The sequence below is a fragment of the Pan paniscus genome, chromosome 17 (genome assembly GCF_029289425.2).
Source record: "Pan paniscus chromosome 17, NHGRI_mPanPan1-v2.0_pri, whole genome shotgun sequence".
In the NCBI taxonomy this organism is placed as follows: domain Eukaryota; kingdom Metazoa; phylum Chordata; class Mammalia; order Primates; family Hominidae; genus Pan; species Pan paniscus.
In genome coordinates, this window is record NC_073266.2 from 91,936,720 (window position 1) to 92,002,773 (window position 66,054).

Sequence of the window (66,054 nt, forward strand, 5' to 3'; positions counted from 1 at the left end):
GAGAGGATGTGGAACGAGCCTGAGTGCCCCACATGCCTGCCCCGAGCCTGAGTGCACCTGCCCCGGGCCCAGGTGCAGCAACCGATCCCCAGCTACCTGTCCCCAGCTACCAGCAGGGGCCTCTGACCTTGGCTTCCAAGTGCAGCGCAGACAGCCTCGGCCAGGATTCTCCTCACCCCCACTGCTTACCACCAATCCTTAAAGACTCTGGACACATGAAATATTGTGTAAATTCTAGGACAGTATTTTTCAGATGTGGGATCTGAGAAGCAACTCCTCAGTAGGGAACCCACTTAGAGTTCTTCACCGAGGTGAGCAGATAGGCCACACACAGCACCCATGAACAGGAAACTGGGCTAAGGATAAAAAGATTTGTTAACAAGAAATACTTTCCAATAATATTCTGAATACTATAGTACATGAGGATGAGCCCTACATCAAGCATTCAAAACAGAAGAAATTGACTGAAAGCCATTCACTGAATGAGCCAAAAATAATTGTCCAATAGGCTTGGGATAAAGCCTGTGAAAGCATGGAGCAAAGCCCGCAGAAAACACGGGAAGCCTGGATGCACATTTGCTTTCAACTTTGTAGCTAACAGACCAGTTGAAGTTCATCCTCCCTGTCCTGCACCCTACTTAGAAAGAGACCAAAAAGGAGGTAAAATCCTGTCCCCCAAGGTCAGAGGAGTAGAGACTCCCAGTGGCTCAGAGCATAACCGTCGTTCAGCCAGATTCTTCACTTGGCAAAGAGATACAAGACTTGATTTACTTTGGCGTTTGTGATGGGGACTGTGGCCACAGGAAAGAGGACCAGGGATTGTTGGGTTGAACTCTACACATCATTTATCCAACAAGCTCTGAGCACCAGTGCACCAGGTGCTATGCCAGGTAATGAGATACAATGGTGCAAGAAGCAGTTGTGGGCCGTCCAGGACTCCACCATATGGAATAGAGGGGAAGGAAGTGAAGCACCCACAAAGGTGTAAGTAATTACTTATAACAGAAAGTGTGGCAGAATAACTTGAGACTCCATGGGACATACTTAGTGAGCAACTGGTGGTCTTGTCTCGCTCAGCAGACTGCTTGGCTGGAATGTGCAAGTTGACAAAGCTTTGAGGATTTTGGGGAGAAAATGGTTGCTTCTGCTTAAGAAGAGATTTGGAGGGTTAGAGAGGGAAATAATAGGAATTAAACAGCTGCCCTAGGGAAAAGTATCTTGGAGAAAGAACAGAAACATTTTTAAAGGGATTTTAGAAATTCATGTGGTTTGCAATATAATATCCTTCTCCATCTTTTCAGACATATTCATAAAATTGACATTACTTTTCCACGCTTCTGGAGTTGGTAGAGGGAGTTTTGAGTTGCAAGGATATGCTAAGTCTATCAGTTAAGATTCTGCTTAGCCTATGTATAACAGAACTATCCAAAATAATAGTAGCTTAAATGACATGTGTATTCCTCTCTCATGTGAAGGCAGTCCAAGGCTGATATGGCAGGTCCATGATAAGATCCAGGCTCCTTCCAGTTTTCTGCTTCACTATCTAAGCAGTGGCTTCCATACTTAAGGAAACCTCTTTATCCATCATGGCTGCTGGAGCTTCAGTCATCACATCTGCCTTCCAGGCAGCTAGAAAGAAGGAGGAAGGGTGGCTGGGCGTGGTGGCTCATGCCTGTAATTCCAGCACTTTGGAAGGATGAGGCAGGCAGATCACCTGAGGTCAGGAGTTCGAGACCAGTCTGATCAACATGGAGAAACCCCACCTCTACTAAAAATACAAAATTAGCTGGGTGTGGTGGTGCATGCCTGTAATCCCAGCTACTCGGGAGGCTGGGTCAGGAGAATCGCTTGAACCCGGAAGGCGGAGGTTGCAATGAGCCGAGATCGCACCATTGCACTCCAGCCTGGGCAACAAGAGTGAAACTCTGTATCAAAAAATAATAATAATAATAATAAATAAATAATAAATAAATAGAAAAGAGAAGAAAGAAGGGGGAAGGGCAAAAAGGATATACCAATTCTCTCAATAAAATAAGGTTTCTGATATTAAGGAAGAAGAGAACGGCCACTGAAGGCCAACTGAACAGTCTCTGCTTCACTTAGTCCAACCTATAAATGGGAGTGGAGTAAAAACAAGAGGGGCAGCCCAAAAATCCCCATGTGAGTTACAAATGTGACAAAGCTTCAGTGACGAGATACATAAATGCAGCTGGAGCTGACTCGGACTGCATGGGCTCTGAGAGGCTTCCTAGAGGAAAGTATGCAGTATTTGAACTGAGCCTTGAGGCATGTATGAGAGTCCACCAGGTGAAAGGGGAATGGCATTCCAGTAGAGAAACAACCAAAGAACAGAAGCTGAGTGGCACTTTTCAAACTCTCACACCTTGGGCTCTTCTTATTCCATTTATGTCCTGGCTGGGTTTCCTGCAGGGGAAGCCTGCAGCCCAGCCCTCTGCAAGTGGCTCTCGGAAGTCACCAGCAGCCTGCTTATCTCCAAAGACCGAGACCAAGCCACAGGCCTCGCCGGCACTGCAGAGCCTCTGCAGGATTAAGCCTGCACGCCACCCTCTGGCTCTCCTCCCATCTCCATTGCTGCTGCCTCTCCTTCTGAAGAGGGAATAACACTGTTTACAACAGCACCCCCAGCCACATCTGGAAACCTGTCCCCAAATGGCCAGCATGGAGGATTTGAATCAGCCTGCTCCGTGAACCCGCAGACCTGGGCTGCCAAAGTCTTCTCACTTCCAAAGATGTGTCTCTATGTGTGTATGAACTTCATAGGACCAAGTTCTTTTCAAGAAACACTCTAGTTCAAGAAAATAAGTCTAAGTGTGTGTGTAAATGAGGCCATGGATATGCTGGTTAGCTTGATTTAATCATGCCACATTGTATACATATTTCAAAACATCACATTGTATACATGTATCAAAACCATGTATCAAAACATTACATTGTATACATGTATCAAAACATGAATATAACATAATGTATACAATTATGATTTGTCAATCAGAAATTTTATATATATATATATATATTTGAGATAGGGTCTCACTATATCACTCAGGCTATAATGGTGCAGTGGCATGATCATGGCTCACTGCAGCCTCAACCTCCCAGGCTCAAGTGATCTTCCCACCTCCACCTCGGGAGTAGCTGGGACTACAGGCACGCACCACCATGCCTGGCTAATGTTTTGCATTTTCTTTTGGTAGAAACAGGGTTTTAACATGTTGCTCAGGCTGGTGTAAACTCCTGGGCTCAAGCAATCTACCTACCTCAGTCTCCCAAAGTGCTGGCCATTACAGGTGTGAGCCACTGAACCCAGACAGAAATTTTAAAAATTAATTAAAAATAATAAATAAATTCATAGAGATGATGAGGAACTACATTCCTGAGACTAGAAGAAAGAACACAGGCCTATCAGTAAAAACTTCTTCCTATTTCTTGGCTCTTTGCACATATTACTTAAGGTGTCCAGCCAAGACTTTGCACCATTTTTCCTTCCATGCTCTTTCTCCTGTTGATTGATTTCAATGTTTTATGTATTCTGCATAGAATCTATTATCATAGCCATGTGTGGTGGCTCATGCCTGTAATCCCAGCACTTTAGGAGGCTGAGGTGGGTGGATCACCAAGTCAAGAGATTGAGACTATCCTGGCCAACATGGTGAAACCCTGTCTCTACTAAAAATACAAAAATTAGCTGGGTGTGGTGGCACACGCCTGTAGTCCAAGCTACTTGGGAGGCTGAGGCAGGAGAATCGCTTGAACCCGGGAGGCAGAGGTTGCAGTGAGCTGAGGTCATGCCATTGCACTCCAGCCTGGCAACAGAGCAAGACTCTGTCTCAAAAACAAAAACAAATCTATTATCATATCCATGTATTGCAAACACTTTCTTCTACTCTGTGGCTTGCCAAATCACTCTTACTGGTCATTTTTGAACATATAAGTGGTTGATTTTAATATAGCTCAATTTATCAAACGTTTCCTTTATGGTTAGTATACTTAATGTCCTATTTAATATATCTTTTAGTACTCAATACAGGTATCGACCTACAAAAACAAAAACCAGTCATCTTCAGAAGAAACCTGTGCAATAACATTTGTCTGTCCATAGCTGAGGGATGGAGAAGTATTAGCATCTCTCTTCTCTAATCAGCACATTTTTTTTATTGTAGTAAAATACATACAACATAAAATTTACCTTTTAAATCATTTTAAAGTGTACAATTCCATGGTATTAAGTCCATTCACAATCTTGGACAATCATTACCACTACCTAGTTCCAGAACTTTCTCATCACCCCAAAAGGAACCCACAAACCAGTCCCTTTCAACTTCCATCTCCTCCCGCCCATTGGCAACCATGGATCCACTTTCCCTTGCTCTGGATTTGCAGACTCTGGCTATTACATATAAATGGGATCATAGGACACATAGCTGTTTGTGCCTGAGCTTCTTCCACTCTGCATTGTGTGATCAAGGTTCATCCGCATTGTGGCTTGTGTCAGTGCCGCACTCTTTTTTATGGCTAGATGACACACCATTGTGTGGAGAGATGGTATTTTGTTTATTCAGCTGCTGATGGGCCTTTGTGTTTTTTCCCCCTCATGGCAATTGTGAATGATGATACTATGAACATTGGCTTACAAATGTTTGTTTGAACATCTATTTTCAATTCTTTTCAGTATATACCTAAAAGTAGAATTGCTGGGCAGTATGGCAATTCTGTTTTTAACTTTGAGGAACTGCCAAACCATTTTCCACAGCACCTGCACCATTTAACATTTCTACCAGCAGCATATGAAGATTCTAATTTCTCCACATCCTCACCAATACTTGTTATTTTCTGGTTGTTTATTATTGTTATGACCATCCTAGTGGGTATGATGTGATAACTCATGATTGAATGATTGATTGATTGATTAATTTTAGATAGTCTTGCTCTGTTGTCCAGGCTGGAGTGCAGTGGTATGATCTCAGCTCACTGCAACCTCCACCTCCCAGGTTCAAGCAATTCTCGTGCCTCAGCCTCCCAGGTAGCTTGGATTACAGGTGTGTGCCACCACACCCGGCTATTTTTTTTTGTATTTTTAGTAGATGTGGAATCTCACCATGTTGCCCAGGCTGGTCTCGAACTCCTGAGCTCAGGTGATCCACCCACCTCAGCCTCCCAATGTGCTAGGATGACAGGCATGAGCCACCACACCCAGCTCTCATGGTTTTGATGTGCATTTCCCTGATGACCAATGATGTTGAGCATCTTTTAGTGTGCTGTTGGGCATTCACATGCCCAACACTGGCTATGCCAATGAGGATTAGGTGTAGGTCCTAGGTGGCTTATCTAATCAGCAATTTTAAAAAGTTGTTATTTCATCATTTTCAGAGGTCAACTAGAGGAATATGAATTTAATCTATACCACTTGTATTCTTTTTCTATTTTTTTCTAAAAAATATGAAGTTTTCCTCTCATTTTGAGAACTTTTTCTCAAATCAAATCAAATACATATCTGTCATCACCATGGAGGAAAGGTAAGAAAATGACTTCCATTGAGAAACAATTTTGCAACAATCCTGGACTTTTTTTATTGACTAAACATTTTGTCTCTTTTCCAGGAAAGGAATGGCAAGGTTTGCTTCTATCTGCATGTTTGGCAGCCTATTTCTGTGTGGTACCCTTAGTCCCCAAGAATAAGTCATCAGAAGACCTGCATAGCTACAATCAGCATTCATGGCATTGGTCACTCCTCATTCTAAAAATGCCAGTGTTGTTTTCTCTCCCGCTGCCTCACACCAGGCACACTCTCCATTTCTCAAGGCAGGTAATAAATACACAATTATGGCTTAAATATAATTGAGCAAATCAAGAAAATGAATATGCTGCCTAGGTTTACAACTCGAAGACTTCTATTCATGCTGGAAGAGGAGAGAAAAAAATGAAAAACAACAACAACACAGAGATTACAGGCATGTGCCTAAATTGAATTTAACAATCCCTCCCTCACCACCACCTACTTGGGAGTGGTATAAATAGGGCATTCTCTTTTGCTGTCTAGGACTGCTTGATTTTTCTTTGAACCATAGAGATGAAGTATCAGTAATGAGACAATTCTTGCACCATATAGATCAAGAACCTTCTCATTTGGAATCAAATATCATCTGGCAACTCCCTGTTAGAACCCAGTGCCTTCCATGTGAAGCCCAATCCTCATGATGAGATCACATGCAGGTGCTCAGGCGACGCTCCCAGGTGAGCTAAACTTTAAGTCATCTCAGGCCAGGGAGCAGCCCTGGCAGGGAAGAAGCCATCTTGGAAGTGGATCCTCCTGTCTCATCTGTTCTAGACTCAGATATAGAAGGAGGGCTTCCCCACTGCAGGCTTTCCAAACTCTGACTCCAGAATCTGTGAGCATAATAAAAAACGGTTGCTTTTATGTCACTAAGTTTGGGTGATTTTTTTACAAAGCAGTAGCAACTATGACAAACTGACACATTTATAATATTATGTCTTCAAATACACAGACATTGCAGGTCTTTGCACTAACCTAAGTCTCCTTTCTATCCTTTTTTTATTTTTATTTTTAATTGTTTTCGAGACAGAGTTTCACTCGTTGCCCAGGCTGGGGTGCAATGGCACAATCTCGGCTCATTGCAATCTCTGCCTCCTGGGTTCAAGCAATTCTCCTGCCTCAGCCTCCTGAGTAGTTGGATTTCAAGTACCCGCCACCACGCCTGGCTAATTTTTTGTATTTTTATTACAGACGGAGTTTCACCGTGTTGGCCAGGCTGGTCTCCGCCCACCTCAGCCTCCCAAAATGCTGGGATTACAGGTGTGAGCTACCTGGCTCCTTTCTATCCTTTTTTAAAATTATGTAATTTTCTGCAGAAAGGATATACACATCTTATGTTAAATTTATTGCTACTTTATTTTGTTCTTGTTGTTACTGTTATAAATGGCAACTCTTTCAATTACATTTTCTAACCACTTGTTGCTTCCAGCAAAACTGCTACATTTAATACAATTAATTGGTTCTTTTTGTTTTTTAATTTGGGGTTTTGTTTTAAATGTATCCATCCTAATTGAAACTATGTACTCTTTGACCAGTATCTCCCCATACCCCCAGCCCTCATAACCACCACTTTATTCTCTGCTTCTCAGAGTTTGACTTCTTTAGATTCCACATGAAAGCGAGGTCGTGCAGTATTTGTCTTTCTGTGTCTGGTTTATTTCACTTAGTGTAATGTCTTCCAGGTTCATCCAGTGAGTTTTCTGAAAACAAATTCTTTTTGTTTTCCACTTAGACAATCATATGATCCAAAAAATAATGACAGTTTTCTTTCTTTCTTCTGGTACTTAAACTTTGATTTCTTTTTCTTATGTTGCTGCATTGGCTAGGACTTTCATCCAGGGTGGTGAGGATTTCTCCCCACTGTGGCATTTTTGTTTTCTATTTGCTTTGCTTCGTATTTGGCTCCTTTCTTCATCACTTCCTTTTTTAAAATTGAATTTATCAAGGTTTCTTTAGTTTTCCTCTTTCTCTCTTTGTTAGACAATTACAGTTTCGATTTCTATTTTAACACACATACCTAATCTTAAAACCTCTAAATGTTAACCCCATACTTATCTGCCCCTATGGGCAGGCTCAACATTCCAGAATATTCTGTCCAGATAGCTCTGGATCAAACTGCTCTGGATGAAAAGACATCAGGAATAGCAGCCTTTTCCAGTTCAGAGGTTCTGGTTTCTGGGGTTTCTTCCCAAGCTGTCATGCTAAAAAAAAGGCTTAAAACAATTTAGCATATATTAATTATTGTATGTGATTCATTATTCAACACTGATTCCACCCAGGATTATTGATAAGGTGTATGTCACACCTGTTTCTCTCTTTCCTACTCAATGGTCACAACACCTGCCTACACCTGGGTGGCAGGTATTGGCGCCTAGTGAGTCGCCGCCAGATTCCCAGCTTCAAATGGCATCTAGCAAGCAGCCCACGACCCATCTTCCAATTTTCCACTACAATCCTGGGGAGTATGAGCACTCCTATTGCCAATCTCCTTAGCTAAACTTAAATAAACACAACTCACATTTCCCTAAAATGGCATCCAAGTGGTCAGAACCATTTGCATATTTCTTGATGAAACAGAAGACATACAAGCCGTGAAAAGGATGGAATTTTAATTTTGATAATGGGTGACAGCTTGGCTTCTCTCCCAATGTGGTCTAGTTTACTTAGATTTTCCTAGCTAAGCTAAAAGTCTTTCCCTCCCTTTGGAGAATAGGTCTCCCTTGAATACTCTGGAATTCATTTCCTCTCACTCAAAATTAAAGCTAATGAAAATTTCTATTATTTTCTTTAAAAAAGAAAAAAAAAAAACCCCACTCCCTCAGAATGTCTTCACTCCACATTCCCTCCTACTTCCCACATCATTTTTTATTATCTTAGTTCCATTCTTGTTTCCCTAAATCAGTCATTTTTAAGAGCTAAAACTTATCTAGGTTTCCTACCTTATGCTATTGACTTCTTTTCTTCCTGTGTGCCTCTCTCACTCACTGCTCCCAGAAACCAATCCCATTCTTGGATATACCCGTTGGTCATTCTTTCACAGAGGGCATGGCCTGGCAAACATCTTAGACTGCAAATGTCTTTATTTCACCCTCACTCTTGAAGGATAAGCTAGCTGAGTACACAATTTGAGGATGAGAGCTATTTTGTCTCATTAAAAAAAAAAAATGTTATTTGCTGGTGTTTAATATAGGTTGAGCATCTTTAAGCCAAGAATCTGAAATGCTCCAAAACCTGAAACTTATGTGTGCAGACATGACGCTCAAAGAAACCCTCACTGGAGGATTTTGGCTTTTTTTTTTTTTTTTTTTTTTTTTTTGAGACGGAGTCTCGCTCTGTCGCCTAGACTGGGGTGCAGTGGCGTGATCTCGGCTCACTGTAAGCTCTGCCTCCCGGGTTCACGCCATTCTCCTGCCTCAGCGTCCTGAGTAGCTGGGACCACAGGTGCCCACCACCACGCCTGCTCAATGCGTAAGCATAATGCAAATATTCCAAAATCCAAAAAAAGTCAGGATCTGAAACCGTTCTGGTGCCAAGCATTGTGGGTAAGGGATACTCAGCCTGTATTGTCGATGAGAAATCTGGTATTACTCTAATTGTGATTCCGTGGTAAGAGATGTGCTATTTTTCTCTGAAGTTTATCTTTGATATTTAATAGTTATGATGAGTCTAAGTGTGAGGTTGCTTCCGTTTTTCCTGATTCGGACCTCACATGCTTTTCAACATGAAGACTTAAGTCTTTCTTAAATTTTAAAACATGGCTAGGCATGGTGTCTGAAGCCTGTAATCCCAGCACTTTGAGAGGCCGAGGCAGGTGGATCACCTAAGGCCAGGAGTTCAGATCAGCCTGGCCAACATGGCGAAACCCCGTCTCTGCTTAAAAAAAAAAAAAAAAAAAAATTAGCTGGGCTTGGTGGGGAGGGGCTGTAACCCAGCTACTTGTGAGGCTGAGGCAGGAGAGTTGCTTGAACTAGAGAGGCGGAGGTTGCAGTGAGCTGAGATTGCACTGCTGCACTCCAGCCTGGGCGACAGAACGAGACTCTGACTCAAAAAAATAAAAAAATAAAATTCTAAAAATTTTTAGCCTTTATTTTTTCAAATACTTTGTCTTTCCCATTCTCTGCATGCCTTCCCTCTGAAGGAAGTTCTGTGGGTTCGATTATGTCTAAGCCAGTTTACATTTCCTCTGGGCATGTGTTGGAAGTTTTCCTTTCGTGTCCCATGCTGTTCTGCATCCCTCCTGCGGTTCCCTCTGCCACGTCCTGTCCCATGTTCCTGGTAGCTTCTGCAGACCTGCCTTCCCACTCGCACATGCTTTCAGTCGCGGCTGGTTTACTGTGCAGTGCATCAGTTGAGTTTTCATGATCACAACTGCATTTCTTAATAGAATTCCTACTCGTTCCTTTTTAATTTTGCCTGTACTTTCTTCATCCTCTCTCCTGAGACTTCAAGCACAGTTTTGTTGACATCTCTTCCAGATTCTTCCAGGGTGTGCTTTATTCTCATTGCTACATCCAGCCACTGGCACCAGGCAGTTTGTTCCCCACATGATGTGTAATACTTGGCTTCAGTGTGAGCTAGTTCCATATGTAGACACGCACCTGCCCTGGGGCGTGGGACATCCGCAGAGCCCCCAGGTTTCCTCATCTCTGGGCCAGTTTCCTGTGTTCTTTTCTCAGCCTATAGGCAGTGTGAATTCAGAGCCCGCACCTTCAACTGGCCCAGGATTCTGCCAATGCTTTTTCCACGCCTGGCGTGGAGGGGATGCCTCTGAGCTGTGTCCCCCGTCAGATGGGTGGATTTTTCTAACTCCCAGATCACAGTTGGGGCGATCCTCCTGGCTCCCTCATGAATGACAAATCCCAGCTCTGTGTGGAGTGTGGGGCATGAGGCAGGGGACAGAGGACAGCTGTGGGCTCAACTCCCTCCTCCAGGCAGGTGGAGGCGGAGCTCTGAGCGCTTCACAGTCCACTGAGTTCCCATCTTGGTTCTCAGCTGTGGCTTGGAGTTGCCTTCATTCTGGTGCTAGAGAATTTCAAGCGAGGATCTGAATTTCCAAATGTTTTGTTACCTTATGGAGCATATTTATGTGTTTGGAGCAGGGCCACTCTGTGAGCGGTTGATCTCCCTATCAGCTCCGTTCACCATGGGGGTTATGGGGGCAGAATTGGAATTCTCAATTCATAATATAACCAAGTTGAGCTTGAAAGAAAAACCCAAGGACGTTATGTCCTGGTGCTAGCAGTGGGCGCTTCGAGTCTGAGAGCTGTTGCGTTTCCCTGGACCGTGGAAGGGGTCATCTCTGCCTCTCCTTCCATTTTTAGGATCCAGCCTTGTGCCTAGCCCCTCCTGGGTGCCCGCACAGCAGACAGCTGCCCCTTGCTCATGCTTTACAGACGTTGTCTCTAATTCTCATAACTTTTTGAAGTAGATAAGTTATGGCTTTTGTTCCTTTTTAAAATTTACCATTTTGTGCTAAAATACATTTGAAATAAAATGTACCATTGTAACCATTTTTAAGTGTACATTTCAGGATGGAATACATTCATGCCATTGTGCAACCTTCACCACCGCCCATCTCCAGAACTCTCTTCATCCTGCAGAACTGAAACTCGGCCCCGGGTGCCCATCCCCCTCCCTACCCTGGCATCCACCCTCTACTTTCTGTCTCTCTGATCTTGACTGGAAGTATGTATGTACTTAGTCCGCATTTTAAAGTGCAGAGCCTGGGACCCAGTGAGACGGAGTCACGTGCCTGTGGTCACTTGATAGAAAATGGCAAAGCTGGGCATCCCACCCGAGGTCTGTGTCCACAGCCCCTGCCTTGGCGGCCACTACACTGTGGCTTCTTTCAAGTGAGTGCTGAGGAGGAAAGGGGATTACGCTACACAACCTCAGCGGTGAGATGAGATGAACGGGTGGAAACTAAACGTAAGGAATGTAAGGGATGGGTGAAAAGACGCCAGGGAGCGTCCTGGAAGGGCAGCAAGTTCCCAGACATTCGAACAATCAAGGTCCTGAAAGGATGACCCAGCAGGGACAGGGCAGAGGGGACCCTGCCACAGCTGAGCGATGGCCTAGATGCTCGTTCTGGGTGCTGTCCCTTCTGGGACTCTAGCGAAACTGTTTTCCTCTCGATTCAGAGTCTGCCATTCATTGGACTATAATGCCCCATTTCATCTGATTGATGACCCAAATAGCTTCAAGTAGCTCTCCGCGGGTGGCCAGCCGCCCTGGAGGGTGTCCAGTTACAGGAGCTGAGCACACTGGATGCCTTTTCTCTTCCACAGTGGGCAATGCACGGTGGGTCCCCCCTCGTCAGGATTAATGAGAGCTTTGGTTGCCGGGTCCCCCGCCTGTTGCCACGTGACAGTCTCACAAGCTCACCCAGGAGGAGAGGAGAGAAGCCCATCAGGTCACTGAAGTGGGCAGTAGAACCCAGGAGAGGAAGAAAGAAAGGAGAGAGGGGGAAGTGGATGCAGAGACAGAGCCATTGAAAGTGTTTTACAACAATGGACTTGGATCGGCTTCCCCTGCCCCTGCAGCAGGGAGCTCGCTGTGCCTGCGCCGCTGCAGTACTGACGAATTCATCCCTGTCCAAGGAGAGTGAAGTGAAGGTCCGTGAGGCGAGACCTGCTGGCACTCAGGGTGCGTGGGGCCTGGCCCCATGTCCAAGTGCTCCCTCCTTACCGAGGAGTTGGGTTGCCAGGTGCAGCGGCAGTTTCTCTAAGCCGCGTTCAGAGCTGAGTTACTGGGTTCTGTGTGAGAAGGGAGCCCACGCCTGAGCCTGTGGGACAGGTCTCGGCTGCAGCAGGTGGTCTGTGCCCCTCCTCACCCCATCTGTCCTGGCTTGCTCTCACCTCGGCTTCCTGGCCTTCCCAGGGCCCTGGGCTCATCCTCACCCTAAAGCAAGCCCCTCCACCTGAGGCGCCTTCACACTGAGATGCCCGCTGATCTTCCCAGGACCCTCATCTCCGTGGCTCTAAGCTGTTCACCTTCACCCTGGACCCCCAGGAGGGCAGTGGATGAAGGACAAAGAGCAACAACTCTGCTGCCAGCACCAAAAAGCCCTCTGCTGACTCCCTCAAGTCCTCTTTTGCAGATACCTACACAGGGCCTTGAAAGAAAAAAGAACTAGAATTATGAACAAATCTCTGATGTGGTGGCTGCTTTCATTCTACTCCCATCGCCCCTGAAGACAGTTGGGAAGGACCTGCTTTTCCCCTGTAGCCCTGGGGGACACCTGCCCTAACAGCCCTGGTCCTCAGCTCCCAGCTGGGATGGCTGGAAGTGGTGTGGCTCCAGGCCATCCTCTCTCTGCACAAGCATGGGTTTTCAAACACAACCCTGGTGCCATGCGTGCAAAGGGAAGGCGATCTGCCATCCTGTGGTTTTTGTCTTAGGAAGGTCCTCCCCACTGGAGTGAGCATAAGGATTCAAGGATTAACAGGGGGAAGAGGATATGAAGCCCCGATAGGGCGGCTTCATCCTGGACAGAGAGCAACTTCAACTTTGGAGAATGCTCTTGCAGATGTCTACAGCTATTTACATCCTGAACCCTCTCCTTCTGCTCGTTTATTATTATTATTATTATTATTACACATTTTTGAGACAGAGTCTTGCCATGTTGCCCAGGCTGGAGTGCAGTGGCTCAATCTCTGCCTACTGCCACCTCCACCTCCCAGGTTCAAGAGATTCTCCTGCCTCAGCCTCCTGAGTAGCTGGGATTACTGGTGCACACCACCATGCCTGGGTGATTTTTGTATTTTTTGTGGAGGTGGGCTTTCACCATATTGTCCAGGCTGGTCTCAAACTCCTGACCTCAGGTGGCTCACCCACCTTGGCCTCCCAAAGTGCTGGGATTATAGTTGTGAGCCACTGTGCGCCCGGCCTCCTTCTGCTCATTTAGCCTAAGCTGTCTGCATTCCAATCAGCTCTCCTGTGTCACGCTGATCAAAGTGCTGGCACAGACTAGAAGGAATGAGAACAAAGTGAACACGCATGGTTCCAAAGACGGGAGCAGCACAGCATAACTGATGTCAGCACTGTTTGGCTTGGGGGGAAGTGAAAACGAGAGACAAACAAAGCATCTTCATGTTCTGTTTTATAACCAAGGGGGTGCGCCTGATCTGGGACACGTCATAGTCTTGAAAGAAATCATTTCTGGGTCACAGATTTTCCTAAAGAATGGCCCAGGTCACCTGAGTTACACCAGGAGGTACTCGAGCTCAGGGACAGTGTCTCCTTGCCTTTGTCACCCAGAGCTAGGAGGCACCTGGACTTAGTGGGTGTTCACAGAGAGGGTGGCCTCAGCACAGTGCAGCGGGGGCCTCGGTGCTCCACAGACGCTGAGAAACAGAGAGGCTGCAGCACAGGCCTCTCGGGCTCTGCGTGTTATTTGACACAAGTCCACCTTAGAAATGCCAGAAAGAGAAGACAGGAGAGAGGCGGAGGGAGGGTGCAGAGATGGAGCCTTTGAAGGTGTTTCAAAGACAGAGCCTCATGGATGCCAGAGCAGGATTGAGATTGAAATTCATGGAAGTTAAATTTACGGAAGCTCTTGGCAGGCTGTTGAGGGGTGTTTGGGGGAAGCAGCTTCTGTAAATGTTGGTTTTAAGTATTGCTTGTGCCATTCAGAGCACGGTGGGCAGTGGAGGCCCATCATTCTGGGACCTGGTCGGGTGGAGCATCAGCGCTTCCAGACTTTTCCCCTCCAAGGTGCAATTTTATTTTTTTCAAGTATAGACAACATTCTGAAATACTCACAAAGCACTCCTAGGCAAAGTCCTGTGTCTTCGTGGGTCACACTCATTTGTAATACACAGGGCCTGGCTGAAGCTCTGCAGACTGGGCTAAACCCCTGCTATTGGTGAAAATTCCTTTCCAATGATGCACATTGTTACACTTAAGCCCTCAAATATCATTCTTCTCCGTAGGGTCCTAGCGACCCCACCATATTTTTCTTCTGTGACCCTCGCAGCCTCGCCTGCTCTCTTCCCCTGATTCCAGTCATTTGTCTTGGGCGGGAGACACGCGTCACACCAGGGCCCTCTCCGCTGTTGTCTTTGGTGTCTGGCCACAGGGCTGCTTTCTAGACGCTACAGCCCCTGTGCTGAGCCAGAGGCCGGACGGTTTCCCACCAAGTCCTGTTCACACTGCAAGAATCTCCCAGAATATCTCAGCCTTGGAGCCATGCCAACCCTCCTCATGTAAGGGCTCACTTCAAGTGAATCCCCAGGGCAGACCCGAGCCAGAGCTATGGGCAGAGGGGGCAGCTAGGGGGCAGGGCCCCAGTGTCCAGCACCCCCATGTCAGAGCCGAATCCGGGCTGGGTGCATCTCCTCACTGCCTTGCTCCTCCCACAATGGCTGCAGTACTTAGTTTGGGTTGAATTAATAATTCTAATATAATCGTGTCGTGTAAGGAGAATAACTGTCCATGTAGCCATGGAAATAAGTTTATAGTGGTCACCCCTAAATAGGAAAGTCAAGCCCTGTGAATGTTCACAGCATTTCTCTGAGCGGCAATCATCAAAGCATCATCCTCTATCAATCACAGAGTGCTCTAGTTAGAAAAACACCACCACACAATCCCTCCATAAACACTCATCTGAGCACCAACTATATGCCAGGCACTGTGTGTGGTGCTAAGGATTCAGGAACAAATAAAGCCTAGTCTCAGGCACTGAGTGCACTGTGCCCAGTGCTTCTGAGAGTTGACCACATCTGACCCACAAACAGGGAAACCAAGGCACGCATGCACTAGGTAGTGACAATGTGGCATGAACCACCTGTGCCCTTCAGCACTATGCATTGTTGCCTCCAGATCGTTATGAAGTTTGAGGGCATTTGATCCTACTTAATAAAGCAAAAACCAACAAAATACAGAGCTCAGAAAGAGCTCTGAAACGCAGGAGTCTGTGTTTCTGCAAAATACAGAGCTCAGAAACACAGGAGTCTGCGTTTCTGCTAAGGTGAACCACTGACCACCAGCAGTCCACGTGTCTTATATGTTGTCAGCCTCCAAGGCTGGCTCTTCCCCAGGTCTCTCCATTTGAAGTTGTGACATGGCACAGACCCCACGCCGGCAGGAAGTCTCCTACATTCAAGGGCAGAGGCCAGCAGAGCCGGGCATGTGCTGAGGGAGGAGAGCCTGCCTCCCAGGGCATGGGCTGCAGGTGTCATCATCCTGGCGTTTTCCTTTCCGACCCCAATGGAAGAGGATGGCTTGAGATCCTGCTGTGGTCTCCAAGGCCTGCACAGAGACACCCTCCCTAGGGCTCTCCTCTTGGCCACCTGCCACAGGTCACAGGGCTCATTCTCCCATTGGAAGGCTCGCAAAGAAAGAATGCGTTCCCACACACCCAGAAAACGGGACACCCACTCATTTCCAAGCCCGTTCCCAGTAGGAGCAGCTTAAAAAAGTGTTTCATTTTAAATGACTTCATTTGGTGGCAAACACAAAAGCATCGTAATTTACTCGTGCTTTAAGGAAAAGAATGTCTCTTTTTTAAAAATATCGTTATTTAAGTTCAGGAACTTTCTATTTGGAATCTTGAGATACGTTTAAAAAATACCCCCTTCCTTTCGACCTTCCTTAAAGACCTTGTCAAAAGCTCTGCGTGATTTGTAATCTGCTAGTCTCCATGTTAATATTTGCAGCTGTGAAGCTTAGAAACTCTCTCAGGTTCGCGTTAGTGAAATCTTTTGCAGGAGAAGAAAGTTTCTCAGAACACTGTGGCTTTAGGTTAAAAGGATAAAATAAACAAAGTGAAAATTGAGTGTTTCCTTTTGGGAACTTGATACCTTGGTATAGGCACCATCTTTTTGTACAGGTTATAGCAATGGTATTAATCACTAACACATGTCTAAAAGTCTCTTTCCCAAAGTGTTCACAATCGGACGCAGAGGTGGCAGGGCAGGTGTGGAATCCTTACCCTTTCCCCTAAAAGCCTCCCACAGGAGCAGATGGTGCTTGCCTGGCCCTTCCTGCCCTTTCCCTCCAACCCACAGGCAGCCTCGCTCTGCTCCTCAGACCCCAGGGTTCACTCACCTCTGGCAGACACAGGAGCCACAGCCTTCGCTCTCCTCGCTCTGCAGTTCTCTTTCTTCAGACAAAAATGCACCTTCACTCTCCACAGCTGATTTTCATTACATTTAGGAGGTCAAGTAACTTGCCAAGTGTCTGCATGGTTCATTCATCCAGAGTAGGGTGAGTGGTTGGCTGATCATGATCCCCCCCAAAGATGCCCACATCTTCATCCTGGAACCTGTGAACAGCGCCTTCTATAGCAAAGGGAACTTCACAGATGCGATTAACTTAAGGATTCGGAGATGATCCAGGTGGGCCCTAAAAGTCATCACAAGTGTCTTTGTAGGAGGGAGGAGGTGTGATCACGAAAGCAGAGCTTGGAGTGAGGTGGCCACAAGCCCAGGAACAGGGGCAGCCACCAGGCACTGGAAGAGGCAAGAAGGAAATTCTCCCTGGATCCTGCAGAAGGAACCAGCCCTCTGACACCTTGACCTCATGAACCTTATGAGTTTGGGCTCTGGCCTGCAGAATTGTAAGGGAATAAATTGTTGTTGCTTTAAGCCGCTAAATTTGTGCTCATTTGTTACAGCCATAGGGAATGAATCCAGGTGTATTATATAACAATTGACTCTCCCTGAAATGCAGTGTTTGCTTTTGTAGACGGGGAGTCCTTGGTTTTGGGAATTAATATGCACTTTGTGGAGTATTCAGCAGAGTGAAGGGCAGAGTTGTGAAAGGGTCATTTTTCACCCACTTCTAGCTGGCCCTGCCTCAGTTTACTAGTGTACCATTGGCCCCCTGGTGATGAAGAACTATACCAAAAGTATATTAGTATTAGCTGTTCGAATTAGCACTAGTTTTCAAAATGTCCTTGTTGATTACTTTTCTCTATCAAAATTTGGCAAACCAACCTAGCTGATCATCAGAATGACAGGGGAAGCTTTTCTTAAAAAAAAAAAAAAAAAAAAAAAGCTGACTCTGGAGTCATCCCTAGAGATACAGATTAAGGAGGTTTGAGATGGAACCTGCATGTTTGCATTTTAAAATGTTTCAGTGGGAGTTCTCATGGTTCGCCAGCTTGGGGAAACAGTTTCCCCAGTAGTTTAAGAAACCCAGTGTCCCAGTAGTTTAAGAGACTATTTACTTTCTAGCCCTCAGGAAATGTTTATTAAGCAGAGTCTGCCTCCAGGGACTTGACTTCCTCCAGAGATAGAATTTCATGATCAATTCCAGAGCCCAGTAATAATTGTGGCAAGGAAATCCTTCACCACACTCAACTCAAACTCCTTATTCTGCAGGGTAAGTTGGACACATCCATGCAAAACATTCATTGGGTATCTGTAACGTGCCAGGCACTGGGCGTATACAAGTGAACTAAACAGGTAAAAATACCTGCCCTTCCAATCTAGACTTGATCATCCCCTTCTGTCACCCATGCTTTTCTTCCTGGGTCATCCTCCAGTCCATCCCTGATGCAATCCACTTACTAGCCTCATGGCTCTTCTTTACATTCGCCTCCAAGTTCTCTTTATTCCTAGATGGTCAGGGATCTGTGAGAATCCCATGCTGATCACAGGTCACTCACTGACATCACTGGGCACTAAGCTGAGTGGTGGGGACATGGAGGTCCCCTCACGGTCTCAAGGAAGGACATGCGCTGATTGTGTCCACAATGACGGAGCTATGTGCCAAGGCTAAGGGGAGTGCAGAGAAGGGGACCAGGGGTCTTCTCAAAAGAGAAGGGGAAAAGGAGAAATGGGAAGCACCCTGAAGGATGGGTGGGCACCTGCCTGGTGGAGGAGGTGGGGAGAATATTTCAGCATGTGAAGAGGCAAGGAGGCAAAAGAGGAGCGTGGATGTCCTTGGGATCTCAGTCCGCATTATTCAAACAGCCACAGTAATGATCTAAGCGCCTGTAAAATCCTCACTCAAAGATCCCCTGGTTTCAGGAAGCCTATTCTTGCCTCTGACAGTCGCCTCCTGCCTCGGTGCTCCCAAATCATTTCTGGACCAGCAGAATTCCCTCCCAGACCTCAGGAAAATGTCAGTCTACCAAAATGCCAGTCTACCAAAATGCCAGTCTACTTTCCCAGATCAGTAAACTTTGCCATGAGACTCTAGGTATCCCCCTTTTGTGAGCAGAGGAAGCAGCCCACCTGTACTGTGTGATTGATGTGGACAAGTCCCACCCGTGAGCTGGTGAAACTCCATCAAGAAGACCTCAGGTTAGAGCTGATGTCCATGACAACAACACCCATTTGTGGCTGTGAAATACTTTGCTGTCCCCTTGTGAATGAGTGGTAAACTCCAATCCTGTTGCATCAGGCATTCACAAAGGATCTGTGGCTGCTCCTCATCCTCCTCCATGGCATACTCTTGCCCACGGAAACATCTGTCTCCACCACTTTTCATTTACGGTTTTAGTTTTTCTCTCCCAACCCATTTCTTTGTTTAGTCCCCAATAAACCTTTTATAGATTTCTATTTGTTTCTTCCAAGGAATTAGAAGGCTTAATGTCAATTTCAATCTCCAAAGCTGGTAGCAATTGAGAAAGTTCTTTCTTCAGATCAATACTTCCTCCTGACTTGACATTGAGCTATTAATAATTACTTGATATATGCTGTCACCAGGAAAAACATAAGAGCCAATAGAACCACAATACGTGGATATAAAATGAGCTGGTTTTCCCTGAGAGAGATCTTTATGGAGAGGCTTAAGTGCTTAAAAGAGACAGAAAGGTACCCTAGTTCACTTCACTCCTGTTATCCACTAAGCTCATTATCACATCGCCAGAAGTGAGGTCCATTTGTTAAGATGCACTTCAGTGACTTTTCTGCCAACCATGTATCAGCACGTCTCCCTCTCCAAGATTTCAAATTGATGACTCCTCTGCCCATTTCAGCAGCTTGCTCAGCATTGTAAATTATTTACAGCTGCTAATTGACTTGTTGGGATCCCTTATGAGTCGACTGAAGACATCTTAAGTGGGTTCCACTCCAAACGTGAAATCCAGTCACCCTCCAGGGGCTGCCCCCACACCCCTGTGGCTACCCCTTCCTCCTCTGCCTCTCCAGAATCCATGTCCTCACTTGGGTACCCCAGCAGAGCAGAGGATGACAGTGGCCTGAGCGCCCTGCCTTCTCAGCCCCAGCCCTTCATTCTCTATGCCACGTGAAGTTGAATAAGATTTTCTTGAAGAGTTTAGAACAACCAAAGGGAAACAAGTGGTTGAATAGGAAGATTTTCAACTGTGTAGTGTAGGATGGCCTCCATAGTCCAAGGGGAATGTGATGGTTAATATTAAATGTCAACTTAATTGGTTTGAAGGATGCAAAGTATTGTTCCTGGGTGTGTCTGTGAGGGTGTTGCCAAAGGAGATTAACATTTGAGTCAGTGGATTGGGAGAGGCAGACTCATCCTCAATCTGGGTGGGCACCATCTAATCAGCTGCCAGCATGGCTAAAATAAAGCAGGCAGGAGAAGACGGAAAGAGCAGATTTTCTGAGTCTTCCCATCTTCATTTTTCTCCCCTGCTGAATGCTTCCTGCCCTCAAACATCAGACTCCAAGTTCTTCAGCTTTTGGACTCTCAGACTTACATCGGTGGTTTGCCAGGGGCTCTTGGGCCTTTGGCCACAGACTGAAGGCTGCACTGTCTGCTTCCCTACTTTTGAGGTTTTAGGACTTGGACTGGCTTCCCTGCTACTCAGCTTGCAGATGGCCTATTGTGGAATTTCACCTTGTAATCATGCGAGTCAATTCTCTTTAATAAATTCCCTTTTATATATACATCTATCCTATTAGTTCTGTCCCTCTAGAAAACCCTGAGTAATACAGAGAACAACACAAAACAGGCCAAGACCTGAGCAGGCTTAACCCCTTCCCTTACCCAGAAAGTTGCCCCAGAGACAACACGGTTCCCACCAGCAGTACCTTCCCCTGCTGGGATTTCCCGTTTAGGATGTGCCTCTTGGTGCTAGAAGAACAGTCTGGGTTGGTGTGGGCTCTTGCCAGCAGCCACCCACATCTCCTCACCCATGTGTCTCTTTCTCCCAAACCTCACTCTGGTGCCAACTGGTGAAACACACACATTCCCAAATTCAACGTCATGAGAAGCAACAGGAAGAATACAAACATCCTCCTAAGAACCCAATTTGCAAGATCTTGAATGCTGACATAGGAGCTGGTACATTACTCATCTTGGGCAGACTTTATTTTTGTCACCACAACTTTCCCTGCTATGATTTGAATGGGTCCCCCAAAGTTCATGTGTTGGAAACTTAAACCCAACGCAACAGTGTGAAGAAGCAGGGCATTTTAGCAGTGCTTACGTCATGAAGGCAAAGCCCATTACTGCTGTTATCATGGGAGTGGGTTCTTGGTAAAGGGATATGTTCAGCCCCCTTCCCTTCTCTCTCAAACACACTCTTTGCATTTCTGTCATGGAATGTCTCAGCAAGAAGGCCCTCGCCAGATGCCAGCATCTAGATAGTGGACTTCCCAGCCTCTAGAACTATGAGAAATAAATTTCTTTTCAGTATAAATGACCCAGCCAGTGGTATTCTGTTATAGCAGCATGAAAGGGACTAAGATAGTGCCCAAACCCTTTCAGATTATGTTTCCTTGGGCCTGTTAGAGGTAAAAAATGGGATTGTTTCGGAGATACCTGCCTGCTTTTCTAGCTTCACAAAGACCCAGGTACAACTTTAAAAAGAACTGCTTACAAAAGCCTGGAAAACACAGGCCATCCTCTTCACCTGGGAGAAAAGGGAAAGGAGGGGAGAAATTGAGGGTGAAATGTGATTTTCCTATCACTTATATATGGCGGGGAGGGGGTGCATTTTAAAAGGAAACTTTCATGAGGGGGAGAGGGGTCAGGGTGGCTTTCCCCAGCCCCTCATTCTGTCACCCGCCAGGAACACTGAGTGTTCTGTAAGCTTTGCAGCAGGTTGGCTCCACCAGTGCACTTACGAAGACTTGGCACCCCAACTGTGAAAGGTTTCCAATTTTTTTACTAATTTATGTCATTTATACTTTCAGCATCATTGTAGATATTACTTCTCAAAAATGGTACCATCTCACTCAATATTTTCTTTTCAAAATAAGAGAGCTTCTGTGGAATCTCTTTTTAGGTATATACTACCATAAGATGGCTAGACAATAGATAGATAGATATGGATGGATGATGGATGGATGGATGGATGGATGGATGGATGGATGGATGGATAGGTGGATAGCTAAGATAATAGCTTCTCTCTCTAAAGCTAACACATTCCAGCTATTTCCTTAGAGCAAGTACCTAAACCTTCTGACTACTCATTAGTTGAAAATGGGCCCCCTGTTTTAATCTTCAGACTCAGCTGTTCAATCAAGCTGTGGAGGAGATGACTGTATTGACAACTTCATCAGGAATCTCAGGCATATATGTTCCAAGGAAAATTCACATTAGAATTTATTATGAGCCCATATGGACCCCTGGAAGCAGCAGCAGGAACAGCTGTCTTCTGAGGTCCTTGCCAATGGGCCCGAAAATCAGTTGCACCATTGACCTCAAGTAGAAATTTCCTCAGCCACCCTGCCGTGAACTTTCCAAGTTGCCATATAGTGCTTCCTGCTCTCCCATGAGCCCCTCCCATATGGTCCCCCTGTGGGGAGGTTACAGTCCCAGGAAGATTTGGAGAACAGAGTCCAAGGATGGATCCAAGAACAAAAGGTATGGCCAAGCTGCAGATGTGTGTACGTACATTTCCAACAGGTTCCTCCACACGGCTCATGCTGGACCTAAAAGGATGTGTTTAGTCATCCCTCTCCTCCGTCCAGAAAGGATTTAAGATAGATGGCTATGTTACAGCTGTTGTTCGTGATTTAGGGGTAAATATATTTTCTCAATTATCCTCAAGAAGAAAAATAAAAAATCAAACCAAAGCAAAATAAAGTATCAAAGACTCGAAAGAAATTTTAGCAAATTACTGTCACAAATTTTACAAACCTACTTTCTTTGCCTGACACATCTCAGTTTTTTTCCTATCCGTATCTGTAGAGTCTCAGAAAAAGGCTGCAGGGATCCAACATCCTTCATCAATTACGCTGCAACATATGCTGCAACAGCATCCACAGACTTACCCCATTTTTGTAGAGAGAGAAAGAGATTTTGAAGGCATATCATTTGTCTCTACTTATGTTTAGGTATACAGCCTACTTATCCTTGTTACCTGCTTTTCTTCCGCTCAAAAAAATGAAATAAAATAGGAATTAATTACATCCAAAAAGGTGCAAAACAAAGAAAAAGCAATATCAGAAGTCAAGTCAAATTCTATCCAGACATCATGTGAGTAAATAGTGCCTTGAATTTTAAAACATTTTGAGAACGAGCAGTAGATTCAAATAATGGAATTTTCTTTTCAACTATGAGCATAGCATATCGTAGAAACTGGGTTTATTCAGGGTTATAGTCACAAATACAAGTTCTATGTTCCTGACAACATGAAATCAAGCCTCTTACATGCACACAAATGTGAACGTGCCTCTGATGTTACTCCAAGATAGGTAGTGCATATTTTGGATGTAAGAGCAGAGTTGCTTCACTTCCCAACTCACGGAACAGTTCTGTACTAAGGATATGAGCAAAAAATAAACTTGATTTTTATAGACTTGTGTTTTTTTCCAAGACCTTGGCCCGTAATCTTATTAAATTTAACAGTTCAAAATAAGTTTCCCCGGGAAACTTCAAAAACTGACTCATATCTTTGAAAACACTGACTTTTAAAATGTTTATTATCAAAAAAGTCAGAAATTTCCAATACGGAAGATTACGACTTAAGAAGTAAACATTCACCCTTTATTCCCTCTCAGAAACAATTGAATTGTAGTTTTGTGTATGTACCCTTTCAGGGTTTAAAATTTATAGAGATAGATATTTGTATAGCTACACACGCACCGACAGATGTACTGTTTTTTCTTTAACGAAAATGGAACTGGAATTTACCAACTGTTCTGCAGCTTGCTTTTTCCATGGAATGATCTATCCCGGATGTCTTTCAATTCCCATGTCCCCTTTCTCTTGGGAGGTCCCACTTTCCCACCCCTGGTGTGGCTGGGACAATGGCCCCTTGCTTACCCACCCCCTGTTGAGGGACAGTTAACAAGGGGTGGGTAGGCTGCTGATTGCTGTCGATTTTTAGTAATTGTGAGATCCAGCATTGAGTCTGCTGTGCGTGCGGCTTTCCTGACTTGGGCAAGTGTGTCTCTGGAATGGTGCTGAGTCTCTCAGTAAGGGACAGGATGAGCGTGGAACGACCCTGCGGACAAGGAGAGCCTTGCTGGCCTCAGGAGGTGGCTTCCAGCCTCAGATTCACAGTCACTGGGAGTGGGCCTCGAAGCTCCAGAAAAATGTTTCCAACTTTTTATTTTAAAACAGACAGATCGCTTTTCAAATAAAAGCTGACTTGGGCCACCTGTATCTAAGAACATTAGGAAAAATGTTCTGGCTGAAATAGGATGATGGGGCTCAGGGACAGGCCTTAGTTTCCCCTTTTCTCCCCATGCCTGCTCAAACTCCTTGCGCTCCAAGAAGCAAAGTTTAAAGCATCAGAGTGAGAACCGGCAGGAGACAACGACCTGTGAGACCGGGGGTAGAGCAAGGACCCTGTAAACAGGGCAGGGCAAACCGCAAATCACATCCTCCTGAGCCCTGCGGGCACACGGGGAGCCCCTTCTACAGGACAAACTTGGGCTTCAAATGGGAAAGAAGTCTGCAGAGCACAGACAGTACGGGGTGCAAGCAGCAGCGTGCGGAGGAGCAGTGTGAAAACTGTGCAGCCATCCTGAAATTATGAAAATTGTCACGATACCCCTCATATTGTGTCCCTCTGCCCCGTTCCACCGTGTGCAGGCCTAGAAATCACCCGTGGGCAAGTCAGTTTCCCGTCAGGAAGTCAGTTTCCCGTCAGGAAGTCAGTCAGTTTCCCGTCAGGAAGTCAGTCAGTTTCCCATCAGGAAGTCAGTTTCCCGTCAGGAAGTCAGTTTCCCATCAGGAAGTCAGTTTCCCGTCAGGGAGGGAACATTTTGATGACTGTTTTGAGCCTAGCAAGTCACCTTCCTGAGTTTCACAGATCTCAGGAGGAGACATTTGCAGCATGTTCCTCATCTCAGTCAATAGCCACTGTGTTTATTGCACAGCTCCTCCAGGCCAGGCCTTGTGCCTGGTGGGAGAATATAAAAAGAAGCAAACAGACGTGGCTCCAGCCCTGGCGTGGCTTCTTACATAAGTGGTGACCGACTGTGCGGTGCTATGGAGGCAGCGTCAGGAGCTGAGGCCACCCTGGAGAGAGGGGCTAAGCCTGCAGCATGGGATAACTTCCCTGGGGAAGAGCCCAGGGAGGGGATGAAGAAGGTGGGTGGGGTGCAGGGTAGAAAGTGTAACATGGAGAGGGCTTGTCTCGGTCCAGTCCTGGGGCAATGGGAAAGTCACTGCTGAGGACTCACACTGTCCTCCGCTGACCACTTTTGATGTCTCTAGCCCTCCTCCCCGGGAATACCCCTCGGTTTACTCAATATCTCTGCTTCAGTGGTGGACAGACACCCACACTTGCCTTGCTGAAAACTCAGCGGGCTCCTGGTCTCCCCAGCGACACCAAGTCTCAATGAAGAACAACTGCATCTTCTCGCTCCAGTGGCCACAAAACATGGGGTGCTGCCGGGGTCCTTTCTCGGCCCACACCTGGTCTGTCGGCAGATTCCATGCAGAGGCCGCCACTCCCCGACGGGGCCTCGCTGGGCCCAGCCATGCCCTGAGCTCCCGCCAAAGCCTTCACCCTGGTCTTCCTGTTTTGCCTCCCCCAGGCCTGTTCTCAACACAGTCTCCAAACCCCCTCTCCACTTCCCACCCTCAGAATCAGAGCCCAGCCTGTGGTATGATCTCCCCTGACCTCTTCATCAACCTCTGCTCATCTCTGGCCTCCAGAGAGCTCCTCTGCCACACCGCTTCCACCTCCACGGTCCAGCCTCACAGCCTTTGCCAGGCTCTACCCCTACCCAGACGCTCTCCTCCCCGGACAATATCCCTACGTGGCCACCCGGCTCTGTTTCCACTCAGAGTGCTCACCATGTTTTAGCTTAAGGTAAACATAACTTGCTGTTTGCTGTATTTGTTATTTGTTATTTATTATCTGCCTTCAGCACACCCATCCCCATGCATCGGAATATCAGCTCTTCGAGGACATGGATTTTTGGCCTGTTTTGTTCACTGATCTGTCCCCAGGGTGCCGGGCACATTGTAGGTGTTCAATAAAAATGTGTGGAAGGAATGAATCAGGTCTGAAGGAGGGAAGGCTGTGAACAGAGCCTTGGACTTCTCCACCTAAGAGCGGGTTTGTGGTGGCTGCTGACGAGGCTGCCACATTGATCCAGGTACCAGAGGAGAGTGGGGCTGGGCCAGGGCAGGTGGAGGTGAATGGATGGAGTGAACTGGAAAGCACTGATGGGCTTGTGGGGGAACTGGGGATGGGGGAAGAGATGGTGTTGATGGACCCCCATTTCAGGATGGGGCACAGGGGTCTGAAAGCCGTGAGGAGCCCCTGGTCTGGGGAGCTGACACATTCCATTTTGGAGAACTGAGTTTGTGAAGCCTGTTAAGAACCAAACAAGAAGGAAGATTGATTCTTATGGAACTGGGGGTGTGGATTGGGAAATAAAATTGTATTTGGCTTCACCTTGAACATGGAATAGGACTGCAGGGGCAGTGATGGGGAGAGAGCCCGGGGGTCTGTAGGTACCACTCGGATGGGCAGTGTCCACGCACCGTCAGCTTGGCGAGTGCTCACAGACAAAGGGAAACAGATGACAACAATGTGTCATGAACTATACAATGATCTCAGATGCTAATGTTATTAGTTTCCCACCCAAATTCTGTAAAGGGCTGATTATTCTGGAACGCGTGACTGCGCTGTTGCTTTGGTGCTAGGTAAAACTCATAGTTTCCTATTTTTGGTGACTCTCCACCAGTAGCAATTTTGAAAAGTAGGTTTCCTTTGTTTTCCCACAGACAGAAAACCTTCAGTGACTTGGGCAGAGTGTCGCTTAAGTGAAATGGGTGCCAGTCCTGTTAGGAAGGGTAAACAGGTCTGTATCGTTCATGATGTGGGAAAGAGAGAGGCAGAATGAGGCGGCGGCCATTGATTCATGGAATCCCTGACGGCGCTAGAGCCATAGAGGCAAGCGGCAGTTCTGAATTAGATTCCTGGTGTGTGTGTGCACGTGTGAGCATGCACATGGGAGCGAGGATGCGTGCATGAGTGTGATGGTGTGTGTGCACGTGTGAGCACACACGTGGGAGTGAGGATGCGTGCATGAGTGTGATGGTGTGTGTGCACGTGTGAGCGCACACGTGGGAGTGAGGATGCGTGCATGAGTGTGATGGTGTGTGTGCATGTGTGAGCGCACACGTGGGAGTGAGGATGCGTGCATGAGTGTGATGGTGTGTGTGCACGTGTGAGTATGCACATGGGAGTGAGGATGCGTGCATGAGTGTGATGGTGTGTGTGCATGTGTTAGCATGCGCGTGGGAGCGAGGATGTGTGCATGATTATGATGGTGTCTGTGCGTGTGTGAGCATGCGTGTGAGAAGGAGGGTGCGTGCATGAGTGTGATGGTGTGTGTGCATGTGTGGGCTTGCACGTGTGTGTGTGCATGTGTGCATGTACAAATGTGCACGTGAGTGTGTGTGTGTGTTGGGATTGGGGGTGGCTTCTTAACCAGAAGCAGTCAAACACAGGCCGCGGGTTTTCTGCTGGTGTCAGCAGAGAGGAAAATGACGCCCCGCAGGCTGGAGTGAGCACTTGGGGCTCTAAACCCAGCAGGAGCAAAGAGTGGGGAACCAGAGGCAGTTGCTACAGAAGCTGGCAGGCTGTTGCACCTTAACAGAGATGCTCTTGGAAAAAATGATGCTCCGGTCCAGCTCAGGCCTTGTGGTCCCACCACTGATCATGAACAAGAACAAAGACCTCCTTGGTCAGAGTCTGGGAGAGTCGGCCTGCACTTGGTGCCCACGGACCCAACCAAGCCAGTGTGCACACTCTTTCCCTTAGCAAACTGGATTATAAATACCCCTCGGTGATCCAGATTACAGCACTTCTGAAGTTATGCTATTAAAGAAGCATTTAAGAATTTGGCTACTTTCCTTCCAAGACACTGCATAAATTACATTATTATGAAAAGCAGAACATCAGGATTTTTTTTCCAGGCTATAAATTGTTCTTAGTAGAGATGTTGCTTTTCTTCTCTGGGATTTCTGAGCCTCCACAGTGAATTAAAGTTCATAGCTCTTACAACTCAGGTAAACTATTTTAAGTTTTCATAAATAGGTTTGCCTGTTTGCCCTTTTCACACTAGCTATGTTAGCTAAAGCCTCTTGTTCTAAATGTTTGTGACGTTGCTGGCTAATGAGTTCAAGGGCATTGATTTTTCTTTCAAAGACAGCATCTTCCCTAATTATACTTCCCTGGCATGCAGCATGGCTCCCACCTGCCTCAGACCCTCCACACAGAACCTGGGAGCTGTGACCCTCTCAAATCAGGGGCAGAGTCTCTATCAGGTAACCCAAGGCCCCTCCCACAACTGTACCCTGGTCCATCTCATGTATTAAGGCCTCAGCCTGCAGTCCTCCCTCCCTGAGCCTATCTGGGAACATCTTTCTAAACTCGCTTGGAGTGATGAAGCTTTGTTATCGCAGTGGGACAAACCGACCTCCTGCCCATCTCCTGTGGAAAAGGATGAGCGGCCAAGGTGGCCAAACAAGGAGGTGAGGGAGAGAGAAATGAACTTAGAGACTGCAGGCTGGCAGGGCCCCTTCTGCAGGGAAACCCTCCATCCTGCTGCCCAGCTTGCCCAGGGACAACTGGCTCTTGCCCACAGGGCAAATGACGTCTACAACAACCAAGCTGCTGCCTCCTCCACTCCAGAGGAACTGCAGGCTTTGCCCATCTGCTAACCTCAGCTGCTCGAGGTCAAGCAGGAGCCAGGAGCTCTTGCATTGACTCAGTTCTCAGCTGCACAGCCAGAAGGTTCTCTGCAGTCCACAGCTCCACAGCAGAGCCCACCATTCTCAGGCAGGGAAGCTCGGTAAGTTCTTAGACAGGTGATACGCATCAGAATCACGTGTGGAATGTGATAGAAAGACATGTACCAGGCTCCCCACCCCTGAGGCTCTCTTTCCTGAGACAGGAGGTGGGGCCCAAACTCTGCTGGCTGAGGAGGCTCCTGTGTCAGCTGGAGCCCGTGTTTGGATTCCCCTGTGTGATGTGGCTTCCAGAGGGCTGGGGTTGGGGCTGTCGCTGCAGCATTAGATCACTGAACAGAGTCTGTTCCAAGAAAGGAGTTCAAGGGTGCTGTGAGAAGGGGTTAGGAAGAGAAGCGGGAGAGACTACTTCCTACATCAAAGCCAACCTTGTGGTTTAAAATAGTCAGTACTCACCAGTTACTGACCTCTCTTGATATGTCCACTGTCCCATTAAACCCTCACAACAGCCCTGTGAGATAAGGCAATTACAATTATTATTGTGCTTGCAGATGGGGAAACTAAGGCACTGGGAGGTTAAGTAACTTGCCCAGTATCAATAAACTGATAGACGACGCTGGTGAGAAAAGAATTTCAGATTTTCATCTCAGAGTTCATGTTTCAGCCACCAGATGTAGGAAATACAATGGATGCCAGTGACTTTAATTTTTTGATTTTTTTGAGACAGAGCCTCACTGTGTCACCCAGGCTGGAGTGCAGTTGCATGATCTCAGCTCACTGCAACCTCCACCTCCCAGGTTCAAGTGACTCTTGTGCCTCAGCCTCCCGAGTAGCTGGGATTACAGGCGTGTCCCACCACACCCAGTTAATTTTTGTATCTTTGGTTGAGACGGGGGTTTGCCATGTTGGCCAGGCTGGTCTCGAACTCCCGACCTCAGTTGATCCGCCTGCCTCCACCTCCCAAAGTGCTGGGATTACAGGCGTGAGCCACCATGCCCAGCCTGCCAGTGACTTTAGAGGAGGAAAAGGTAAAGTCTGAGCCCAGAGTAACCCAAGGAAGAGGCAGGAGAAGCAGAGAAGGGTGGGTGAGCTCCTGGAGCACAAAGACTTCCAAAGACGGGAAGAAAGTGCTCTGCTTGTGAGCTCCTGGACTCCTGGCCACGTATGGCAGGTGCACTTGACAGTGATAACTTAAGCACACCCTCAGAATGGCCATGTATGCATGATTCCTTGGCTCCGTTCAGAGCCAAGGAATCTGGGAGTGGCCATCCTGGAGATTCATTCCTTATCTCTGAGGAACATCTGAGCCCCCAGCCCACACTACAGAATGCGAGCAGTACCAAGGATAGAGGCCCTTTGTTTTGGGTTAAATGAAGGTTGCTGGGTGGAGGTTGTTCGTGGGAGGGAGCTCAGTGAAGGTGCTATATAACTGCACGCCTTTTGCAAGCGACTGCAGTTCTCCTGTCCAGCCCAGCACTGCTGGATCATTCTGTATAAAAGTTCCCCTCAATGAACTCTACGTCTTGCGTGCTGGCTCTGGGTCTTTTCTCCAGCCTCCCAAACCTGCTGATACATGAGTTAAGAAGAAATTACTCAGGCAGATAGTGAGGGCAGGGAGTCCTCGGTAAGGCCTTTCTTTTTAATGACAAAGCAGCCCCAAATCATTTTCTAACAACGAGCAGCCTGTAAAGTCGAGCTGCAAACAGAGACAAGCAAGCTGGGACTCTGTATGAGTGAATGCCGATGGGAGCAAGGGACTAGATATCTCCAGGGTAGCAACTCCATCTTCCCTTCTCTGCCAGCACGTGTACAGTAAAGAGCAGAAAAGATGGCCCCGACCCACTGGAAAGTCTATTTGCATAATAAGATTAGGGTGGGGTGACCAGCCTTCCCCACGCACTATGTAAATGTCGTACCTGATCCAACCAAACTGTGAGGCCTCTGTAAATCAGACACCGCCTTCTTAAACCAGACTATAAAATCCAGCACATTGGCCACCAGCTGGTCCTTTCCACTTGGAGACCCCTTTCTCTGCGGAGAGAGCTGTTTCTCTTTCTCTTCTGCCTATCAAACCTCTGCTCCTAAACTCCTCGTGTGTGTCCGTGTTCTAAATTTTCCTAGCGCACAACAAGGAACCCCAGGAATATAGATCTCAGACAATGTAGCTGCTTCACTGCCATCCCTACTGCAGTTAATATGGGCCCAGCACCACAGGCCACGTCAGCTGCTCAGACAAGACACTCAAAGCGGAGCCCAGCAAATGCCTTTCTCTGCTCTTCAAAGTGTCCTGTAGGATTTCTTGAAAGGCTGAGCCTCAGCAATGTGCAAGAGTGAACTACACCCCACTGGAAAAATACAAGGAGCAGAAGGAAGGCCAACCTTGGGAATCAAAAGCCCTCAGGGCAGGTTTCAGGATCCAAGAGTGGGGACAAATCGTTCCTGGGTATTCTCACTTCACAGAGCAAAAGCGGCTAGTCCAGCAGAGGGCATGGCCCAGGAGCAGACAGGTCCCTTGGATGCATTTTAGAAAACAAGCATCAAAGCCCTTCGACTTAGGGGTGAAAAACAGGCAGGCAGCCTTTTACCCTAAAGTGTACTCAACAGTGAAAAAAAAATATGTTTCTTAGCAAAGGGTAGGCAGCTTGAGTCATCTGTTTTCTCACTGACAGTGGCAGTCAGTAATTACACAGGCCATGCATTGGAAGAAAATATCTGCAGCATATATACTGGATTAATCATTTTTTAAAAAGACGGCCTAGTGAAAAATGAGCAAAGTATGTGCACACTTCACCAAAAAAGTACGCATGTAGCTAATACACGAGCACAGCCTCACCAGTGAGTGGAAATGCGAATTGATAAGATCTGTGTCTCCCCCTTCTATTAAATAGGCAGAAACAGAATCAACCAATAATATCCAGTTTTTGTAAGGATATGAGAAAAGCATGTGGGCAGGGGGGTAAATTGGTGTAGTCTTCCTCAAGAAAAATTTGTCAACACCTATCAAAGTGTGCTGAGGCCCGGCAACAGAAGCTAGCTGAGGATGTCAATGTCGCTGATAGCAGCGTCCAGCTGGATGCACTCTCTGGTCGCCTTTCATGCGGGGGTCCCCAACACCCGGCCATGGACCGGTACTGGTCTCTGCCCTGTCAGGATCTGGGTTGCACAACAGGAGGTGAGCAGTGGATGAGCGAGTGAAGCTTCATCTGTATTTACCGCCCCTCCCCATGGCTCACATCACCACCTGAGCTCCGCCTCCTGTCAGAACAGCAGCAGCATTGGATTCTCACAGGACTGTGAACCCTATTGTGAACGGAACATGTGAGGGATCTAGGTTACATGCTCCTTATGAGAATCTAATGCCTGATGATCTGTCACTGTCTCCCATCACCCCCAGATGAGACCATCTAGTTGCAGGAACACAAGCTCAGGGTTCCCACTGATTCTACATGATGGTGAGTTGTGTAATTATTTCATTACATATTACAATGTAATAATAATATAAATAAAGTGCACAATAATCATCCCGAATCCACCCCCGCTACTCCATCTGTGGAAAAATTGTCTTCCATGAAACCAGTCTCTGATGCCAAAAGGGTTGGGACGGCTGCTTTAAGTCAATAAGGAAAACCCGGACGAACCGTGTAGCCAAGACCAGCATCCACAGAGAGTGGCTCCAGGTGCAATGTCGGGCAAAGCTACAACCCACTGGGTCTTCTTGAGAGAGTGCAGGTGTAGTGGGATTCAGAAGCTGGTCCCCTACCTGGAGTCCTTCTCATTGGCATTTGTCCACTGCTACCGAGGAACACTCCTGTGCTTGTTTCTGCAGCAGACACTGTGCCAGGGGCTTGGTGCTCATCATCTCCTTAAATCCTCACAATAGGCTGTGATCGAGGTGATTATCCCCATTTCAGAGGATAAGGAACGGACTCTGAGAGGTAAGTTTTTAAATGAAAATCAATAATCAGCTCCATCAGCTTCAGCTGTAACACAGATAGCTTTTTTTTTTTAAGGTACAGAAGTAAAAGCGTGGTTTTAAGGAGGAGCAGCCCATGAATGTGAGCCAGGTGGGAGCATTTCTTTTTTCTGACTGAACCAATAGATGTTAGAGCCAGAGTGGCATTTGTTTGCCAACCACAGGGGCTAGCGTGGTGAATGCGAGAGTATCTTTATGCGGTCATTGGTTTTAGAAATCTCCAACCCAACTCCTCCACTTACTGCTGTTCAAAGAATAGCTTCCAAATCAAGATTTAAAAAGAGTTATTCTTCCAGTAATTTAAGGTAATGTCCTGGATGTTCATCTTAGGTACTCTGGAAGGGCTGAGCAGGCTGGGCCTTAGTATGGGGCAGGATGCATGGGAGGCTAAGCCTGGTGGACTTCTAGGAGGCAGCATGTCTCTGAACTGTTAGCTTTAATTTGTCTCATGTGAGATGAGAATTGAGAGGAGGGTTTAGCAATATTGGCAGTGTTTGTAAACGTTTGTGATGTTATGTGACATTGCCAGTTGACATTGGCCAACTGACTCATTGACCAGTTCAGGTATCCACGAACTTGTCTCCTGAGCCACCTATGATTTCTATACAACCCACATGTATTAAGGTTTGTCAGCTGTAAGCCAATGGAGTATACAATTATGGAATTCTTTCTCTTCATCAAATGAAGTTTTAACTACAATTTGTCAAGGTAAACTGTGGCAATGGAATCCTGATGAAGGACTGGACATGAATAAAGCACCATTTGCTTTAATTTGGATAAAACTTAAAGAGGAATAGCCTGAGCGTGATGAGTTTACTTTATAATCTTTTTCAGATCCCATCAACATGTCTCTGAGAGTGTTCTGTCTACTATGTGTTATTACAACAAAACATAGAAATCATTTAGGGAGACATTTTCCTCTACGAGTGCGGTTGTTGCTCAATTAGATCAGCCAGAAAAAAACCGATTTGTCATATTCAAAATACTAAATATTGATATACACGGTGTTAATTTATTATGTTATATAAAAGCATTGATTTGCAAGGTTTCAAAATTAAAAACAAAACTGAGCTTCACCACAATTTGAGAGCCACTGCTCTAATGGGAATTCCCAGGCAGGGATGGAAAAGGGCGTGTGTGTGTGTGTGTGTGTGTGTAACTGTGTAGCCAAACATAAAGGGAAGAGATAAAACAGCTCCCTCTCAGCAATAAAACCACAATTGTGTTGGATAATTATATATTGCATAGTCTCCATCGTAAACAAAAACATTTGTTTCCATTTTGGTTGAAATGAAAACTAACTATTTCTCTTTTCCAGGCTGGCTTTGCTGCCTGGTCAGTGAGCTCAGGCCACTAATGAATGGCTGGCATCCCAGCGTCTACCCACAAAGACCCACTCTGACCTCCCAGAGCAAAACCCCACTGTTTAAAGGGCACAGAGGGCAAAGCCCTGGTGGCTTCCCTCCTTCCCTCCCTCCATCTCACACCCGTCTTCCTGTAAACCTTTTTGCTTGTAGAGAACCTGCCTAGAAGGTGAGCATGGCCCAAAGTATGCCCCGACCACCACAGAAAGGCATTGCACCCAGCGCAGCTCTGGGGAAAATCGGAGCCTCCACCCAATAGCCCAAAGCCCGCCCTTTCCTTTGGAATCCACTAGTCGTAGGCCTGGCCGTTGAACTTTGGTTTTAATTTGCTTGTGCCACAGGGTGACTGACATGGGTTTTTTTCTTCTTGCTAGAATACAATTGCAAAGCGAGTCTTCATGTCCATGATGAGGAGGCCCTCTATGGAACTCCGTGTCATTTGGAAGATCCCCAGTGGTGATGGGTAAGAATAGCAGCTGGCAGTGGGCCTTCCAACAGGTCTTTGGGGAAGGCAGAATTTAGAGCTGGGGGCCTCTGATCATCCTAGTCCCTCACACACCATTTCTCAGCATGCCCTGAAGGGCAGAGTCAGTAAATGTGACCCCAAAGTCTGGAAGAAGGCACTCCCGTTTCTCTGGTTTAGAAAGGGGCTGCAGGCCAAGATAAGAGACCATTTGGAATGTGTCAATTTGTGACTTTCACAACGTCTGATTAATTTGTCTTCTTTAATGTGTAAACTGCCAACATGACTTCCTGATTCTCTCATCTTTCTCGATTTCCCTTTTCATGGGATTTCTGAAAAGGGGTGACCCGTTGGTTTGTTGAGCACTCGTGGGTCACAGTTATGGGTAGAAACCAGGTCCCTTTAAGTGAAAGCTCACTGGCTTCACCTGGCCTGTCCCCCTGCCTATATTTTGCTGGAAAAGCCTCCTTGGGATCACCACTGATGAGCGTATCATGCCACCATATGATTTGATGCCTATCACTTGGTCTTCAGTCCATCAAAAGAAAGGTGCTGGTCTCTGGTCCTGCCTGGAGTCAATGCTGACCTCAGCATTTGCTCTACTTTAAATTTTCTCTGAAGGTGAAGACAATGCTGCATCAAGCCAACCTACAAGTCCCTGCCCAGGGGAAGGTGTATTGCAATACGAGGCGCCCTAAAACCCATCCATAACCTTGGTGGATTCCACAAAATGAAAAATACTATAAGCTGCCGTTACACACGCTCTCCAATGCAAATTCCCTTCCCTAAAGGTGCAGCTTATTTTCTTTTTATTGTATTTAATTCCGAAAGAATGGTCACACTTCTTTGCTAGGTAGGCAAGCTGTTCCGGAGGACACACTAGAGAAAGCACCACTCCCCACCCTAACCCACATCCCCAACACACTCACCTGCCCACACTCACACAATCACATACACATGCCCACACTTATATACACATGCTGACACCCGTGCACTCATGTGCACACACTCATTCACACTCATACACATTCACACTCAGGCATACTCATACTCCTCATGAGCACACCACACTCACCTGTGCACACTCACACACATGCAGACACTCATAGGCACACTCACACATGCTCACATGCTCATTTGCACCCAGACACAGGCATACACATCATTTGTATGCACACACGCACACTTTTTAACGTGGTAACGATTTACAGGAAAGAACAGCTGGAACTCGTGCTGGGATAACCAGGTACAAGTGCTCTCTGCAGAGAATAAGTGCACACAGGTTTGTGACTTCTGACCGAGAGCCCTCCTGAAGGGAGGTCTGTACCTCCTCCCTCATCTCATTTTACACAAGGCGACAGGTCAGAGGCCAGGGTGGGACGAGAGCGAGGGAACACTGTCTCTGGCAGCAGCACTTGCCACTCCACACTGTGGAGACCAGAACGGCACCCCAGAGAGCACGGGGGAAATGGCTCATCTTTAAAACAATGGCAGAAGAAATCCAGCCAAGGTCACTTTTCCTGTGTGAGCATGTTTAAGGCCAGAGAGTGGCTACTTCTCTGCCTCCTGCAGCTCCCTCAGTGTGGCTTGGAGGAGTCGGCGAAGCTTCCAGAACACGCTGGAGGCTGCTCTCCGGGTGTTCCCACTGGGGACCCCAGGGTCTGCACATTCCTGCACCGCCTCCTGTAACTGCAGCTGAAGCTGGAAAGAGACCGCAGAGCTCTTGAGAGGCGTGGAAAACCAATGGCGAAATATTTTGTCACAGATGACCTGAGGGAAAGAAGGGTGGACAGTTAATTTAGGGCAGCAAATCCTCCTAAAAGCCTCCCAAGCCCAGGATTGGTTCTAAAACAGATCTCAGCTTCTCTCCCACCCCCACCCCCGTCCTTCAGGGAGCGCACTCCAGAGACCACCCGATTTGGAAACATGCCTTCACTTCCGCCCCTCAAACCCTTCAGCACCATGAACAAAAGACGCCTCCGAGAGGAGAAGCCGACGTCTGTGTGAGGCAGAAACTTCCCTTTCCAGCCCCCTATCAGATGGACCAAGTTTTGGGTGACACTGTGAAAGGACTGGACACATTTCTAGGGAGGAAGGGAAGCAGAAGTCACAGACAGTCACCGCTGCAGAAGGAGTTGGTCCTTTGCAGGCCTGAGGGAGGCCGGCTTTGCTGTTACCACCTGGAGATGAGGTTTCTTATCCACAAGCCGGTCCTAGTGACCACAATGACCATCTGACCGGGCTGTCCAGAGGGCCAAATGGTGCGTGAGGGAGAAGTGTGTGAACTTGTGTGGCTGCCTGTATAGCACTTTAAGGCTCATGAAACAAAGGCATATTTGACAGAAAAGACTGCAGGCATAAGGCTCTTTGAAGGCTCTGTGAAATGTGTTATTCTAGGAGCAGAGGTAAAAATTAGACACTCTCTTTAATTCTAATCAGGTATGAAATTCAGTGATGCTGAGGATCACTAGAAATTTCTCCCTGTAAACATGTTGTTTGTTTTATAGCTCCTACAGCTTCCCCCACGCTGGGAGAAATGACCTGCGAGCTGCGTGATGCATCATGCTTTATTTCTCTACATCACACTTTATATCAGACTCAATTAACAAATGCCTCCCTTGTAAAGAGCTACTGCTTCATAGAGGGCAAAAACCTTCAACTTCCATTTCACAGTCCCTGCAAAAGCAAGGATTCTTTTCAAAACCTAATTATGGTTTTTTTAAAATAGAGAATACATTTTCATGTGCAAAATTTAAGATGTTCTTAAGGCTAGACCGTGATCTCAGGCTCCAGCTCGCCCCGATGCTCAGCTCCCGCTCTGAGAATGAGACATTCTTTGACATACACATTTCCTTTTCCTTTCATTTTACACATAGGTAATATATTGTACACACTGTTCTCAAACTTCCACCCCCATTTATATGAGGGAGATCCCTCCAAATTGATTTCTTTTTCTTTTTGAGACAAGGTCTCACTCTGTGACCCAGGCTGGAGTGCAGTGGTGCCATCTTGGCTCACTGCAACTTCGACTTCCTTGGTTCAAGCGATCCTCCTGCCTCAGCCTCCTGAGTAGCTGGGACTACAAGGGCATAGCACCATGCCTGGCTAGTTTTTGTATTTTTTGTAGAGACAGGGTTTTGCCATGTTGCCAACACTGTTCTTGAACTCCAGGGCTCAAGCAATTCACCTGCCTTGGCCTCCCAAAGTGCTGGGACTACAGGCATGAGCCACCACACCCAGCCATCCCTCCAAATCAGTTCTTATGAGGATATCCCATGTGATTTAATGGCTACTTCTGAAATGTGTGCGTGTGTCGTAAGTTATTTAACCAGTTCCCTATTGATGGACTTGAGGTTGCATAATAACTTTTGCATTATGAATAATACGGCAATAAATGTCTTGCAGATATATGCTATTGCATTTTGTGCATGGGACTACATTTCTAGAAATAGGATTTCTGGGTCAAAGGGCACGTGCATTTTTTGTTTTGATAGATGTGTTAAATTGACTCCATAAAATTTCTACTCATTTACACCCCCCGCAATGTATCCAAGACTGCTGGTCCTCCCTTAGCCTCTCCAACGCAAACGCCACAGATTCATTTTGCCAACAGGTGGGTGAAAATGGTTTAATTTGCATCTTTCTTAGTTTGAGAGTTATTTGTGCCTCCTTTTCAATGAATGGTCAAGTTTATATTTTTGGCCTTTGTTGTGTTCATTTGTAGATACTCTTTATATCTTAAGGATATTGCCCTTGCTTTAGGCTGGTTCCCCAGGAAGTAGACTCCAAGACGGAGGTTTGCATGCAGGGATTCTTTGAGGCCTGTCCTTGAGAACCACACTCCATGGAACTGAGGAAGAAGTAAATATGTGGGGCTGGGGGGTCTCTATGGAGTTGTCCCTTAGTGAGGCATAGGGCGCTTGGTGTCGGGCCCACCCTCTTTAACCAATCACTAGATGCTGCCCCCAGAAAGTGGGTCTCCCCTTGGCGAAGCCAGTCCTGGGGGGAATGAGCCCCAGCAGCAGGGAATAAGGCCCCTTCCACCCTCTACATTCCTGGTCTATAAGAAGAACTACAAATGTTTTGCAAATTTTCTCATTTAACTTTTAAATTTGCTCTCTTTTTTTGTAGTTTTATTTATGCCAACATGGGTTTTTGTTTTTTGTTTTTTTTTCTGAAAGATAATTAAATTTGTCAACTGTTTCTCTTCGGCTTTGTTTCATACTTACAAAGGCCTTCTCTACACTAGAATAATATTTGAAACTCTCCCAGCTTTCTCTGGTACATTAAAGATTTCATCTTTTTATGTGTAAGTATCTGAGCCATCTGGAATCTAGTCTGAGGTTAGGAGGAGGGAGCTACCATGGTGTTTGTCATGCCTGGCCAGCCAGTTTACCAGCACCGTTCACTATGCGACCCAGCTCTCCCTGCCTTGGTCTACAAGGCCCCCTTTATCAGGGCTAAAGACCCGTATTTCATTAGTCTATCTCTGAGACAGTTTTTATTCCATTTCATTGATTTGTAAATTTATATAGAGCAAGAATTTTGGGGGTAATTTGGGTTCAAAATGCAGAAAATTAAGGCTGGGTGTGGTAGCTCAAGCCTGTAATCCCAGAATTTTGGGAGGCCAAGATGGGAGGATCACTTGAGACCAGAAGTTTGAGACCAGCCTGGGCAACATAGTGAGACCATGTCTCTGCAAAAAATAAATTAAAAAATTAGCTACGTGTGGTGGCACACACCTGTAGTCCCATTTATTTGGGAGGCTGAGGTGAGAGGATCACTTGAGCCCAGGAGTTCGAGGCTGTAGTGAGCTATGATTGTGCCACTGCACTTTGGCCTGGGTGATGAAGCGAACCCTGTATCTAAAATAAAATAAAACAGAAATAAAAAGTAAAAAAGTAAGAAAATATAAAATAGATAAAGAAAATTGTAATCCTACCTTCCAGAAATACTTGCTTTTGACATTTTGGTATATAAGGGATCGTATACTTTTTTTTTTTTTTTTTTGAGATGGAGTCTCGCTCTGTCGCCCAGGCTGGAGCGCAGTGATGCAATCTGGGCTCACTGCAAGCTCCGCCTCCTGGGTTCACGCCATTCTCCTGCCTCAGCCTCCCGAGTAGCTGGGACTGCAGGCGCCCGCCACCTCGTCCGGCTAATTTTTTGTATATTTAACAGAGACGGGGTTTCACCATGTTAGCCAGGATGGTCTCGATCTCCTGACCTTGTGATCCACCCACCTCGGCCTCCCAAAGTGCTAGGATTATGGGATCGTATTGTAAATATTAATTTGTAACCTGCATTTTTTTCACCTAATAATGCTTCATATTTTCTCATATCCTTAAAGAAAATGTAATTTCATTTCTAGGACTTTATTCAAAGTCAATAACCAGATATGTGCACAAATAAAATTGCTCAGCTAAAGAGCATGGCTATGTCTAACAGCCACATCCCCTCAAGAGAGAATTAATTCATTACAATCACGTTAACAATATAGACACTTTTCTATTTCCCTGAAGCCTCAACTGTTAATTAATAGCATTTAAAGAACTATTCCCAATTGGTAATTGAAATTTACTATCATTGGATTTTAATCTGAATGTCTTTGAATGGTAAGATAAAATACTTTTCCAAGTTGTTTGGCTGTTTGGATTTCATCGTTTGTGTATTCGGTGTCTGTTCTCCTGCCAATTTTCTGTGTGTTCCTCTTGCCCCTTAATGAATCGGTAAGAGCCCTTTCTACAGAAAGGGTATCAACTCAGCCTCTCGTTACATTGCAAAGAGCAGGCGTTTGTGTTCCCATTTTGAGGGTTGGGATCGCAAGGCGGTGGATGCTCAGGTGAAAGTTATCTTCTTCCCACAGCTCAAGAAGAATGATTTCATGACGAACCCCATCAAGGGTGTGAGTCCACATTAAAGAGGCTGGGATGGAGACGCCTCTGAAAGCCACTACATTCCTAGGCTTCCTGAAAGGGGAACTACTCAGTGATTCTTTGGCCCAGAAGGTCTGTGTAGACCCTGGGGTGGCAGAGTCGGGGTGTTTGTTTGGCCTGGCTGGGACCACTAGGTTAACAGTGGACCTGTCCCAGCCTTCCCAAATCATCCCCCATCACAGCCGATGCAGCACCACGCTGGGCTCCCCTCTCCTGCTCCCACCTCACCTGTGTTTAGGTCTGCAGTGGGCTCACATTGGCCTTTCAGGTTTAAGGAATGAGGAGGACAAGCTACAGTGGAGGGCCCACTAGGGGAGCGGGTCGGACAGTGCGGGTCCAGAGCCTCTGTAAGCCATCGCATGCAACCAGGCCGTGGGGAAGGTCTGCCCAGACACTGTGGGGCCTCCTCCGGGTATGATCAGCACCTGTGGGCCCAGATGCATCCTCCCTCACCTGAGAGCCTCAAGTGAGGGCAGAAGGAGACAGCTTCTGCCAAGAGAAGAGAGATGATCCAACCCCAGATGGGGGACCTGAGACCTGCCAGCTCTGAATGCCTGAACCCTGTATGTATTCCACTTGTAGCTGATCTCCTGGACTTGGCTCCTTTCTTCCTGTCTAAACCACCTCCTGGTCCTGACCTCTGGCCTGTCTGGATGGTGGTTTCTGTCTAACCTCTAGTTAGGCCAGTGTCTCAGGACTGCTTTGCACCCTTCTCAGTATTATCTTTGATGGATTAGTCTCAGGATTCTCATAGTGTATGTGCCCATGTTTATGAGAGGTTGTAGATACGTGGAGTGGAGCCTGGGCAAGAGGAAGCCCAGCAGCCAGCTCTGCAGGGAACTCCCTCATCAGATGCCCCTGGTCGCCTGACCAACAACCCTGGGGACAGGCAACCAAGAGCACGATTGTCCCATCCCCACCGTCCTGCCTTTATTGACCACATCGATCCGGATGGATGGCCTGAAAAGGTCGACCTTGAGCTCCACTGAGGGTATCTGAAGAGCTAGCGGGCAGAAACAGCCAAACAGCACCCTCTCCTCCCCCAGCCCTGGCGGACTCTCATACCTGCAGGTTGTTGTTTACGCGCTGCGCTCCGCACTTGTTGACTCGTAAATCACACCTTGAAAAACAGTCAAAGAAATTGCAGTCTTCATCTCCTGTGCAGTTTTGCTCAAGGATTTCCCTCATTTTAGGTTCAAAAAAGGCCATGTCCACATCAATAGCCACCACCTGTAATCAAAACAGCATGGGGCTATCAAAGGGCTACTGGTGGGCTCCGCAGAGAGGAAGCCTGTTCACAACTTCTGTTCACCTCGTGCGGGTGCCACTGTCCAGGTCACAGGTGATCCCAGAAGTCCCATGAGCCAAGAGGAAAGCCCCAGCCATGCCCTGGGGAGTGGATTCATCCCCTAAAGTGTCTGCACGCATTTTCTTTTTCTTTTTCTTTTCCTTTTTTTTTTTTAATTGAGACGGAGTCTCACTCTGTCACCCAGGCTGGAGTGCAGTGGCACGATCTGGGCTCACTGCAAGCTCCGCCTTCCGGGTTCACGCCATTCTCCTTCCTCAGCCTCCCCGACTGACTGACTACAGGCGCCCACCACCACGCCCGGCTAATTTTTTTGTATTTTTAGTAGAGACGGGGTTTCACTGTGTTAGCCAGGATGGTCTCGATCTTCTGACCTCGTGATCTGCCCGCCTCAGCCTCCCAAAGTGCTGGGATTACAGGCATGAGCCACCGTGCCCGGCCACATTTTCTTTTACACAGGCAACTGTCATAGCTACAGCGGAAGGCTTTAACTGCAAAAAGGACCTCTGCAGCCATGGGTGAAAGCCCAGGATTTGGAACTATCACCACAAGTATTGCTTTTCATCTTTAGACACTTTCTCAGCTTTGCAAGTAGGATCTCTGAGAGGCGTTATACATGAATTTCCCCTCTACTGCCTTATCACTTGGGTCTGTGACCTTCAAGAGTTAGGACTGTAAAAGCTGTAAGATACAGAGAATCTATTCCCGTGAATACAAGCTATCCAGGGAAGCCACATTCGAGTGGCTGGTCTCCGGGTGTGATGGAGAAACTGAGGCGGGCAGTGCCTACGTTCTCTTCATGACACATCTGTTACCTGAGTCAGCTGGTTTTGGAATGACTAGTCAGACAACAAAGTGGGGGAAATATCAAAGTTCTCGAATTAGGACTGATACGCAGAGGCCCTGAACAGGAGCAACGCCTGAGTTCCACTGTCATTGTGAGAACCTGATGACCCCTGGAACTTCAGATTTATCTCCCTGGCATCCAACCAAACAGACTTCAAAACCAGAGAGAGAATAACTTCTAAATTATGCAGCTCTTCCTCCGCCACCTGGATGCAACAACAAAAACAGATGAGCTCAAACCTGAGAAAACCTGGAATCTGCCCAAATCAAGCCATTTATAGCTTCGAGGTATTAAACAGCCACTAGGAAAGTTGATGAATTTGATGGAGTCAGTGGCATTTCACAAGCCTTCACAGGTCAGCATCGAGATATCAGCCTTTCTGTCTCCCCCTGGGAGTTTCAAAAAGGGTTGCATTTGTTGTTCATTCCCTCTTCAATTCTACGCAGTCTGGGAGGCACCTTTTGGTTTTGGTTTTAGTTTTTCATTCAGGATTGATGCTAGAAGGCAATGAAGTTTCTTAGGGATTATTTAGTAAAACAGAGTAGGGGGAATTATTTATTTCAAAATATGTGGAGAATAATGAAGATAAACAATATAGACCTTTTCTCTATGTAAGGGGTTTTGCCTAATTACTAATTCAGGTGCTGTAAACAACTTCTCATTTTAATCTTTCCTATCCCATTATTTAGCCACAACAAATAGCCGATTTCATTATTTACTCTGGTTAATAAGTGAATAAGGACTATGCTAATGAATCTCCCATCTTTATAATTCATTACTGGGGCTACACGACTCTTCTATTCTTTCTATGGTTTCTGCCGATCTCCCCAGCCTCCCCTGGGCCCCTACTCAGAATTTTAGCTTCTTGCAACTTCTCCTTCCCATTTCTGATAGTTTCCTTCTCATCTCCCAGGGAGAGCCAGGTTTATTTTTTAATTTTTAGTGTATGGAGTCTAGAATGGATCACAGCTGTTATAAACATAACCCTATGCACCTAAAATAAGAACAGTATTAAAAAAAAAAACCAGAAAAACCTACATCATGTTTCTTAATATCAGGAGAATCATAAAGTCCTTCCTGCATAAAATTACCTAACTTGCCTCATCTTCTTCAAACTTCCTCCTGGCATCAGAGTAGGAAGATGAATGAGAATTATTTCATTCTTCACCAAAAACTGTGGCCCTGGAGTAGGAAGCCATACCCTCTGTTGGAAAAGAGCACTGGCTGGCAATAGTTTCAGATCATGAAGGTTCCTAGTTATTCATTTACAGCCACTGGACACTTTCTCAAGATCTGCAAGTGGGCACCTGCCCTGCAGATGAGAGAATGACTGTGAATGACCAATTCTTACACCTCTGCTGGGAGGCGCCCCTTCCTTCTGCCAGGGCAGCCCAGCAACCTGGGCTCAAAGGCAGGACCCACCCGCCGGGACTCTGAGATCACTAGCTCTCAAACTTGAGCACGTATGAGAATCAACTAGAAGCCTTGTTTTGAAGACAGGGATTGCTGGCTCCCACCCCATCGTTTCAGATTCAATAGGTCTGGTGTGGCATCTGAGAGTTTGCATTTCTAAATGAGCTCTCTGGTGAAGCAGATACTGTTGGTTTTCACTTAAAAGTTGTACAGTCTTGGGTAAAATAACTCCTTGAACCTCAGGGTCTGCAAGAAGGGTCGAGAACCGGACTGGTGAAGGGGACTCCTCCTGCCCTCCCCTCCCTATTCTTGTCCAGGCCAAGGCTGCAGTGGAGGTAAGAGCCCTGAGCGGTGCAGCACCAGCCGACAAAACACAGTCTGGGGCTAGGTTGAGGATGCATAGTCATGATTTCATTGAACAAATATTTTCTGCTGATGGTGTGCAAGATACTGGAGGCACAACTTAGGGGGCTCCCACAAACCAGTAACTGGATAATCAGCAAGTATGTAGGTAAAAGCATCTGATGTCGCCCACTCGGCATCACAGACCCCATCAGCCCCAGCTCCTTTGAGAAGCAGATATCCTTGAAATTCCCTCAACAATTACAGCACCTGCTGGGTCCCACTCATTGATGCCCACTGATACCTGCTGGAGGAAGAAGGGAGTGACTGAGTGGCGAGAACTGGCCCGCAGCTGCCCAGAGCTGGGGGTGGGGGTTGTACGTGGACACTCCCTGACTTCCTCCCCAAGGCCTCAGTGTGGCTGTGGGTCGTTTCCCCCCAACACACATATCAGGACAGTGTCTGGGAGATGCACATGGCACTCAGGGAATTGCAGACGCGGGTGAGTTCCCCCAGAGCTGCCAGCCCAGCACACAGACCTCCTGGAACCTCCCAGAACCTCCTAGTTATTTCCTTGCCACACTTTGAGGCACCCGTAGGTTGTCAGCCCCTCCAGGGCAGCAGGGGGCAAGGCATTAGGACAAAGCACTGAGGGTAAGATGTATGATGCCCTTCACAGGCATGAGGGCATGCTTAGAGAAGGGATTTACACCGGCAGCAAATTTAGTTTTCCAGCTGCTTTCAGAAGACCATGCCATTCCTATGCCACCTGCCTTGGAGGCCATGACTGGCAGTCACAGTGCCTGCTTTTTGTCCCTTTATGTTGCAACCATGCTGAAGAGCACGACCCCACCATGAGCCAGGCTCCACAGTGACCAGCATGTCCAGGTGACGAGCTAAGCTGGTCTGGCCGTTGAGCTGCCGGCACTGGCCGCCTAAGAATGAACTCGTTACAGCAGGTGGGGGAGCAGAGCACTCCGCCCTCCCCAAACCCATCCCACACCCATGACATCCCTGCCAGTCTTATTACTACTTCCTGTTGGATGGTCCCAGCGCCTGGCACAGCGTGAGGGCACCGGGATGATCGCAGCAGCATGAATCTGACCCATCAGTGTTCGCCTAGCTGGGTGAAGGGAGAGGGGTTTGTGTTACACGGAGACACTGAGGCTCCTGCTGCCGTTCTTGCACACCTCCCTGTTCTCACGCAGCTGCCTGGCCCCACGTGCCCCGTGGTGCGGTGACAGATATTTCTACCTGGCAGGGCTTTCCCTTGTGGAAGGCACTAAAACCCCATTTGTTCCTCTAGAAGTCTTACATACGGAATGGAAACTGACTGGAACCTCTCCAGACAAAAAGCACTGGGAAAAGTTACACGTTGTCACAGAGCAAGGGCAGCTTGAGAGCAGCGTCTCCACACCGGAGGCCATCGTCCCTCATCGTCCTCTGCAGCTCCTTGCCTCCTGCGGACTGTTTTCCACACAAGTTAAACAGGCCCGCAGGAGAGGCTGCTGTTACGTGAGCTCAAAGCAGCCACAGAGCTCAGGTGAAGGAACCAGAGCAGCCCTCTGGGAGGACGAAGCTGGCCCGGCCTCTGCCCCCCACCGTGGGCTCCGTTCCTTCAGATTCTCACTGGAGATGCATCTGTTCCTTACTAACCCCCGGAAGGAAGTGTTCTGGTAGGTGGAGTTCTCCAAGGCTGCAGAAGCGACAGTAGTTTCCTAACTCAGGCCAGGAGCTCAGAAACCTTCTCATTTCCTTCCCTCCAGACCCGAGAGCTCCGTTCTCTGCACATAAACACACCAACCTGCGCCACTTACTGTGAAGTCGCTCCGGATGGCAAAGTTTTCCGGCTTGATGTCGCAGAGGTGGAGGCGGTGGGAAAAGTCACTGTCAAAATGGTTCACCATGTCCAAGAAGCTGAGTGCGATGTCACTGATGGCCTTGGCCTGGCCACCCCCAGGGGCACCTGGGGCCCGGTCCAGGGGGAAGAGTGCCCTGTGGTGGGGGCTGCCCGTGGCCAGGAACTCCACCGCGTAGAAGTGGCCGCAGGAACCCAGCACGGGCAGCACGTGTGGGCTCAGGTCCTGCAGCAGGCTGAAGTAGACGTACTCCTCCTGCTGCAGCAGGGCCCACAGGCTGGCCAGCTGTCCCCGCCAGCGTGGGCCCCGCCTGCCCGGCCACCACGGCCCCAGGCTGCTGTTGGACAACTCCAGGCCCAGAGCGCTCTTGACCTCCCCAGCCACCATCAGGAGGAGTTCGGCCTCGGGCATGTCCTGGCCACCCTCCCCTGCCTCCTCTTCCAACAGGCTGAGGGGCGGGAAGCTGGAGAAGGCCTCCTCCTTGGACTTGAGGACCACGGGCCGGCCGCGCCAGTCGGCCTGCAGCACCTTCTTGCCCCTGTCGTAGTGCAGGCAGCGTTGGAACAGCAGCTTTCCCGTCACACACAGGTCCTCGCAGAGGGCCCCCGCCAGCGCGCCGCCCCGGTAGTCCTGGCACTGGAAGGAAGGGAACAGTCGGTCACCATGGGGAGGGCCTGGTGCCGTCCGTCTCTCGGCTGGGGTTAGGGAAAGGGACAGCCTGGCCTCTGCCCTCAGGACCCTGATAATCCAGCTGTGCAGAGAAACCTCAGCCCTGTGGATCGCAGAGGCCACTCAGCCAGTGAGTAATTCAGAGGAAGGTTAAAGGAGCCGCTCACAGTCATTACACGACTCAGTCAGGCCTAGGACGGGTCTACAGAATCAGGACACCTGCGGCCGGGAAGCACGACTTCCCATCGTTCAGCTGGGTGACTCCGGGAAAGCCAGAGGCCAGGAAACCAACAGGTGAAGGGGCTGGACCAGGCCAGTAGCTCTCGACTCTGCCTACACTTCAGGGTCACTGGGAGAGCTTCTAAGTCCCACATCTGAGCAGCTAGGTCAGGTCTCAGCGGAGGGGACCCCAGGAGCCCTATCTGCCCCCAGGCTTGACCGCAGTAATGACCCTTCCTGCAAGTACATTCCTTGAGCTTACTGTTTTCCACACGAAATGGAGTGCCCTATAAAGCTTGCAGGCTGCAGGTTTGCAGATGTTTACAGGAGAAGCCTCTAGAGGACACAGGGCTCATGGCTGGTGACCTGGAGAAGAGGAGGGACCGAGGAGGACCCATGCAGGATACAAGAGTAGGGAGTGTTTGCATCTGAGCGGCGGTGAGCAAGGCTGTCCAGGAGCCCCCGGATGGGGTGTTCCTCCTAAACCTCAGGAGGTCTTAAGATGGAGCCACTAGGGGACCTGGCGGCCTTCCCCACCACACCACAAATTCCCTGAGAAGCCCATCCAGCCCGATAATCCTGCCAGAGGCAGGGAAGGAAGAAGTGCAGAATGGAAGGAAGGAGAAGACTGTCATCCTCTTCTCTTTTGTTTTTCAGAAAATCTAAACCATGGGACCACTTTGATTAGGGGTTGAGTGTATTTCCTAATCCTGCCCACTTCCCCGGCAAATGAATCTTCCTCCATGTCAGCAAATAAAGGCCGCTCTTCCTTCCAGGAACTTCTATAGCACATGAAACAACAGAGTCACCCTCGTTCCTCTAAGGGCATGAGAAATACCAAATCCCAAAGCTGTTGTTCTCACCCCATTTCATTTGTGAGAAAGGACCTTGAAGGCTCAACAGTAGCAAAGGGCAGCTTGGTGCTGGGACAAAGGATGGGGCCAAGGGCCACTGAGCTTGGATTCCACGGTCTAACCACGCTGCCACATCCTTACCTGCTCTGGGCCTCACACTCCTTCCTTGCGTCACACCCCCTGCCTCCCTGCATGATGATTGTACTGGCCAAGAGGGAAGTGTGTGTGCACACCACAGCGTATGCACGAGCACCAGGCATCAGGAGAGGCCTGGGAACAGCCTTGGGTTCATAATCAGATACTGCCCAGCCTCGCAGGTGGCTAGGTAGATCAGCTTTACCCATTCCAAGCAGATTACAAGTAGCTCCTTGAGGTCAAAAGCTGGACCTCCAGTGTCTAGATGTATAAATAATTCCAAAATCAGGCTGAGCATGGTGGCTCACGCCTGTAACCCCAGCACTTTGGGAGGCCGAGGCGGGCAGATCACTTGAGGCCAGGAGTTCAAGACCAGCCTGGCCAACATGGCTAAACCTGGTCTCTACTAAAAATACAAAAATTAGCCGGGCATGGTGGTGCACGCCTGTAGTCCCAGCTACTAGGGAGGCTGAGGCAGGAGAATCACTTGAAACCGGGAGGCACAGGTTGGAGTGAGCTGAAATTGTGCCACTGCACTCCAGCCTGGGCAACAGAGCAAGAATCTGTCTCAAAAAAAAAAAAATCCAAAATCAAAAAGCCTCTGAAAACTACGAGTTTTTCATGACTCATTTGACCTTATGTGGTGTCAAAACCCAGCTGAAAAGACACGAGCCTATTTGTATCTATATCTGTTTGACTTGGTGCGAATTCGTATACATTTTGCTGTAGAATTATTAACTTGATTACTGGCACTGCCCCATATGCAAAATATAAGGTACTATATGATCTTTCTAACATTCAACAAGATTTGAATTTTGAGACACACCTGGCCCCAAAACAGTAGATAAGAGAGGGACTGGGGGCCTTTATAAACACTGCGGGCTAATCGTTCAAAGCGCTTACTGAAAAGAAGCACTCCCAGTGCTTAAAAGAGGTATCTAGATATTTTTCAGAACTATTTCAGGTAGTACAACAGCCTGAAAGGCCGATGCCAAGCTGTCTGACTGCCCCCCTGGCTTCCTGCTGCGGGGGGGCTCCTGCCAGCCGCTGCATTTTAGATCTCTGTATAATGCATTGGGCGGGGATGAGGGGGGTCTTGCTTGGCTAACACAATGATGCAAGCAAGACAGGCCTGTAGATAGAAACTCAGGAACCTGGCCCTGGAGCTCGTGACACCACCCTATTTGCCTGGGGCTGACTTTATGTCTCTGGAAACCCACACCCGTAAGGAAGTTGTATGAACACACACTCACCAGCTGCTTTAAACACATTTGGAGTTGTGCACCTCCTGTGTTCATCTTGGAATTGAACTCAACAGAATCTTGGTTAAATGTCATTCTTTGGCTTTAACCCGGGTCACTCTTTCCCAGGCACGGGGTCATGAAAGGTGCATGGGAGGATCCGGACCCTTTGCGCCCAGCATGCTTTGCTTGCCATCACCTCCACATCGCCCTTCGGAGGAAAGCGGCAGCTGGTCAGGCTCCTCCGAGACCTTTCAGGAGAGCCCTGAGAGGTGAGGTGAGGACAAATGATAAGGAACTGAGGCCACCGTGAGCAAGAAGATATAGATGGCAGGAACAGTAAGGTCTGTTCATTTTACTTATTGGGGTTTGTCCCCTACTTGATCTGGTATTTACATAGTTTCACGTCTCTATAAATCTGATAAGAAAGTGCAAAAAAAAATTGTTTCCTGATCTCCTTTTAAATTAAAAAAAAAGCTTCTGTAAGCATGATACCCAAAATAGTTGGATTCACTCCCATAAAATTTTATAGTGTTATCACATATCTAATTTAATGAAAAGTACCTTTGCATAAAGTAGAGAACCATTGAAAAAGAAAGGAAAGCACACAATAGGACTCCAGTGCAGCCAAAGGTGTGAGCCTAAGCTGGGAGCTTCAGAGTCCCGCAGTGCTGAGGAGGGGAGGGTGGGGAGATGTGGTCCTGGTTGCAACTGAGAGAGGAGGCTCAGGAGAAAAATGTCAGAGACACTGGGCCCGGTTTTCCATTAGGCTGTGAAAAGCAGAGTGAGGAGGGTGCTACTGTGACTGCCAGGGCCCTCACCCCTCTCATCTGAACTGTGGCCACCATAGCCACTAGCCATGAGAGACACCTGCCGGCCAAGGAGCCACCTCCTCTCTGCCTCACTGGGATTGGGACTGGGCCACTCCCAAATCAACAGCTCCAGCTTTCCCAGCTGTGCATGAGCCTGGATGGGCCACCATCTGGCCACAGCTGCCAGGTTCCGGAGTTCACGGAGCAGAGGGGACAGCCTTCGAAATTCCTAAATGACATTAGAGTGACAGGGCAGGGCCACAGTGAGGCTAAGTTTGGCACAGATTGGGTCTGCCTCTGGGCTCTGCCCCTGGCTTGCTGTGTGGCTTGTTTCCGAGTCTGGAAAATGAGGACAATGGTACTGTGTAATGGAGTCAAACAAGGTCACAGGGAGACAGTCCCAACACAGTGCCCGGCCTAAGGTGGCTCGCTCAAAGCTAGCTCCCTCTCCAGCCCTGGTTAGGAAAGGGTGGGGGGCCAGGGCATCTTCTTCCTGGGGGAGATGCCTCTGAGCTCAATTTTGAAAGGGAATTAGAAATCTGCCTTAGCAGACAAGGGAGAGGGCAGCTGAGTCACGGAGAAGAACTTGTGCAAAGGCCCCGAGTTTCAAAGTAGCCCTGTGTGTTCAGAGAACCAGAAACGGCCCCTGGGAGGAGAGGACACAGTTGAAGCAAGCACCCACTGACAGGCTGGGCTGTGCTATTCGAAATGCCGTTTCAGGTGTCTCCATTGTACTTACACGCTTCCTACCCGGCCTGGCCAAATCAACCTTTGCCCGGAAGCCAGCCCCACCCCTAAGTGGAATTCTTGTCTTCCTCCCCTACCCCAGCACTCATTAAATCATGGCCATGTGAGTGCATCACTGGGTCAGGTCCCCACAGCACCGTGTTTAACACGAACTGTGCCTCATCGATGAAATACAAATCTATACGAGATTTGCCCCTGTGAATTTGGAGGGCAATTCCAAACAGGAGTTGTGAGACATTTAGAACAATGGTATAACTTTGAATTTGGCATCCAGCCCATGGATTTTGGAAGGAAACATTCATTTTGGCTGTTTTTCTGAAGATCAGCACATTGACTTGTAAACCTGCCTCCCTGACGCCTGCTTCTTGCGGCGACACTGGGTGTCAGAAAGGGCAGAAAGTGCAGCAGGTGACAAAAGCCCTGACCAGACCTGCCAGCTTCCACAGGTAAGGTCTTGGGTTTATAACCTAACTTTTCAGTATCCCAGTCACCGCGCTTGTCCTAAGAGAGCATTTACATTACAGCAAAGCATGCCCGAAAACGCACACAGCTCTTCCTCAACTTAAAATGGGTGATACCCCAACAACCCCAGAGTAAGTTGAAAATGCGTTTTATACACCTAACCTACTGAGCATCATTGCTTAGCCCAGCCTACCTTAAACATGCTCAGAACACTTACATCAGCCTATGGCAGGGCAAAATCATCTCATACAAACCTATGTAAAATAAAGTGTTGACTATCTCACGTAATTTATTGAAAACTGCCTTGAAAGTGAAAAGCAGAACAGTTGCATGGATCCTCAAAGTGGAGTTTCTACTGAATGCATCTCACTTTCACCCTGTCATAAAGTTGAAAAATAGTAAGTGAAATCATCATAAGTCAGGGACCGTCTGTATACAAGTGTGGTTATGGCACAGATGTTCCTTGATGTCCTTTACAATGAAGTATTTTTGGCGTTTCAGTTCCTACTCTTCTTACGTAGAACGCAAAATTCGTCTCCCGTGGCTTACCAGTGTTAACGTAAGTCTGCAGCATTGTTCTGCATGTCTGTGCCTGCTAAGCACAGAAAAAGATTTCATCCAGCCTTTTAAAAAAAACAGTCAACTTAATGTACAAATTGCAAGTTTGAATTTAAAATTTTCATTGGGCCAGGCACAGTGGATCATGCCCATAATCCAAGCAGTTTGGGAGGCTGAGGCAGGAGGATCACTTGAGCCCAGGAATTCAAGACCAGCCTGGGTGGGCAATATGGCAAGACCCCTGTCTCTACAAAAATTAAAAAAAAAAAAATTAGCTGGGCCACACTTACAGTCCCAGCTACTTGGGAGACTGAGACAGGAGGATTGCTTAAGGCTGGGAGGTAGAGGCTGCAGTGAGCCACCCTGTCTCAAGAAAACAAACAAAAACCCCAAAAACTTTCATCATGTTAAAGATAATAGTAGAATTATTTTATTAGCAGCATGTCCTGTTGAAATAGCTGGTTTTTTTTTAACTCAATAGAAGTTGTTTATGCAGGTCCATTTTAAAAATCAGTCTTTCTCAGACTCCTTCTGTGCATAGGAGGAGTCCCTAAGGCCAGCTTAAAGACAGGTACATTTTTGTACCCAAATGTGTGCGCATATAAAATCCACAGGTATTGGAGTTGAAAATAAACTGAAAAAAACAAGTTAAAGTCTCATTGCAGCTAACTCTGGTGTGCTTTTAAAATTAATTACATTTGCAGTGGATTTGTGCTTCTCATGGATGTGAAAATATCCACACTGATGCACATTCCCATCAGATCAACCCCAGCTTTGGTAAGAAGCACTCTTTGCAGTCGTTGCTTAGTATCTAATTTATCTCATGGTTCTCAGGCAAAAACAAAACCTGTCCACTCTAGTCTAGAGAAACTGTTGATAAGGTCCCAGAGGTCATGTCTGAGGGCCGGGTTTTCTTTTGTGTGTTTGTTTTTAAGGAGCATTAAGCTCCTAGGCAGTTAGCAACATTCAGACTTCACAGTGGTATTCCTTCCCGAAGCAGCTATGCTGTGCTTTGCAGAATCTCAGCTCAGTTAGCTCGTCCACTGTGTAACCGCTCCCTACTTTAGGAATGTGGCCGAGCATTCAGGCAGAGCCATTCGCTGCTGAGAAATCTCTCTGGATATGAGCCCTGGATGCTGTAGTCCCGTTGGGACCTTGACAGTTTCTATCACAGCAGCAAAGAAAGATAAGCCTGCCCTATTAAAACCGAATCTCTAATGTAGACAACTACGTGAAATTCCATCAAGACCTAACTAGCCAAAAGGCAGTTAAGCCTTCAGGACAACAGAGTCTGTGGGAATATCTTTGACATGCTTTGAAAATGATTTGCTATGGAAGGGTTAAGTATGCAAGTTGTTATGTAGGGTTTCCATTATTAGAGAAGCCACTTACTGTCACGTCATTGCTACCATCAGACTACACAGAGTCATGTCCTGGCTCCTCACCATATTAACCGTGTGAAGCAGGGCAAGTCACTTCACCTCCCTGGGGCTCAGTTTTGCCATCTGTAAAATGGGGATACTAAAAGCAAATACTTCATAGAGGTTGTTGAGGGAATTCAGTGAAATAAGCCCCACGAAACAATTCGCACAGTGCCTTCCCAAAGGAAGAGTCAACAGGCAGCAGCCCACATCTTCAGCCTCTGTGTGAAGAGCTCAGCCTGCAGAATGAATGAGAAGCCAGGTGTATCAATGATCCAGCACCAAGCTAGCTCCCCAGCTGGCTGGGCCTGCTGACACAGCCCACTAGAAAAGTGGGCCTCCAGAGATCTGAGTGCACCTATTTCTTGATTACAGTGTGTTGTTCCTCTTAAAGCCGCCATTAAGAGAAGCCCTAGAGTCTGACCAGGAAAATCCAAGCTGGAAGACCAGGGGCTCAATTCCTTTGGAACAATTCAGGTTGGCTCTTCTAGAAACTTGTCAGTGGGATGTGGTTGACTAGAGGGGAACCTCCCTGGGGAGGTGGAGTGTGGGCTTGGGGAGAACATGGAGACCTCTGACCCCCATCCCCTGACTCGTCCCTAAGCTTTTTCTTCTGATTCCTTTATCCTACAGGTGGATTCACCCCTGGCAGGCCAGCAACGCCCCCCGCCAGGCGAGAGCCTGGGAACACTGGCAGCCGCCGCTACCGGGGGTGGGGAATCCACCACAACTCCCTGGGCGCTGCCAGAAAGTCTCCCTTCAGCTCAGCTGGCAAAGTGGTTTCTTCTGTGCTCTGGTATTCAGAGTGAAAGCTAATGAGAGTCTGGAGGCCCATCAGGAAAATAACAACCAGTTTTATTATTACGGATAAAAGCCAGGCAGAATGAATCGGAAAGTGCCAGGGGAGCGGAGACAGAGGCTCAATTCAGTTCAAGTCCTCAGAAGCCACAATGCCAACCTCTACTTGGCAACTCAGCCCAGCAGAGTTAGGATTGTGAAGATTGGGGTCGTATTTAAACCCTGTCCTAACTGAGAGTGTCCTGGGTAAAATTTGAGCCAGGGCACTGTGTGGGTCTCACATCAACATATCCAGGATGAAAACGGTAGAAAAGGAAGTGGCAGGAAGACAGGGGGAGAAAGAGTTCTGAGAATGTGTAAAGAGTAAGGAACTCAAACAGGGCCTGTGGCAAAGTCTGCTCCCCCACAAACCAGTTCGTGGAGACAGTGTCACATCAACACCTAGGGAGATGGATGTGGCCTCCGACATCGTTCTTTTGGCAATAGGAAAGATTGCCAAACCTTCAATCTTCAGGGGCAGAACCAACCTCTCCAGCTTTATGTCTGACTAGAAATGATTCCATATGGCTGCCATTGAAGATATATTGGTAAAGCCTCTAAACAGAATTGGTTTTAATTTATGACCTGGAATGCTGGGAAAGTCATGATTAGCAATTTCTTAAATTATACTAGACAATTTAATTTCCATTATTAAGCCTTTCCTCACTTAACCAAAGATAAATGAAAAATGGCATTCGTTTTCTATCTTAATCTAAAGGATTACTACATTAAATTTGTAAATAGGTATTCCCCTCTAGTTAAACCATCAATGTTTGTTTACTATAATTAGTCTATCAGCACTCCCTTCACAAGAAAAGAAAACCAGGGGGGAAAATTTATAAATGAAAAGGACTTTTATGGGTTACTAAGAAAAATCAAAGAGCTCTTGCAACTTAAAACTTCATAAAACTGGCCCGGTGTGGTGGTTCACGCCTATAATCCTAGCACTTTGGAAGGCCGAAGTGGGCGGATCGCCTGAGGTTGGGAGTTCGAGACGAGCCTGACCAACATGGACAAACCACCATCTCTACTAAAAATACAAAATTAGCCGGGCATGGTGGTGGAGGTTGCGGTGAGCCTAGATCACGCCATTGCACTTTAGCCTGGGCGACAAGAGCAAAACTCCATAAAAAAGAAAAAAGAAAAAAAAACCCAAACCAACAACAACAAAACTTGCTAAAACTTCAATGTAACACTAGAAGGGGTCAATAGAATCTATGAGTGACTCACCTACATATGTTCAATTCACGATGACACGATGACACGCGTCAGAATCAATTAGGAGCATAACTTGTCTTAGCTAGTACACCTGGCTCATTTTTTTAAAAAACAATTTCAATCTCACTTAAAAAATCATTTACTTTAAAAACCTTTGTGGTCCCACATTTTGAAAATCTACAATCTCAAAAGGCCCACCCATATGTAAGCAACTGCACTGAAAACTTCCCATGTGTTTCTTGAAGATTTTTTAGAAAATAGATCTCTTTTCAAACCAAATGCTTAGATGGTCACTATTTTAGGAAATGAATAATCGCTTAAGAAGTCATGTAAGAGTAGTTGCTACTATCTTCCCCTTTCTGGGATTTAGGGGACTCCCACCTTTACTGAAGTCTCCTTTGCGCCTGAAAGAACGGCTAGCCAAGTTTCCAATCAACTAAAGGTGGGCGTTTCATTCATATGATGTGAGCCCAGCGTACGCAGCAGTCTGCAAAATGCGAAATGTTTCTTTCTCTCCCTAATTCTCTGGCTCAGCTGAGGAGCTGCTGGGTGCGAGCTTTCGGGCCCTCCCAGGTTAGGAGGCGCCTGTCGAGGACCGGGACCCGGGATCCTCCCGGTCCCAGCCGCCTCCGCAGCGCTCTCTGCTCGCCCGAGCGCACACTGCATCGGTTCCCACAGACCGCGACCGCGGAGAGCCTGGGCTCTGGAGCGCAGGGAGGCCGGGGTCAGACCAGCCCTCCGCATGGGCTCGGTGAGATAGGGGGTGACCTGGCAGCTCAGGGTGGAATCACAGAACGCGGGCTGGGCTGGAGCGCTGCGGACCCGAGAGACAGAGGCGTGGCACCCCGGATCCCGAACCCCGCACTGGCTTGCACCCCGAGCCCGGCGGCCTGACACCGGACGCGGCACCTCCCTGGACACTCGGATCAGACCCGCAAACTTTCTTCCGGAGCTCGGGCTCAGGGGTGGCGAGGGTAGGACGGAGAGGCTGTCTGGGGACAAAGGGCGAATTCTGGCGAAAAGGGGAGAGACACCCCCAGCGCGCCCACAGAGCACTGCCGGCTGCGTCCCCATTCGGGGGACCGGGGCGTGCGCCTCTGGCATTCCACGCAGGTGTCGGGAACCCATGTCCCCGGCGGGTGCCACCGCCACCCAAGTCCCCGGGAAGGCTGGGGACCGGGAACGGGTGTGATCCCCCCTCCCCGGACGCGTGGCGCGGGGCAGAGCGGCGGCGAGACCTACCAGCGCGGCCAGGATGCGCCGGCTCTTCTCGTCGGTGCAGCGCTCGGAGAGGACACCCGGGTGCGCGCGGAGCAGCAGCGCGGCCGCCAGCACCCAGCCCGCGGTCCACGCGGCGAAGGCGAGGAGCGTGCCCCGCCCGCAGCGCCCGCGCCTCCTGCACCACCCGGCACGGCCCCGCGCGCCCGCCGCCCGCGCCATGGCCAGCCCGGCCCGCGCCCGGGCCCCACCGCCGCCCGCGCTCCGAGTTCCGCACTCGCGTAGCTGCTCCGCGGCTCAGGCCCGCTCGGCGGGGAGGGGGAACGGGGGAGGGGCCACGCGAGGGTTGGGGCAGGCCCCGCGCCTGGGGCGGAGGTGCGGGGAGGGCGTCCAGCAGCAGCAACACCCCGCGCGCCCCGAGCACCCACTGGGGGTCCACTCGCCGCCTCCCCTGCTCCACCCTCTCCACTTTTCTTTCTGCACTTTTTTCCCCCAAGAAGACCAGCTCCCCACTTAAACGAAATCCGGGTAGATTCAATCGCCTCTCTCTTTGGGGACTGATTCCTCAGACAACATATCTTTAATTGTCACATTGCCCTCCCCCACCAACTTCTTCTCTGAGAGACTGCCAGGCGCCCCTGCCTCCAGCGCTCTTTACAGCACACCCTCGCCCCAGGGGGCTGCAGCGTAGTCCCCACCCGTTTACCTCTCCACTAGAACCGCCCTCCTCTGAGTCTCACCCCAACTTGGGTTTTCTCCGGGCCCTCCCGGGAGTGAGATCCGGAGCATGCAGAGAGTCGGGGGTCGAGGACAGTCAGTAGGTTCTGGGACTACCCAGCCCTCCCCTTCCCACGGGCACCCCTGAATCAAACCCCCCGCCGTCTCCCAGGCTGCACAAACTCGCGGGCGTCCTTCTCAGGGCTACAAAGATCTGCTCTCTGGAAACATCTCCGTTACCCCGGGGAGGAGAACACGTCCACCACGTGTGTCTAAATCTATATTTATAGATTCGCAGTATCGTCTGGGAGAGCGGGCATCCGTGTTCCCATCCCAATTGTTCTGTAAAGCAGGCTGGCCCTGGGCCCACAGGGCGTCCCTGGTTCTCACCAGCATCCCCCACCCCACCCAGGGATGCTTCTCACTCCCTGAACGCCTTTCCCCAGGACAGGGGGAGGCGGCGCCACCCCAGGGGAACTGTCACAGCTGAGGGGCTGTGAAAGCCGCCACGCCCGGGGCTCCTGCATTCACTGAACAAAAGCTTATTCAGTGCCCAGTACGTGCCAGCCCATCCCGGATCGCTCTCCCGCCTGCCCTGCGCCTGAATTTCACATGACCCATTCCCGAGTTTAGAGATAATAGAAACATACCCTGATCACTGCGTGCTGTGATTGTCCCACAGGAGCTGGCTTCTTGGCTTGTCTCTTCTGCAACTCGCTGCTTTAACTTTGTTTTATGGCTGGCTCGGTGGTAGGAGTCCCCAGGAATGACCAAACATCAGATGAACAAACCCTGAGCCCCAAGAAGCACTTTGGGCACATCACAAATATGCCCCGAATGCAACAGACCCTTGGGGTTTGGGTGTCACTCAATCAACAGCAGGGTTTGGGTGTCACTCAATCAACACCGGTAAGGCCAGGTGAAGCTCTCTCTGTGTGAAGCTTCCCCCACCTCCATCCATCCCAGCACACGCCCAACCAGAAGTACCATATTTTCATAGGCTGGCTGTATGGAAACTGTGTTGTTTCATTTCAAAATAGGTGTGGAGCATAGAAAGCATCCTAGAATGCTGCATTAAACTCTCAATTCAAGGCCAAGCCTGCTGGCTCATGCCTGCAATCCCAGTGTTTTGGGAGGCCAAGGCAGAAGGATTGCTTGAGGCCAACAGTTCGAAACCAGCCTGGGCAAAAAAAAAAAAAAAGTTAGCAGGCATGGTGGTGTGGGCTTGTAGTCCTAGCTGCTCTGGGGGTAGAGGCAGGAGACCTGCTTGAGCCCAGGAATTTGAAGCTGCAATGACTGTTATCACACCACTGCACTCCAGCCCGGACAACAGAAAGAGACCCTGTACCTAAAAGGAGAAAAAGAAATCTCAACCTGATGTGAAGTTGTTTTCCTTTCCCAAGAATTGTATTTGGTGCGGGGAGGGGAATGCAGGAATGGGAAGAATGAGATGAAGCAGTGTGACTACTTATCCTTTAAAACATAGGAACAGAAATTACAGGGGGGAAAGCAGAACTTGAAATCAAAATTAACCACATTCAGATCTATGTGGTGTTTTACTTTTGTGGGTTTTAAAAATCCGCTATTAAGCCCACTTCTTTTGGCATTTTATAAAGTATTCAGAAGAAAATAAACTTATAATCCCACAGTAAAGAAATCCTTTTCATATTCAGCACTGTTTTAACACAGAACTGATGGTGCTCTCTAGCACAAGGTGGAGAATGCAGCTTAGGTTGATACCAAAGGAAGTTTTGTTTATTTTGCAGTTTTGCCTAGGGCCCTGAAGCTGCCTAGTTTGTAAAGCTTATGAACTGTTTTGCACTGATTTAAGGTAATTAGGAATTTTTGTAGGATATAGGCAGATATTTAGCATCAAGATGTTCTTTAGAACACAGTTTGTAATAGCAACATTGGAAGTAACCTACTGTGTGCCATGAGGACTGGTGAAATAAGCCTTAGTCCTCTGCTGGTGGGAAAATGATGCTGGCATAAAAACTGTGATGTGAGGTGTATGTGGGCAGGAAAGATATTACAGGAGAAATTTGTCATTTCTCCTTGTCCTGCGCCTCTTCCCCTCCTCCTTGCACAGAGCTTCCTTGGGAAATCACACCCTCTCAAGCTCTGACCCCATCTGCAGTGCCAGCCCAGGGTAGGCTCCCGATCCCTGGGCTGAGATCAGCTACTCATTCCCCAGTCACAGGGGCCAGTCAGGCAGCCCAGGCCCCAACACGCCAATCCCAGCCAAGCACGCAGGCTTCTCAGGCTTTTTCTGAACAGTTGGGAAAGAGAAGCTTTATTTGGGCTGAGATGGCCAGGCTCTGAGGATGTGGTGGCCAAGAGTCACCACAAGGGGAGAATCTGCTGAAGGGGAGGCCAGCCCAGAGGAAGGGGGAGGAATGGAGAGGGACTTCTGAGGATGTCCTCCGAGTTCCCGACTTTCCAATTACCCAAATGATACATTCTCTTCATGGCTTAAGCAAGTTCGGGTTGGGTTTCTTCATTTACAATGGAAAGAGCCTTGACCAGTACAGATGTTCATGATATCATTGAGGGAAAAAGCAAGTTCCAAAACATTATGTTCCGTGTGATTCCATCGTACTTGTTTTTGTTTTTGTTTTGTTCTTAAAGCATACCATATCCTTAATGCAATGTACACACACACAAAATCTGAAAAGTGGTATGAAAATGTTGCTAGTGTTATCTCCAGGTAGAAGGATTGCAGGTGATTTTTATTTTATTCTTTTTGCTTATGTCAATTTTCTAATTTTATTTCAGATAAGCACACATTATTTGTGTAATAGTAAAGCCGTGTTATTAAAGAGAAGAATTACCCAAAGAGACTCAGATATGGGAGTCCTGGCCTCCACAGCTCTGGTCTCTGCCGCTGCTCCAGTGAGCGGGACGTAGGAAAGATACAGCCTCAGCCATACTGAACCACTTTGAAAGACTTATTGCTTCGTCTGCTGTGATCTCCCAGCCATGTTCATTTTTCTGTAATAAAGCTTAACTTGATAGGAGTTCATTCATTCATTCATTCAAAGCGCTACTGAGCACCTCTATTTTGGTGTCGAAGATATAAAGATGGGAGAAAGTGGGCTCAGCCCTCCTTGGTGAGGCAGACCATCAAGCAGCTCTCCAGTGGGTTCTGTGCAAAGGGAGATGCTGCGTGTCCGTCACTGTCTGTCCCTTCCACTATCCCTGCCCCATGGGGCTTTGCCAGAGCCAGGGCTGCTGCTGCTGCTGCCCTCACGAAGGCCAGTCCCAGGGCCCCGGGTGAGGTCTTGCACTCCAAATGTCCATAAGGATCCCCAGAAGGACTCAGGTGAGAACCATAGCAGAGGAACTGGAGTGGGCCAAGGCACAGGATCCTGTCATTTTTCTTTTTCTCCTGATGACTTTTCATTTCATCATCTTGCAGGCCTGAGTGAGTCTCTCAACCATCTGCCCAGGAACTCAGGACAACAGCTCTTGGCCCTCCAACTCCTGCCTGTATGATGAGAGGATACATATTCTTGAACCTCATGCCTCCTCTCTTTTCTTTTTTTCTTTTTCTTTTCCTTCCTTCCTTCTTTCCTTCCTTCCTTCCTTCCTTCCTTCCTTCCTTTCTTCCTTTCTCTTTCTCTTTTTTTTTTTTGAGACAGGGTCTCGCTCTGTTGCCCAGGCTGGAGTACAGTGCTGTGATTATAGCTCACTGTGGCCTCCAACTCCTGGGTTCAAGCAATCCTCCTGCCTGGTTACAATAATTTTTTAAAATTTTATTTTTTGTAGAGATAGGGCTGAATGCATTGTCCAGGCTGGTCTCAAACTCCTGGGCTCAAGCAATGCTCCTGCCTCTGCCTCCCATAGTTCTGGGGCTGCAGATGTGAGCCACTGTGCCTGGCCCATGCCTCCTTTATAAGGGCAGGGGGATCATAGCTCTTCCACACCTTAGGTCTTCAGACTACTGCTGGGTTATAGTCGTCATCTTATTTATTTATTTATTTATTTATTTATTTATCTTGAGACAGAGTTTCACTCTGCTGCCCAGCCTGGAGTGCAGTGACATCACCACAGCTTACTGCCGCCTCTACATTCTAGGCCCAGCCGTCTTCCCACCCCAGCCTCCTGAGTAGCTGGGACCACAGTTGTACACCATCACTCCCAGCTAATTGAAAAAAAAACTTTTTTGGTAGAGATGGAGTCTTGCTATTTTGCCCAGTCTGGTCTCAAACTCCTGGGCTCAAGGGATCCTCCTGCCTTGGCCTCCCAAAGTGCTAGGATTACAGGCATGAGCCACGGTGCCTGACTACTATCATTGTTTTTAAGCAGATTTATTGAGGTATAATTTGTATACCATGAAATTTCCTGAGTTTTAGGCATTCAATTCGGTGATTCTCAAGACACGTGCAGAGTTCTGCAGCCATCACCACCATCGTGTGGCTGTGGAGCATCTCTGTCATCCAGGAAGCTCCCTCCTGCTCACTTGCATTCCCTCCATGCTCCCACTTCCAGCCCCAGGCAACTGCTAATTGGTCTCTACAGCTGGGGTTTTTTGGACACTTCATATAAGCAGCATCATAGAGCAGGCACCTTTTGCACCTGGCTTCTTTCACTTAATGCTTTTCAGGGTCATCCGTCCTGCACCATGTATCACTACTTTGTTCCTTTTGAGTTAAAAACAGCATTCCATTGCACTGTGTGAATACATCAGACAGTGTTATCCACTCTTCAGTTGAAGGACATTTGAATTGTTTCTACTTTTTGGCTATTGTACATAGTGCTGCTATTTGGCTATTGCACACTGTGTACACAGTGACACAGATGCATGTGTCTTATGTGGACGTATGTTTTTATGTCTCTTCAATTCCTAGGAGTAGAATTGCTGAGTCTCATAGTACATATATGTTTCGCTTAAAAAAAAAACAAACTGCCAACCTATTTTCCAAAGTGGTTGCACCATTTGACATTCCTATGAGCCACGTCTAAGGATTCCAGTTTCTCCATATCCTCATCAACACTTGTCATATTCCTTATAACCATCCTAGAGGGTGCACAGTGGTATTTCAATCTGCATTTACATTGCATTTCCCTATGAAGAGTCATAGCTTTTATTTTTGATAGCTAGAAGTCACCCTGCAATTTAAGTAATCATTCTTTCATTGTCCTGCAGCTGGGTCCTTTTATGATAGAACCACATTTTAGGAATTTTAGTCCACATTCTCTCCACTTTGTGGCACTGCCTGGGTTGACCTAGTGGCAAGAGCCTGCACAAGAGGTGAGGAAAATACTGTTTGTCATGGAGTTATCAGGGGAGCTGCAGCCCAAGAACGTGGGGTGCCCCATCTTCATTGTGGGTGCCATGGGGATTCCAGCTCCTGGAGTACACATGAGCACAGTGTTATCCTTTGATCTTAGAACAACTACCATATTGATGAAGGCCCGGGAAGCGGAAAACTGAAGATGCTGAACGTTATTTGCTTGGCTGTTTTGAATGTCATACCTCTAGAACCACTCACTGGAGTCTTTGCTGTTCCGTTTTGCGATGCTTTTGTTGTTTGTTGAAGTTGGCTGGAAACCTTTGCACAAAATGAAGCACTTTGTTCCTTATAGGACTCAGCTTGGTTTGTAACCCTCTGGGATTTCCTAACCACCCACAGTTGCACTGCATTCATTGGGACTAAGCTTTAGGAAATTCCTAACCGTTTTTTGGCCGCCCTTCTTGTATTTTCATTCCAACTGAGACACAGCTGCTGGTTGAGATTTCCCTCCAGTGCAAAGGGAGAGACAGGAGGAGTCCTACTGATGCTTGATGCTACTCCTTCCGGCCCTCACCCCCACATACCCGGCACTGTCTTCACGCAAGCGCATGAAGATTCCTGTCAAGCCCACTCTACTCAGGCAAAAGCACAATGCAGGGGAAAACATATCGTGCTGTTTGGCTTTGGAACTCTCACACCAGGGTCCTTAGGAAAAAGTGACATCCTAGGATTTGTCATTTCTCTTTCAGCAAATAACATGCAACTCTTGCAGAGAGCAATGCTCCATTGTTAAGCCTGCCCGAAAGAGCCTGTAGCCTGACCTGCTCACCTGACACGAAATCAAGACCGACTGGGTGGGTTCTTCTCAGCAGCAGACGGAAGGAGAAGGCTCTTTACTCTTTGGTGGGCCCAGGATGTTCACATCCAAAAAGCCATGGCTGCTTTGCCAAATAATCTCCCAAAGATTCTGATGGCTCTGAAGTTAGATTCCCCTTACCAAAGGATCAGGTGGTTACTAAAGGTCAGCATGTAAGAAGCCATAGTGTCACATCAGCACCATCTCCCTCACCCCCTTTAATCTCAGCTCTCCAGATGCTGGTATAAGATGGCACTGGCTTCATCAGTGAAGACTGCACTATTGCATAGGAGAGTTGGTGGCAGCTGGCCCCACTCCCCAAAAAGGGCCTCATAGCCTTTCTACTCTCGGACAACTTTTGCTCAAACCCAGTACTCCTGGGAGCCCTTAAATCCACCAATGACAGCACAATCTACCTAGTAACCTCCTAATACAGAAAGCCAGGAAAATCCTTGGTTCCACCTCTCTCTCACACCCACACCAGATTTTTAAAAATAGAATTTTTAAAAGCAGTTTTAGATTCACAACAAAATTAAGAAGAAGGAACAGAGATTTTCTATCTACTCCTGCCCCCTGGCAGGCACAGCCTCCCCCACATCAACATCTCCCACCAGAGTGGTACATTTGCTACCATCAATAAACTTACACTTGGCACGTCATTATCACCTGAAGTTCATAGTTCACATTAGGGTTCACTCTTGGTGCTCTACATGCTGTGGGTTTGGATAAACATATGACATGGATCCACCATTGCAAATACAAGGCAAACATAAACATACAGAAACAGTTACTGATGGAGTTACAGATACAGATACAGTGACAGTTACAGATACAGATTAGTTACAGATACAGTTAGAGATACAGTTACAGTTGATACAGACACAGATATAATTAGAATTACAGATATAGATACAGTTTCAGGTACAGATACAGATACAGTTACAATTATACATACAGTTACAGATAGAGAGTTACAGTTGATACAGATACAGTTACCAATACAGATACAGATAGACACAGTTACAGTTACAGACACAGATGCAGATACAAACATAGATCCAGTTACAGTTACAGTTACAGATACAGTTATAGATACAGTTTGTGTGTGCGTGGCAAGTGGGGGGTGGGGGGGCGGTGGTTTGATAGGGAGTTTTGCTCTTGTTGCCCAGGCTGGAGTGCAATGGTGCTATCTCTCCTCACTGCAAACCTCCGCCTGCCGGGTTCAAGTGATTCTCCTGCCTCAGCCTCCCGAGTAGCTGGGATTACAGGCGTGTGCCACCACACCCAGTGAATTTTTGTATTTTTAGTAGACACAGGGTTTCTGTATGTTGGTTAGGCTGGTCTCGAACTCCTGACCTCAGGTGATCCACCCGCCTCGGCCTCCCAAAGTGCTGCGATTACAGGCGTGAGCCACCGCACCTGGCCTAGATACAGTTTTAAATACAGATACAGTTACAGATACAGATACAAATACAGGTACACATACAGTTACAGATACAGTTACTGATACAGATACAGTAACAGATACAGTTACAGTCACAGATATAGTTTCAAATACAGATACAGTTTTAAATATACAGATACTATACAGTTGCAGATACACATACAGATACAGTGACAGTTACAGATACAGACACAGTGACAGTTACAGTTACAGATACAGTTGATACAGATACAGATATAGATACAAAGCAGTTTCATGGCCCTACAATTCCTCTACATGTCACTTTACTCATCTCACCCTCCCCACTAACTCCTGGCAACCACTGATTTTTTTCCTAGGGAATCATACAGCATGTATCCTCTTCAGATTGGCTTTTTTCATTTAGCAATAATCATTTAAACTTCATTTATGTCTTTCATGGCTTGATAACTCATTTATTTCATCAGCGCATCATATTTGATTTTCTGCTTGTACTACAGCTTATTTATCCATTCACCTACTGAAGGACTCCTTAGTTGCTTTTAGATTTTGGCAGTTATGAATGCTATAAATATATGTGTGCAGGTTTTTGTGTGGATTTAACTTTGCAGCTCATTTAGGTAAATAGCCAGGAGCATGATTGCTAGATCATATGGTAAGAGTATGTTTAGTTTTCTAAGAAATTGACAAACTGTCTGCCAAAGTAGCTGGATCGTTTGCATTCCCACCAGCAATGAATGAAAGTTCCCGTTGCTCCATATCCTCACTGGCATTTGATGTTGTCAGCGCTCTGGATTTTGGTCATTCTAACAGATGTGTAGTGGTATCTCATTGTTTTAATTTACAGTTCTCTGATGACACATGATGTTAAATGAATTTTAAATGGGCATCATAAGCACACTTACAATGTTGAAGGCACAAGGATGGCACAAAAGCTCAAAATAATTTTTAAAATATAATTATATTAAATATTAATTATTAAATTAAATATATTAAATAATTTAAAAAATAATTTGATTTTGGATAGTTCATGAAAGGCAATGAAATAATCATCATGGGAAGCTAAATTTGATATACTCCCTTGCACGTGACTTATGGTGGAGAATTATTTTTATGTTGACTTAGTTTTGGGGGATCACTGCCATCATTCAGCACTTTGCGACACAAAAGAAAGATCTCCACTGGCCTCTCAGCCTCGCACCCAGTGTGCACGTCCTATCTAGACCACTATGACAACATCTCTTCCTCTCCCCAAAGGCTGCCATTTGCTCAACTCCCTTGTAATCTCTGCAGACCTGGGCCGCAGACTCTAGGCTGG

General features: G+C 47.5%; 1 protein-coding gene and 2 long non-coding RNA genes across 3 annotated transcripts; 2 read left to right on the forward strand and 1 right to left on the reverse strand.

Moving 5' to 3' along the window:
* Positions 1 to 8,076: 8,076 nt before the first annotated feature.
* Positions 8,077 to 12,720, forward strand: LOC130540961 (uncharacterized). The gene is made up of 2 exons (XR_008955003.1): positions 8,077 to 9,040; positions 11,103 to 12,720. It is a non-coding gene; the product is annotated as an uncharacterized LOC130540961 (long non-coding RNA).
* A 20,857-nt stretch (positions 12,721 to 33,577) lies between these two features.
* DIPK1C (divergent protein kinase domain 1C) lies at positions 33,578 to 56,775 on the reverse strand. Its single transcript, XM_003827336.7, has 4 exons — positions 56,528 to 56,775; positions 46,071 to 46,748; positions 41,411 to 41,575; positions 33,578 to 36,182 (listed from the first exon to the last, which is right to left on the reverse strand). The coding sequence occupies exons 1-4, from the start codon at positions 56,723 to 56,725 to the stop codon at positions 35,964 to 35,966; spliced, it is 1,260 nt and encodes a 419-aa protein (XP_003827384.3). The 5' UTR covers positions 56,726 to 56,775; the 3' UTR covers positions 33,578 to 35,963.
* On the forward strand, positions 48,142 to 60,232 carry LOC134729264 (uncharacterized). Its single transcript, XR_010110173.1, has 2 exons — positions 48,142 to 56,259; positions 59,996 to 60,232. It is a non-coding gene; the product is annotated as an uncharacterized LOC134729264 (long non-coding RNA).
* Positions 60,233 to 66,054: the final 5,822 nt, after the last annotated feature.

What these genes read in the sequence shown, in the direction of transcription:
- DIPK1C (XM_003827336.7), bottom strand. Translation starts at nt 56,725, where the DNA reads ATGGCGCGGGCGGCGGGCGCGCGGGGCCGTGCCGGGTGGTGCAGGAGG. An exon ending in GGCGCATCCTGGCCGCGCTG is followed by an intron (nt 46,749 to 56,527) that starts GTAGGTCTCGCC and finishes CCTTCCTTCCAG; the next exon opens with TGCCAGGACTACCGGGGCGG. An exon ending in CCATCCGGAGCGACTTCACA is followed by an intron (nt 41,576 to 46,070) that starts GTAAGTGGCGCA and finishes TTTTGATTACAG; the next exon opens with GTGGTGGCTATTGATGTGGA.